This window comes from Argentina anserina, chromosome 6 (genome assembly GCF_933775445.1).
Source record: "Argentina anserina chromosome 6, drPotAnse1.1, whole genome shotgun sequence".
In the NCBI taxonomy this organism is placed as follows: Eukaryota; Viridiplantae; Streptophyta; class Magnoliopsida; order Rosales; family Rosaceae; genus Argentina; species Argentina anserina.
In genome coordinates this window covers 7,962,283-8,028,688 of record NC_065877.1, presented here as the reverse complement: position 1 = coordinate 8,028,688, position 66,406 = coordinate 7,962,283, and the positions used below count along the sequence as shown (strand labels likewise).

Below are 66,406 nucleotides of genomic sequence, written 5' to 3'. Positions count from 1 at the left end.
TGGTCCGAGAAGGAACCGTACGCATCTTCTACGCTACCAGTGTCGACTGCTACACCAAGGCGTACGTTGATGTTGCTGGAGCTGCTTGCGACATTGGTGTGGATAGGATTTGTATTGGTTCACTAAGTGTAGAACTAGACCCATGTCAAATGCAAGTCTAATGACGATGCATATGTGCATAGTTAATCACATCATAATGAAAGCAATAGTATCCCAACAACACTAACATGTATGAATGTATAGCTCATTGAATCTCTTCATCATCTTAACTTAGACGAAATTGAGAATCAAGAATTGTCTTTCATATGAACACTTATGGGTATGAATTCTTGCAACCGATTGTACTACGTTCTTTAAAACGTCGCAATCTAGCTGCATAAGCTCTTCGTGGTCTGGAGGCATTTAAAGTCCCTCAAGCACTTTCATATATGCGTCACGATCCCTTTTACAGATATGATATGACCACTATCATATGCTGCAAATCAGTTTTCATAGACGCTACTATTGATCAAGTAGGGGAAAGCAATTATGTCCATAACGATATAATATAACTCATCGTAGTCAATACTAGGATAATGAGACAATCTTTGCGCCATAAGTCCTGCAAATATCGCATGACTTCATCTTTCTCATTACACTTACGAACAAAGACTAACATAACAAGTCCAGTTCAGTCTGTATTGATTCTTTCCACTTCGGTCAAGTTGCTCATCGTTGATATTTTACAACGAAATAAGAGCATAAGCGAATAAATCATCAATCATAGGAGATCAATCCATTAACATACGCGCGCGGTTATACGATCAATTGAGAGATTTATTTTGTTTTCTAACACCAACAAAAGGAGTCTGTAGTGTCCCACAGAAACTTAGTTGATAGACATGTTCAGAGAATATCTCTTGATGATGGGCAAATACTTGTGCCTACGCACCTCGCTTCTTTCTGGTTTTGATTCCAGAGAATAATAGTCTCCCCCTCATCTAGGTAGGAGCTAAGACCGAAGCTATGACCCTTACCAGTCCATCTTTGCGTTTCCCGCCCTTGTTTTGTGGTGCAATACCACGGGGGCCGACAACACCACAGCGTACGATGGTGTCATCGCCGGCTTCCTCCCACTGTCAGGGATGGTGCCAACGGTTCTAGGACCAGGTCATATAAAATTCTCCCTTATGTGCGATCTCATCACTTTTGCAATATCAGTAAAGTCATTGAGCATCAAATCTTTGATTTTCTGGAGGTCGATAATGCGTTGCACTTATTGCTTACTCAAAATAGTGCGGGATCTTAATGAGACATAGTGCCACACCACGTCAATTCCTGGCGTTAAAACCGGAATGGGAGCATTCCATATCTCCCCCTAACGACGAGAAGTATGTCTAATCAAAGTGACTGTCTGCTAAAAATCGCAGGATAGAGATCCACAATTGTAGATTGGAAATAGCGAACAAGTGTTGGTGATTCATAAATCGTAATCAACCAAAATACTTAAGCGTTTCAAGTAGACCCATTGAGATTACTACAATAGAGGCACATAAACAACTTAACCAAATAAGCGTTACTGAAAAGAATGTTGAGACCGTATCCAGTGATCATCTAGTACGCACTAAACGCTTGGTGAGTTATGGGTCTGAAACGAATAAATCTCGTTGCATGCAACATTACATATCTCCATGCAAAAATTGGCAGGTTAGTACCCATAACCAAGTCCGAGCTCTACTAGATCATGCAGTAAATGAACAAGAGGAATAATATGTTCAACGATGATCCTAGTAAACATGAAAAATGAAATCATCAAAAGTCTTAGAGGTGAACTCTCCAATGGTATCCAATCAAATAGATTTGAGAGAATGGGAAGGGGGGTGAGCCCTTAGTATGATGATCATACTAAAAACTTTAGCAAATGCAGCGTTTCTTGTGGAAAGTAAAGCGACGTGTGACCAACACGTCGATGCTCTTAACCTATACCATAAAAATACCGAAAAATATCTGCATTTGGTTGGATAAGGTCCACTAATGTCACTTTAAAAACTTTGTAAGAATGGAATGTTCTCGATCGAATCCTTAGCAAATGAATGACTTCTTTGAAATTTAGCAAGAGAACAAGCTTTGCAAAACGAGCGATGGCATCAGAGACTGCCATGGAGGCATTAGAAAACACGGGAGACATCACAAGCTCCTGTGAAGGAGGGGATGCCACCACCGACGGCCTGAATGCCGTGGGGCTGCCGAGAGGGGCAGGCTCGGCCACACCGTGCAGTGCATAGGTAGGCACGGCCTCACCGTGTGGAGCACGGGTGAGGTGATCCTCCAATCGCTTCCGGGAATTAAAAAATGGATGACCATGTGAATTCTTAAAAATTCTAATCATCATATCACATCTATGGTGCCCGAAACGGATATGTCAAAGCATATAGAGTCTGAATCACAAAAGTTGCGTTCAACCGCATATGATTCAAAGATTCGAATGGAAGTAAGATACAAACCATTCCCGAGAGTCTTTATCTTCCCTAAGATGTGGCGTCAGGCTGCTGTCTTAGAGGTAACACAAAAATATTCCTCTCCATTCTCAACACAAGTATCAAGATGAAACTGTATCATTCGCATGTATGGCCTTTAAAACTTAGAAAGACACGAAGATATAAAACACAATCTCCGCACGAGATCCGTAAAACAACTACATGCACCGTAAAACAATGTGGGTGGTTACGAAATTAGCAAGACACTAAATTTCATAGCGAGACATTCTCTTAATAAAATTAAGAGAGTCAATGACACGGTGAACTTCTTTGAACAATACGTCGTAGAATATTGTAAGAGGGGGGATTGAAACAAAGTGTAATCCTATCAAGTGTATCACATGGCAATAGAACTACATTCTTCAACTTAAGAGTTGGAAAAACATGGTATTGGAGCAGTTGAATACCAAACAATTAGGGTGGTAAAGACCATCCAATTGGTGTGGTGGTCACCAATAATAATAAAATCGTTTGAGCTATGAATTGACTTGGAGAAAAACTGGAAAATTAACCAGAAAACCATGTCAAAATAACTCAAAACCTGGTGAAATTTGGACTGGGAAAACATGTCAGAAAAAAATGGGGAAAGTATGCCGGAAAAATGATGAGAAACGACGAAAAACTCGCCGGAAACCAAAGGCGCCGATTGCCGGAAAACCGGCCGGTGGCGACCGGTATAGAGGCCGGAACTGCAAGTCCAACATGGGACACCGGCAGAGACCGGGTGATGGCGCCGAAAACGCCGGCAAGTGGTCGGAAGGCGGCCAAAACGACGTAGTGGAGGAGAAACGAAACGAGAATAATAACGATGTAATGGAACAGAACGTAACTGTTGATTGATTGATAATTGAGCCTATATATAAGTATTACATCACCTGAATCCCGTAGGATTTGGAGTCCTAATCTATTACAGATATGCGAATCTATCTCTAACAGGAAACCTAATAAGGCTAAGACACACAAGGGTAGAATATTAATTCTCCCGGAATACAAAAAAAAATTTATAATAATTTAGAACCGTTAGATTAATAAGGATATGATTGTCTTTTTATTTAAAATGATATTTTTATATAATTTTTATTATTGATGTGGCAATGTGATGTGACATGTCACTTAGGATTGCGGCGCCGGATTTGGCGGCATATTATGGCGCCGTAGCACAACTCTTTTTTTTTATCATATTATATAATTATAGATCTACATAATATAGGTTGCATTAATGATCGAAATCCTTATTCATCTCTAAAGTTAGGGTAAAAACTTCATACTTTTGTCTGAGATACTTTTTTGTACTTGAGAATTTTTGTTACCCAAAATGGCAATGAAGTATTACTATGTTACTAAATATGATAAATCTGTTAGTTTTTCGTTAAATTAATTATATGACATGTATTTTGTCCTTTTGTTTTCCTAATAAATAATGGGCAAAACAGTAATTTAAAAATAATTTTGTTATTATTGTTAAAGAAACTATATATACTAAAACTTGTGTTATGATTTTATCAAAAAAAAAAAACTTGTGTTATGATTTGTATTATAAGAGTTAGTTTTCATCTCATTAAATTTGTAAATAATATATATGTATGATTTATGCTTAATCAATGACCATATATAATTTGATAGAAATTTGTGAGAATTTTAGAGAAAAATTAAAAAAATTAGGGAGGGAGGAAAAATTTATTATCTTTGTGTATAAATCATTTTTTCTTTTAAATACATGTCATATCATCTATTTAATGAAAAAACTAACGGGTATATTATATTTGGTAACGGTATAATAGTTCATGTACCATTTTGAGTAATCAAAATTATTAGTTACGAGAAAGTATCTTTTACAAAAAGTCAAGTACCATTTTGTGGTTTTACTCCTAAAGATATTTTCTCGCCAAATTTAATACAATCAGTGTGACAAAACTAAAAACTCAAAGAGAGAAAAGCAAAGCAAACCTTACTGATTCAATCACAACTTACGACTTCTTTTCAATGATTTGCACAGTTACGCTACTGGACTATTTGATATTCTCCGCACGAGTGCTCCTTCTCGAATGTTATTGTACAACCTGTCCAATCCCGAGACTTTAATCGTGCAAATGCAACGCCGTGCGCTTTTTAAGATTAAAATTGTGAAAGATTAGTATAACAATAACATTCTACTGTACTTAAGAATTGCCAAATCAGTAACAGACAATGGTCTAAATAACGGTTATCGGCATCGTATCGGTTTTGTAAAATAAGGATATAATGGGGATATATCGAGATATATCGGATTATATCGGATTTATCGTTTTTGCTAATTTTTAATTAAATTTAATATATTTTATAAACATATGCATAAAAATATATCAAATAAACTTGAGAAATCAAAACTTATAGAAGTAAATATATTAAATAAACTTCATAAAAAATATATTTGATTGTTTTGACAATTAAAATACATAAATAGTATTAATTAATAAAAAAATAGAGGTGATCATTTATCATAAACTCTCTCGTCATCGAATGCTATTGACGAAACTTTCATTTTTTTTAAATTATTTTTTCAAAACGACGTGGTTTAATTTTTTTTAAAAAAAGAACTGATATATCGGGTCAAACTCGGTTTGACCCGATATATCGTCATTTGACTTGATTTTTCGGGTTGACCGATATAATAGACCGATAAGCAACTTATCGTATCGTTTTCTTAATATTAGGGATATATCGGGGATATATCGAGGATATATCGGAATATTTAGAACATTAACAGAGTCGCGGCGTGAAAGTATTAAAAGTATTACTTTGACATTGGCCTTGTTCATTGCATCATTATCTAGACCGTTTCCCCCCGGCGTTGATCGATGATATTTTTAGGTATTATTAACTAAGCATTCCACAAAACAATGATGATTCAGGTTGAGTGTGGTGTAACTAAAATCAAACGCTAATTGAATATGATGATATCAAAAATAATTTGATACAGATAGTCAAGTATCGTTGTAACATGTTGCAGGGTTGCAACTCCCCCAACAGTACGTAACTTGACAAGAAATATATTGCACAAGAAAGAACTAAAGAATAAACAGAAAGAAGCTTCTTATACAAACAATTTCTTATAACACGTGATGTAATGCATCATTTAGCGAAGCTCACAGTTGTTTTTTTTTTTGGTTTCTTAGGAAATACATCGCCGTTTGGGAGATGACTATACTTTCGAGCCACGTTGGACTTCTGGGTTATGGCGGTAAAGCTCTTTCAACACTGATTGCTCCATTCACAAGGCTTGAACTCGAGACCTTGCATAAGGGAACAAGCTCATTTCCACTTGAACCACCAAGTGTTGGTCGAAGCTCACAGTTCTTTGAGTACGTTGATTCGATTATTAAAATTCTTGAAAGAATAATGTTGATGATTACTTATCACATAAGGCTCTTGTCCTCTTGGTATTGGCATATTTGACGATTTCCGAATCAACTATGTGTGTGTAGCTACTTGGCTAGGGTTTATTATATACAGTGTTTTGTCTTCAGTAGTGTCGTTTTATGGTTTAGTGATCACTAAAGTTGGGTATCGATCAGATTGATCACCAAACGCAGTCATCCTTCATTAGTTTTTGAAATGATTCTATTCTTCCCATGTGATACGGATCCAAGAGCGAATATATATATTACCATGGGCTTCATGGCCTCGATTATGTATGATTATTTAGACTCTAGACGCTGGCGCAGCAAATTGAATTTATGTATAAAGATCGATTAAAACACATGTTTTACAAAAGACTCGTTTGTGTGATTGGATTGAGTTGCAGCCTTGCAGGATTTGAACATGTGATTAATTTATACACATGGGAATGAACAAACCACTTTCTATTGTGCCCGGGAGGGAGAGGGGGTGGTTTAAGACCACGCGTATAAATACGCCATTTTTTTTTTCTCTCTTTCTTTGAAGCCATGCACGACGCGTTTGATAGTCCAAGACTCACCGGCCTCATAAACATGATCGAGTATAACTCTTGTTTACCCCTCACGGTAGCGGAGTCCCGCAAATGGAAGACTTCTGATATTTATTTTTCTTAAGCTAGCTAGCTAGCTCCATCGTCGAACGAAGAATGTCGTCGTTGATTCCTTTGAATAAAAGGTACAATTGAACAGAGGTCTCTCTTGCTAGCGGATTCCCTTCTCCAATGATACAACAAACGTCGATCTTTATTAGCCAATTGAAATCCAACGGTCTTACATCAATCGAGACAGTAATGTCATTATAATTGTTGAAAATGAGTGAGGAACTAGCATGCAGCTCTTTTTACTGCGTACTTGTCCCTTGGATCTTACACTAAACCTTCGAGCTTTTTCTGCGGGCGCAATGAATGTGTTATCTTCTCTCTTTATATCATCGAATCATAGAGAACCCATTTGAAAGACGGAAGCGGATTGTATGCACCATGGAGTGCAAACACCGTCCCATATTTTACTAATATCGAGATAATTTGAGCCTTTTATTTATGGATATAAGTATCATAAATCCTTAATCATTAGATTAAGATTAAGATTTTAGAGAAGATATCAGCTTATTTTACGGTCAATTAGTCAACAGACTAAAAACCCATGAGGTAAAAAGAGTTGAACTTTCTATGTTTTTACCCTCAACTAAATAACTTTTCTGAACCGGAGCTCTCTCTCTCTCTCTCTCTCTCTTTTGACAGTGGCAGTGATGAACCCTAAAAAATTAGGGATTTTGAAATTTGGCGAAATCAGAAAAGGGGTAATCTTTCTGGGTTCGGATTGAGAATGAAACATGGTATTTAGGAATTGATTAAAAGAAGAGAACCCAACCGACTTGCTCAATCGCCTTTATTAAAGTCAGACCTAAAGATTTGGATAGTTTCCGATTTGTTGCCAAGATTGGGTTCCCATTCTAGAGCACACTTGCTTTGGGTGAGAGAAGAGTTCAAAGCTTTACCGTCATTTGTGAAATCGACTCTGATCAGTCCCAAAGCCAACATGCAAAGCTAAAACAAGGTTCCTAATAAGAATTCATGACATAGAGACCTCCGAGGTGTGAAGGTCCAAAATTATGGAAAACCCAGAAATTACAGAGGGAAGTGGCTCGATCTCCGAGTCAAGCATGAGGTGGACTTGAGTACTCGAGCAGATTTTGCTGCTGAATCAATCTACAAAGGCTGCGGTGCTCGTCTAGATTTCGTTTTGGGTCCCTGGGTGGTCACATTTTCTCTTGGGCTAGAGAAGAAGTCGCCGGAGGAAAACGGTTGCAGTGTAGAGATCAATATATGCAAAACAGGAGAGGTGAAGGAATGTGGGTTCAATTTGTATTTTACAGTTTTTTTTTCCTTGTTTTTGGACTAACTATGGGCAAACGGAGATTAACATTGGTTTCTTTAAAAACTCATGTGCTCAACACATGTTGCAGGTGCATGTACACCGCTGCAGTACTGAATACACTCCCTTGAAAGACAAGCAAATAATGCGTACATCAAAAAATATATACGAAGATATGTATGTCATTCGATGTTCAACAATGAAATACATGCATGTGGTATCTTCTTCTCATATAATTGATATAAAGACACATTATAGTCCACCAGGTTGATTTAAATATCTAGCCGATTTATCATTCTTTGGGTTCATATGTATAACAAGTTTGCAAACTTATAATGTGGGAGAAAACTGACTAACTGAGGCAATTGATAAATACATCTCCAAGTCAGTCAATAAATTCGAAACCAAGTCATATATTAAGTACTACGCAAGTCATGTTTGAGTAGCGGTTTAATTTATTCGATCTGCATGCCACAGTATTACATTGGAGTGTATATCATTTTTCAGCAACAAAGCCAGGAAGTTTCAAGTTTGAGTATCGAAGTATAGATATACAGGCGGGCTGGGTGTAAACTCAGTTTAATCATGTCTATAACGTCACCCATTTATATCCACCGCGTGTATAAACAATGGTTATATACGCTGATTATAAATATATAAAAAAGGTCATATACGCTGCATGATCGACTATATAGACGAATCCATGCTATCTTCAAGGCATATTTTTTTTCCAGGTCAATTTCAAGGGATATCTTCAAGGAATGAAAGAATGCGGGTTCCAACTTCCAAGTGTTTTCGACATTTTTTTCTTCTTCTTTAGGAAAGTACTTCATTTCCTTGTGTTGGAGCAACAATTTCACTCTCTGATGTTTACTTTTCGCGATTAGATATGAATGAGTACTAAATATGCTTTTGGCATTTGCAATACACGCGTAATTCTTAGGTGGAGTTAAAGCATTAGATTTTCAACGGTATCTTTTTCTAAAGAAATTGGATTTCCAATATTTATATCTTAAGAACCTATAACTATTTTGAAAACGCTAGTGTTTTCCCTTTCAGCATTTATTATCTGACAACCGACACTGATATCTTGATGTATGTGTTAACCATGTATTAATTAGTCTTAATTCTGTCTTAGTTCTATTAAGTGTGTTAGTCATAGATAGGGTCAGCAGCTCCACGTGTTTGGTTGTTGTGAGATCAACAGCTAGCTATAAAAGCTGATGTATTACTGTTCCTCTGTAACAATTACAACAGAATCAATATATCAAAATCTCTTTTTCTCTTAAGCTGTTAAGCTTTCATGGTATCAAAAGCCCAGGTTGTGATCCGGTGAGATTTTCCGGCGACGGCTCCGATCAAGCTTCACAAGCTCAGCGAAGCTTTGGTTTCCATATCTCATCACTCGACTTAGTTCAATTTGTCATAATACTCAGATATGTTCACCTTCTCAAACCCTAGCTTCTTCTTTTTCTGCTAAATCTCACTGTAGATTTCTCTAAATTTGAAGATCTTGTTGCATAATTGATCTGTTCTTGAAATACTTGATTCAATTTCATGAGTTGATTGAGATTTGCCTGTTGCTTCTTGCTTAAGGATCAGTAGTTTGCATCTATCTTAGTGTTGTAGTGTGTGATAATCATAATCCCTAGCCTCGATTTCGTTACTTTTCTGTCGAATCCTTTCTTTCGTTGCTCTTCCCTAGCGTAGTCTCAAATTTAGTCATGAATACATCTCACACTCCCGTCTTCCTTTCTAATATTTGTCTTGATGAAACGAACTATCCTTCATGGCTCTTTAGACTTGAATCATTCCTAAAGAGCTTACATCTATATGGATTTGTGGATGGATCCATTCCATGTCCTGAACAGTTCATTCGTGGTCCTGATGACACTCTAATCATCAATCCAGAGTATGATGCTTGGAAGGCACAAGATCAGAATCTTGTTAATATGATAGGTCAAACCTTAGGACCTAAGGCAGTGAGATGTGTTGTTGGATCACGTTCAGTTGCAGAAATGTGGTCTAATCTGAAGAACAAATTTGCAGCCTCTAATAGGCAGAATGTCATTCAACTTAAGGCTAATATGATGAGTATTAAGAAAGGAAATGATTCAATTGAAACCTTTCTTGATAGAATTAAGGATGCCAGAGATGCCTTGGAGACAGTAGGAGTTATTGTTGATGATGATGATATTGTGGTGGTGGTTCTAGCTGGTTTACCAAATGAGTATGCTGCTATAAAGACTGTGATTAGGTCTACAGAAACCTGTGACATGGCTCAACTTAAGTCTTTGCTTAAGGCTGCTGAAATGGATGTTCTAGGAGAAATGTCCCCCCTTCTGTCATCTCCTTTGACTGCAATGATTGCTCAATCCCCAATACCATCTACTCCAACCTTCTCTCCTCAACAAAGCAATCCAACTACTCCAGCCATCCCACCTGGTTTCTCTCCATTACAACTTCAACAATCTCCTCATACCCCACACCCACAAAGTGCTTCCTCTAGCTCGAATACCCCGACTTACATGTCTCACCCTGCAATGAGCTATGGATATGACTTTAATCCATTTATTGTTCTTGATCAAATGATGAGTTTCTATGCTGGAAGAGGCAGAGGTCAGATGAACAATGGTGGGAGAGGTAACTTTGGAGAAGGAAGAGGTAATTTTGGTAGAGGCAGAGGTAATGGTAATGGTGGATATGGTAATGGAGGAAATGGTAATTTTCAGGGAAATGGTAATTTTGGAGGCGGCAGAGGTAATGGTAATCGTGGATATGGTAATGGAGGAAATGGTAATTTTGGTAATTTTGGAGCAGGCAGAGGTAATGGTAATGGAGGAAGTGGACATGTTGTATGTCAGTTTTGTGGCACTGTTGGTCACACTGCTAAGACTTGCAAGAACATTACCAACAATGCAGGTGCTTCTTCAAGCACACAAGTGGAGTGTCAGTACTGTGGAAGAACTAATCATACTGCAGATAGATGTTACTGGATTATTGGTTTTCCAAATCAACAGCAACAACAATCTCCAAGTGACAACATTTCTGCTATGCTTGCAGCAGCTGTTCCTGCATCTCAACAATTCTGGTTAGCCGATTCTGGTGCAACCAACCATATGACTTCTGAAATTCAATTGCTCAACAATGTGGCTCCATACACTGATGGTGATTCTGTGCAAGTTGGTAATGGTAATTTTTTAAATATAACTCATACTGGTAATGCTTCTCTTGGGAATATGAAACTGGAAAATGTTCTTCTTATACCTGAAATTGCTGCACATCTATTGTCTATATATCAGCTATGCAAACAAAATAACTGTTGTGTTTGGTTTGATGAGTTCATGTGTGTGATTCAGGACAAGGTGTTGGGCAGAATTCTGTACAAAGGACTGAGTAACAATGGTGTCTATCCCATTCCATTCAATCTTCCAGTTGCCAGACTTCATTCACAAGTTTCATCATCCAATTCTTCATCATCATTGATTCAGCAGAGGAATAAGGTTCAGAAAATTCAAGAAAAGCAGTTCAAGTCTCCACTTGCTTCAGCTTTTGTTGGAAAGTCTGTTCAGCAATCTCTTTGGCACAAGAGATTAGGTCATCCTGCAAATGAAGTAGTTAATTACATGTTGAAAATGAACAATATTAGTAATGTTTCTGATAATACTTCAGCCATATGTGAGGCTTGTGTGTTAGGAAAATTTCACAAACTTCCTTTTCCAAAGTCTGAAACAAGGTCTATTAATCCATTTGAACTTGTTCACAGTGATGTTTGGGGTCCCTCTCCATATTTGTCTCTTGATGGATTCAGATACTTTGTTCTTTTTATTGATGATTGTTCTAGATACACTTGGATTTTTCCCATGAAAAATAAAAATGAGGTACTTCCATTTTTCCAAGCATTTCATGCTTTTGTTAAAACTCAGTTCTCCTATTCTATAAAGACTCTACGGTCTGATGGAGGTGGGGAATACACAAGTAATGCATTCAAGGAGTTTCTAAGTAGAAATGGAATTCTACAGCAGATTTCATGTCCTTATACCCCACAACAGAATGGTATCTCAGAAAGGAAGAATAGACATATTCGAGAGACAACAGTTACTATGCTTCAGACAGCTTCATTACCTCCATCCTTCTGGTATCATGCTTGTGCATTAGCAACATTCCTTATAAACAGAATGCCAACTCCAGTACTCAAGATGCAGTCACCATTTATTGCTCTCTACAACAAGCCTCCTGCCTTGGATATACTCAGAGTGTTTGGTTGTGCATGTTACCCTTTGATTTCTTCTGTTAAACACAACAAACTTCAACCTAAGGCAGTGAAATGCATTTTTCTGGGATTTGCTTCAGGATATAAGGGTTATATATGCTATCACATGGACAGTAAGAAGTACATCATTTCAAGACATGTATTCTTTAATGAAGATTCTTTTCCATATTCAGTGATTCAAAAATTGGTTGCAACAAATATGAAAAGGCATAAAGAGCAACAAGAGGTCCAACCATTTGTTACTCAACACCAGTCTTTTGTACATTGCCCAACATCAGTCCTCTCCACCGCAGTGCGCAATCAAACACCACAGTCAGGTACTCCTCATCCTTATCATTTACAGTTATCTACATCTCTACCTACAAATGTTGAATCCCGTAGCATTGGTGATATTGCTTCTTCTGATAATGCTCATAATTCTGAAAATCTTGCTTTTAGTCCTCAAGTCCATACCTCTATACAGTTTGAGCAAACTAATGGAGATATTGCGGTTAATATAGAGCCTGGAATTGGGGTTGACTTAACTGTTCATAATTCAGCAGCAGCTAATTCTGGTACTATTAGTAATGTTTCAGACTCCAATATTCTACATCCAGTTGATGGTTTAACAAATGCAACAGTCAATGATCACAGCATGCTAACCAGGGGCAAAAGGGGAATTTTTCCTAAAAAAAGTTTCTTGTCTATTTTGACAGAACCAAGCTTAGACCCTGCAGATTTTGAACCATCCAATTGGAAATCAGCTATTAAAATTCCTCAGTGGAAAGCAGCTATGCAAGAAGAGTATGATGCTTTGATGAATCAAAATACTTGGACTCTCACTCCTTTGCCTCCAGATAAAAACTTAGTTTCATGCAAGTGGATTTTCAAGATTAAAAGAAATGCTGATGGTTCTGTTGCTAGGCATAAAGCACGATTAGTGGCTAGAGGTTTTAGTCAAGAATATGGGGTTGATTATGAAGAAACTTTCTCTCCAGTTGTGAGACATACCACAGTGAGACTCATTCTTGGCTTGGCTGCAAATTCTGGTTGGAAACTTCATCAAATTGATGTTAAAAATGCATTTTTACATGGTATTCTTCATGAAGAAGTTTATATGGCTCAGCCTCAGGGTTTTGAAGATCCAAATATCAATTCAACTTATGTGTGCAAGCTTAATAAATCTTTGTATGGCTTGAAACAAGCTCCTAGAGCCTGGAATGACAGGTTTACTCAGTTTCTGCCTTCTATTGGTTTTAAATTTTCCTATGCTGATCCCTCATTATTTGTTAAGCAGTCAGGTTCTGCACGAGTGTATCTGCTTTTATATGTTGATGACATTATAATTACTGGAGATAGTGAAGACATGATAGCTGAGGTCAAAGAAGCTTTGCAGACTGAGTTTGACATGAAAGATTTGGGTGATTTAAATTTCTTTCTTGGTCTTGAAGTTAAATATCTTCCAGATGGAATTTTTGTTTCTCAACACAGATATGCTAGAGAGCTAGTCCACAAAGCTGGAATGGATCAATGTCATTCTCATTTAACTCCTTGTCAGTCTGGAGTAAAATTGTTTAGAGATTCTGGTGATTTACTAGATTCTCTTGATACAGCTCATTTCAGGAGTTTGGTCGGTTGCTTGCAGTATCTTACTTTCACCAGACCAGATATAGCTTATAGTGTGAATTCTATATGTCAGTTTCTTCATTCTCCAACTTCTGATCATCTTCTTGCTGCTAAAAGGGTTATCAGATATATTAAAGGAACTATATCTCATGGTATTCTATTTAGAAAGAATTCAGTACAATCTAATGCAGGAAAATGTTCTATTTCTGCCTCTCTACAAGCATATTGTGATGCAGATTGGGCAGGTGATCCAAATGAAAGAAAATCTACTACAGGATTTGTGATTTTCCTCAATGGCTCTCCTATTTCTTGGTGCAGCAAAAAGCAGAATGCTGTCTCTCGTTCTTCTACTGAGGCAGAGTATAGGAGTATGGCAGATACGTCTGCTGAACTTATGTGGATTACTAATCTTTTCAAGGATCTGCACATAAAGCTTGAACATATTCCAGTGTTGCATTGTGACAATATTTCTGCTCTTGCTCTTGCTACAAATCCTGTGCAGCATTCTAAGCTCAAGCATGTAGAAGTTGATGTGCATTTCACAAGATAACAGGTTAAGGCAGGTTCAATCAAGCTTCAATTTATATCTTCTCATGAACAAATTGCAGATGTCTTCACCAAAGGCTTATGTTCTCCCCAGCACACATATCTTTGCAGCAACTTGATGATTGGTTCCCACATCAAGTTGAGGGAGGGTGTTAACCATGTATTAATTAGTCTTAATTCTGTCTTAGTTCTATTAAGTGTGTTAGTCATAGATAGGGTCAGCAGCTCCACGTGTTTGGTTGTTGTGAGATCAACAGCTAGCTATAAAAGCTGATGTATTACTGTTCCTCTGTAACAATTACAACAGAATCAATATATCAAAATCTCTTTTTCTCTTAAGCTGTTAAGCTTTCAGTATGTATGAAATTAATCATAAGTGGTACAACAAAATTGAAATGTAATGGTGAATGCATGACTCAATCAAATAAAGTAGCAATGGCGATGTATGTGATTGAAATTCATGTTGCAATATTGCTAAGTATACTGCTAATTAATGCAAAATCAATATTACGACTTTCAGCGGTGTTGACCACACTGCCCACCAAAACTTTATTTCTTTCAAATAGTTTGCATTTGAAAAATGATAAATCTTTAAATTAACACCGATTTATTGAAATCGAAATTAATAATTATAGTTTAGCGATCAATTAAGTATTAACGTGCATGTTCCTAGTTTCATAAAGTAAATGTAACAGTTATTGTAAAACCAGTGTTATCTTTATTTTAAATGAATCACGTTGTTTTTTTTAACTCCAACAATTTTTGCAGAACTTTCTATATTCGAAGAAAGTAGGAAGGAGATCGAGAATCTGAAGTTCTATATATGTCGGAGATGCGCTAGCGTATGACCGATGCAGAAATACAAATTTTGATGACATAGAATAATTGCATTATTGTATTCACGAAATACTAAATAGAAGAATTGAAAAATGGTGTTAGCTCTTCTATCACAAACGATTGATACGAACAAATGATCAGTTAGTCCGAAAATTAGTAACCAAACGTTGCTTCTGCTTCCCCGCCATTAATTTCTCTTTAAGCTGAATGAGTAGTACTCTGTAGTAGTTTTGAAGACTTGAAGTGATCAAACCTTTCCACGCATCAGTGTCTTGAATGAGATCAATTGATGATTTCGTGTGTGGACACGTGGCCAAGTCTACCCAAAGTTGAATTTTAGGGCTTTCCAATTATGACGGACTAATATTCCATGGAGGTCTTTTCGTGGACAGTATTTGATGCAAGAATAAATCACACTGAAAGAGTCCGTCACTTGCCCTTGATAGCAATCTCCGGCCTACTGCGCGCAATTTCCTGGAAATAGAACCAATACTGAGTTTTTCTTCATTGAAACAAAAAAAATTGATATGAGAAGGCAAAAAATGTAGCTTAGGAATTTCGTGATGACAAGTGGGATCGAGTTCTTTTAATGAAGTAAAGTACAGTTTTGTTGCCAATGAGGACAAAAAAAGGCAAGGCACTTACTTGAGTGGAATATCCATCTAAGTTAGTTTAGTTATAAGATTTACGGACCTGTATGACGTTGGTCAAAGTAACAACAACCAAAGAGTATAGGCTATCATGAGGCCCCATTGTCAGATGTTATAGAGGTTTTTTTTTTTTGAGGGAGAGCAGCCTCCCCCCTCAAAATTTTTTTTAATACCATTGCTCGAAGAAAAAAGTATAGTTTTATCGATTATGTAAATCATGTTTGAAATTTTCTTAAGTACATGCATGCAATGTTCTAAAAAACGGGTTAGGTATTGAGCGCCAGTTCCCCTGTTTTGATTTTGGCTAATCGAATCTGTTTGGGCGTTTTTGTCAAAATATCCGCCTAGAAGAGTTCTACGCGGGTCTTGAGTGGGTTCTAGGTCTGTTCTGGGCGTTTTCTGTGCGGGTATTGGGTGGTTTTATAGCTGTGTTATAAGTAAGTTCTGGACAGTTTTATATATTTTGATTATTTTCAGTTTAGGGTTATTTTAATGTTATTTTAATTTTTATATGTTATATAAAAATTAAAATACAAACCGCCTAGGCCCCCGACTAGTCCTTTAGGCGCTAGTTCCCAACAATCCGCCCGGCTAACGCCTATCATTTTTAGAACATTGCATGCATGTATATGATCTTTATATTTACTAATATCACAACAAATTTGTTGTTATTGAGGTAATATGGTAATTATTTAGGCAATTTTACTTCTATTTGTTGTAGTTACTTCATGTATGACATATTTATGAACAATTGGTTATCATTAAAATGATTTATTTATTTATACATATATAAAAACACATGTTGTAATTTTGTTATCAATATTTATGTTGTAGATTTAGTTCAAATTAAATTATAATTTTGATTCAAAAAAATTATATACGAACCCATATATATTTCTTTGGTTCTTCGAATAATATACAAGACATCAAGATATTACAGGTGACCTTATTTTGAGGGTATGTTTTACATCAAAGTATTATAGACGACTCCATCTTGTTTTGGCTCTTCGAATAATACACAAGAGTAACAAGACATAGTCTTACATAATTTTTTCTCCATTTGATCGATCGAAATAGGTAAATATTATTTGTAGACTCGATCTCAAGATATAGCATATCAGTTGTTCCCATTACTCTCTTTTCTTGGATACGTAAGTTATCCCCACTTGCGAAGTAAATGTACTTGGCTATGTTCTTCAAGTAATTGCGCAACCTATTATTGCATGAGAGCTAATTTCTATATCAAGTTGGCCTATATATGCAGTGTTGAGATCGAATTTCAACTAGGTGCCCATACAAGAAAGATTGTCAGTCATTAAAAACACAGTACGTACTTAAGTCCGATCTTCAATACTCTATTGTTGACAACAATCATTTAATTTTCCCCTATGCATCGATCTGTATATACCGGCATGCAATTAGATACAAAACTTCTCCGGAAAAAAGAAAAAGAAAAAAAAGAGGATCCGTCGATTACTCCCTTAATACAAGTTTGATAAGTAATTTGCAACATCTTCCGGAGTAAATCTGGCATAGATTGCAGCATTTCCCACACTACTAACCGAAACCTTATGCTTATCGTAGAACTCCTTGTAAACCGACACAATCTTCTTCGTTACAGACGCCTTGATTTCGTCTCGGAGCTTTGCATCAGCTACCACATTCAACTTCTGTTTCTGATAAGTTTCCTCGAGACTGAAATTGAAGTTGCGGAATATCAACCTTGCTTCCTGTGATGACATCTCCACTGATATAATTTCAGGCAACGATGAGAGCACGGCCCCCCAAGCTAACCGCTCGTAGTTCGCCGCAAACTGTTGAACCTTCGATTCGTGCTTCGAAATCCACTCCTCGCCGAGAAGGTACTGAAGGTTTGAAGTACGAACTATAGAGATTACGTGTTGCAGATTGTTTGCGAGGAAGAGGTACGATAGAGACACTTCCTTATATTGTTTGGCTTTCTCATCGAGCTTGCAAACAAGCACAAGTATGAACCACACCATACGGAGAGATTCAGCCGACACCGACGAGTCTGTCCACTCTGGCGACGGAAGCTTCTCCGGTGGTGTCCAATCTATGAAAATGTCGGCCAGGACGTTGCTGTAATCGGTGAGGAGAGAAAGGTAACTCATCACACGGAGAGTCAGAGGATGGACTCCGCCGCCGGCAACCGGGGATTTTGAAGAGTCTTTCTGAACAGAGGTCTCAAATTCGGAAAGCATTGAGCGAACCAGCTCTCCGAGTCGGACGAGCGAGTTGAGCGCTTCAGACCGAACTGTGGCGGTTGACTCAAAACCGAAGATGGATTCTATCTCCGGCCAGAGTTCTGAGATTGCGGTGTACATATCGAGAAGGCGGAAGATGTTTTCTTCTGAATATTTCTTCTTTGGCTTGGCAACGAGTACTTGAGGGAAGCTGAAGAGAAGAGTGGCAGCTCCTCGGGCTATATGAGCGAAGCAAGACTCTCTGATGGATTTTGAGACTGCGAAAACGTGATCGCAGAGGATTCGCTCTCCGTTAAAGAGCGTTGTCATAGACAACTTCACCGCATTCAGCCAGCTCTTGAGTTTGAGCTCGAGAATTTCCCTATCCATCTTATTGATCTGAGATGAGGAAAATTTCTCCACTCCCAGCTTATACAAAGCCTCGTCTATAATTGATTTTCTGATCATGTTATAAATGTAAACACACTCCTTTGCGTAACCGGAGGAGATCATGCATTCTGCTATGGACTTGAGGTCAGTCATGGCCATGAAAGACACTTGTTCCACTTCGGAGATGGAATCTCCGGCTAAATCAGTGTCTTCTCCGTCGTCGATGTCGTCATCCGACGTGCTGGAAGCTGCGTTGGAAGACCTGGACCGGGTCGAAACTGATTCTGGGTCCAAGTGAGCTCGGTTCATGGAGTGAATCTGATAAAACTCCTTCTGTAACCTTTTCATGGCGACCTGCATGAGACTCTGGGCGTGAACGAGCTTCTCGGAGGTGGGATCATTTGACACCAAGAAATGCATGACTCTCTGGAGGTCATTTACGCACTTGATAAATTGTTGAGCTTCCTTTTTGCACTCATGGAATAAGGAAGTGAGTTTCCCGAATGCAGAAGAGTCAGGGTTCCACTTCATGATAACAACCGCTCCGTTTCCCAAGACCTCGTCCACCATCGTCTCCGAGACATTAGAAGCGGCGCTACTGCTGCGCTGTGGGGTTGGAGATGAAATTGAGCTTCTTGATGGGGAAGAGTGAGATGAAAATGAAAAGGATGGTGCTTTTGGGTGAAAGAAGAGGCTTCTCATTGCTTTTGCAGGCATCTTCAAGATCTATAGGTGATTCTTTATATGATTCAGTTTCTGAGCTCTGAGCTGTGTTTGTTGTGTTTATGATATCCTCGTTAGGGATTTAGGGAGTAGTGGGATTTGGGATGTAGTTGGAACTCAATATGGGTCGAGGGGTATATATAGAGAGGGAATGAAGGAATGACGACGTAGTTTGTAATGGACCAACGTGGCTGAGTTTGACTTTAAAACTGGTAAGGACTTGGTGAGTCATAAGGCATATATTTGACTCAGACTCAGACGCGGCTCATTCATATTTGATACCCCGATTTCATAAAATAAGGTGATATGCATGCATACGTTTTGGTTAGGTTTAATTACTTCATTACTAGTAGTGAAAACTGGAAGTACAATAACTAATTCGTTTTCTGTGGTGAGGTTTTTGGACGTTTTCTACTATTTAACCCGACTTGCAACGGTCTTATTCTTGGCTTAAGAAAATACCAAATATTTATACAAGGGTTTTCAATTGGCTGACCTGATTTATGTTGGACATCAGTGGTCGTCTCATGACTAATATTCCAACATTCCTGGCCTCATTTTTTTCTTTCTATTGCAGATATATTGGTATGGTAGGTACGTAAGCGTATATATCATTTTTTGAGATGCTTACACGAAAGATGAGTTCAAATGAATAAAATAACAAATTAGCCTTGACCTGAACTGAACGAAAGGAACCCGGGAAGAAAAATACAAGATAGGAATGGGTAAAATATTCAATGATTCAGTTTACGTTTCATTTAGTTTCGTATATATATACATAAGCTAGTAACTTTCGTTGTATTTTCCTTTTTTCATCCCCCCCCCAAAAAAAATTTTAATTATGTTCTTCTAAAAAAATCATGATGTATTTTACATACGAACCTATAAAATTTATTGTGTTAGTTACTCTTATAAATATTGTCCATGGTATAAAGAGACGAGGTAGCTAGCTAGCTAGCTAGCAGTCTGTACCCTGATCATCACGAGGGTTTGTGTTGCCTAGAACTGTGGTTATTAGGTGTTTGCAGAATGCTCCGTGTTTGCATTGTTGAATCATGTTTCAGGACGAAATACATCACATGCAGTCAAATCCAGATTTAATGTAATCACAGAGTTCTGAACTTCTGATGCTAGGCGTTGTTAGCGTACACTTTTGGGCGTTGATAAACTATTTTCATATATGAACAATCTCACATAGAAAACGAGACTTAGCATGTAGATTTACAAGGCTCACTCAATCTATATAAATATTGCTAATTAGCATTGGATGCGAACTTCAATATACCTTTATCACCACTAGATCAAGGCGGAGCTCGATCTTGTTTTGTATTGTGGTACCTATGTTCGGTACGTATACATATGATTTTACCATCGAATCAATGAATATGAGATTCCGGAGTTTGGACATCTCGATAACTTCTAGCCTTTTGTTTTGCATATTTCCTATGATCTAACAGTCTGAGTTTTAATATTTTAATCTTTGTTCCCACCTCCCCCCATTATATGATGGAGCTATTCCAAGATGTGGTAGCGAGAGTTACTACAAGTTTTGATGTTCCCCTAATCGACTACTTTATTTGACCTTAGCTGGAGCCATTTTGTGTGATATGTTTAACCCTATTTAGTCATATGTGATCACAATTCAACTGCCTGTGTCTATGCAACTTGTTATGCTAAAACTAAATTTAGCAGTCTATATGCATTTGCTCCTTCTCGAATCCCTGGAATGATTTGGATTTCATTTATCTCTCCATAAGAATCCCGAATCCGGTCTTAATTTGCAACATATGTGAAATGGTATCAGGGAAAAATGTTCTGACTCCTACAGTCCTACTGATACGCTTTTTATTTGAAAATGAGATTAAGCTTGGAAATCATGAACATGGGTGTTCTAGTGGCATCGCTATATAGACCCTGTCCAGTCTCGACTAATATATATTCTTCTTGTTTATTCCTTCCAAACTCACCCCAAGTGGAAAATTGTATCATCATAAATTTCTACAAAGCGACGATGGCTCGAAATTGAATGTTGTTTTAAACTATCCCATTCGATTCCCACATATGGAAATGCAGTTTTTTTTTTCCAGGTATAGTACGTCCAGTCCTGCTGCATAGTTTCTAACCATAAAAGAACCTTCTTCTACGAAGATTTTAAACACGTTGCGGATATATGCATCGAAACATCAAGCGGTTATATATGTTGCTTTTATTTTCAATATTATACTGGTGTGGAATAATTAACAAAAAATACATAATGGAGCCAAGTGCATTGGAATTCTGTGCAAATTATTCACGATTGATATTTGATTCTCTGGATCAATAATGTGCGTGTATATGTATTTATATACTCGAGTTTTTGTCTCCAATAGTGTGTCATTTTAGGGTTCAGAGGGCCAGGCTACTGCCAGCCTAATTAGGTTGGAACCGTTGGATTATTATATCACACTAACTCTGTTGGTCTGTTAATTGACTTGAATAATCATTTATCAAATTATTTTCCATGTGATTTTAAAGCAGAAATTAACTTCTATATTGTCTCATAATTTCCAGAATGTACAGATTCTAGACCATACGGAGAGCATCACATTAGATTTGGATTTAAGCATATGGTGTTTTCCTCAGAACGCGTTTTTATGCAATTAGTTTATGTGGAAATGAGCAGATCGATAGTATAAGTTATTGAGCTTGCATGGGATAATCAGTTGTGGAAGCACAATTGGGGTACTATTACTAATTACTTAAGGATAATTGCGACGCGTACGTATAGCCTGTTTTTCTTGAACAGAAATAATGAAAATCTTAAAAACAGTACGTAGATCGAGCAGTACACGGAGTTACGACCTTTGTATGAATAATTGCATTGTTATTACCAGATCAGTTCATGTTATCTGTTATCGCGATCGTGCCATGAATTAGTTTGTATACCAATCGTTATTGGTATCAATCAACTTACGTACTGTACATTATTTCAGGAGACGCCGATGACACTGCTCTTATCAGTCTTATGTTTCGAATTACATTAGTGTCTCCGATGCAAGCTACTCATATGCATGGTAGCTAATTAAGCATGTAGCTAGCCGCGCCAGGTCTTTCTTGGTTAGGGGCCGGTTGGGTCCTCACGGACCTCACGGACCTCACGGCTCATGCATGTCGTTCATGATGACAAATCCTAACCAATTCTGATGGTAGTGAAGAGAGTAGAAAAGGTTCTGTCCACCAACGATTGTTCTTGTTTGTTAATTAGTTGAATAAAGTTGATGAAGCTGAGAGAAATTAAGAAATTTCATTCGGAAAGGCACATGTTAATTGAAATACCATTTGTACGTATCCATATACTTCTTTCAATCAATAACTGAAACTTGGAAGCTAGCTAATTTCTTTCCTCTCAAGCAATACATGCGTCACCACAAACGGTAGGGTTTCCACACGTGAAGTAAGAACAAAATTTGAAATTTCAGTAGAGCTAACTGAATTTGATGCTAGGGTTTCACATGTAATCCATAGCAAACGGCAATGACATGCGTATTTTTGAAAGTCGAAAGTCCATGCATGCATGTTTATGATGGTTGGATTGGACGTGTGTGGATACAAGGGCATATACAGATATAGAGGTGGCCATCCTTAAGAGTAATTACTTATTATTGTGTATGGATGAAATACCACGAGTTACTATCATGTGATGTACACAGTTAATCATATTACTCAATGTCGTGATAAACATATATGAATGAGAAAAAATATATTTAAATATATGTAACCAATCAGAAATAAACACAGTAAAAATGACCAATAACATTAAAAAAACACGCCACATAGACTATGTACTGGGTACATATAATAATTTTTCAGTCATTCTTATCATCTCCACCTGCATCACTCCTTGGATCACTGCATGTTGTAGTAGATAAAATACACCGTTATTAACCACAGCATATATCGTGACTTATTTGGTGAGTGATATTCATGATTTCGCACTGTTCGCGCCAGGTTTTTGACCTATCGAGTTGTTGTGGTATATCAATTTTGGAATAGTGTGACTCACCTTGATTGCGATGTCCAAATTTTCCTGACATATATATGAACTGAAACCATAAGAAATCGGCTACCTTGATTTTAAATCAACTGAGGACCAATTTGAGTCTTCATATAAGTAAGGAAAGGTTAGCATCACATGCATGTATTTGGCTGTTGAATTTGATGACCTACGTATCTGCTGAAGTATATAAGTATATAACCACAGTGGGTCTTGTTTAGACGGCATCTTAATTAAGTTGTGATGACTTGATGACATTAAAAAAAATTAACAATCCAATATCTAATTCAACGTCTACCAATCTCACGCAAACAAGTCTACAAAGGGTTTATTAACTTCTCATTTTGTAGGCTAATATATATTGAACATAGTCATCCAAATCATTCACTTCCATTTCAGAAAATCACACACTGTAACATATGAAATTATGAATCAAACGAATTCGACATGTTGCGTATAATATGTAATATCATAACCAAATGGCTAATTAGGATAGATCATTTGTTTTTATTTTCTTTATTTAATTAGAATCGTAGGATGATCTTGAGGATAGTAACATAGTAGATAGTTTAGATGACCGTATAGGCGTAGACGACCCCATTTACGTACTTAGAATCATATAATATCTTGATATGACCCAAGGGCTAGCTAGTATACTTTGTTTTTCGAATTCGTGGTTAATTACAAGCTAACTAGCAAGTGCGTACTGATACTGCATTAGTATTTCGTTGATAATCTTGTAATCAATAAAAAATGTAACTGTGCGACAACGCTGTTTATACGTCTACGTAGTTTATAAACTTTGATATTGGCTGTATTGGTTCTGTTAATGTGTTATCAATAAAAAGTCTGTATTGGTTCTGTCAATCTGTTATCATTAATTCATTATTAATTTTGTCAGCGTAAATCCGGCGTAAATCACGAAGTAAATCATGTTAGATTAGGCTATATATTTGTTGAATCTGTGTATGAATTCAATCAAGCAATAATCAATTTCATTCTAGTTGGTATCAGAGCATTCTTGCTCTGTTTTCCTTTTTTTTTCTTCTGTTTTTTCCGGCCGGTCGCCCTCTCGTGCTCACCGCTGCCCTCCGGCGCCTCTCGATGTTGCCGTCGACCTTCCGCTGCTCCTCACTCATCGACCAGCAGTCGCCGCCCGCTCCACACTCGGACCCGAAGTTGCTGCCCTCCGCGCTCCGTTCTTCCGGCTCCGTCATCGTTGCTCACCCCCCGACACCGCTGCTCCTCACCGGCGCTCATCGACCCACAGTCGCCACCCACTCCATAGTCGACCTCACGTCGATGTCCCTCCGCCGCTGTTTCTGCCCCCGACGTCGCCGTCCTCTCCCTCGGTTCTTTTTCTCGAGTCGGCCTCCACCGCCCGACCCGTTTTTTATTTCGCTCCCGACCCAGCTTAGATTCGGTGTGACCCGACCCGGTCAACTCGATCCAACCCGGTTCGGCTAGATTCAGTCAATGCATACTCACTGTCAGTGCAAGTGCACCAGAGACAGATTTTTCTCCATTTTTGTGCTTTTTGCTGTCTAATCCCTGATGTTTTACATTGTTTCTTTTTCAATGGGTTCTGGACACGAAACGGAGGGTTCTCAGCTCCCTGAGGTTCCGACCTTTGAAGTATATGTCAAAGGTTTTGACAGTGGTTCATTTGGGGGCGCTAAACTCAACGGAACCAATTTCTGTAAATGAAAACGACTTATGGTTGCTCATCTTCGATGCATGCACAAGATGAGACGCGTCACCAGCGTCACTAAGGCTCCTAACGATGAGGATATTGTTGCCTACAATAAATGGGACGAGGACAATGGTCTTGTCATGTGGAAAGCTATGAATGATGAGATAGTTGATATGGTGGAGGCATGTGCCACTGCGCAGGCAATATGGGAGACACTGGCCGGCTTATATACTAATGACTCTGATTTCATACAGGTTCATGAGTTAATGTGCACAGCTTTGGCAATACACCAGGATGAGCAACCGGTGGCGCACTATTTCACTAAACTAAAGAATATTTGGGCTGAGATTGATGTGAAACGTCCTTGCATGATCAAAAATCAAGAGGATATTGTTTGGTACCAAAAGGAGAAAAAGCTTGAACGAGTTCACCATTTCCTGAAAGGTCTTGATGCAAAGCATACCAGTGCGAAAGGCGAATTGCTCCGAATGATCGAACCACCTAGCCTACTCACCGCTTTCACCTATATCCGAAAGGATGAGTCTCAGCAGGAGAGTATTCTTCAGGCACCGGCTGTCGTTTCCAGTCTCACTGTTCATGTTCGATATCCGGTACCACCCCTTCCGCAAGCAACTTTCCCCTCCCCTTCATCGACAAGGACCACAACCAGGCTTCGGGAATCAGCCCCGCCCTCCTTGCTCGTATTGTCATGATACTAACCATGCTCGTGCGACTTGTTGGAAATTGTATCCACACCTTAGGCCTAAAGAGGCCTAATTATCGTCCCCAGGCAAAAGCAACTCTTCAATTAGTTCTGGAACCAAATATCTATGGTGTGGTTGGGCATGCTCATCATACTACTAGAGGAGCACCTACAGTGTCCATCGTTGGCCGTGGTCAAAATGGTATGGCTTTCAATATTTCTCACTCTGTTAGTTTTGATACATGGATTATTGATTCTGGTGCATCTGATCATATGACTTATGACAAATCTTATTTTACCGTATTGTCCCCTCCACCCGTACCCTATGTTACTAATGCTATTGGTGAGGCATTCCCCGTGTTAGGGATAGGGTCCGTTCGTATTACTCCCACCATAGATCTTCACAATGTACTCTATGTACCTGCTTTATCTCATCATTTGATATATGTTCCCTAATTGAACGCTGACGCTCAGTGCTTGGTGACATTTTTTCCTATGTATGTGATATTTCAAGATCTTCTCACTGGACGAGTAATTGGTCGGGGGTATCTGAGGGGCTGGTTGTTTCATCTGGATTTGACATACGCAAGGGAAAACCCAGGGGGACAGTCTCTGACCGCTTTACTCTCCACTTCTGACAAACTAAGTGAAGTTTGGTTATGACATCGTCGCTTAGGGCATCCATCTTTTAGTGTTATGAAAAAATCAATGCATACTTTGTTTATTAGTGTGGACGAGTCTTGTTTATGTTGTGAGACATGTGTTTTGGGCAAGAGTCATCGATCTACTTATTCCCTTAGTACTTATACTAAAAGTTTTTTTCCTTTTGAATTAATTCATTCTGATGTTTGGGGACCCTCTAAAGAGTCTAATGTGTCAGGAATGCGATATTTTGTGTCATTTATTGATGATTGCACACGTATTTCATGGATTGTTATTCTTAAAAATAAAGGTGAGGTTTTTTCAGCTTTTCGTGTCTTCCATACCTCTGTCCAAACACAATATAATGCCACCATTCAAGTTCTTCGTTCTGATAATGGGGGGAATATGTGAATCATGTCTTTCAGGAGTTCTTTAACACACACGAAATTATTCATCAAACAACGTGTCCTTACACACCTGAGCAAAATGAGGTTTTTGAAAGAAAAAATCATCATTTACTTGATATGGCTAGGTGTATTCTTTTTAGTGCCCACATGCCTAAATACCTTTGGGGTGATGCTGTCATTACTTCTGCCCACCTCATTAATCGTCTTCCATCTCCTGTCCTTCAGGGGAAAATTCCCTATGAGGTGCTTGCATCTCATGTCTCATTACACTCTTTTCATAATCTTCATGCCCGTACTTTCGGTTGTGTTACTTTTGTTCATCTTCCACAACATCAGCGTTTTAAGTTGGATGCCCGTGCAGTTAAATGTGTGTTTGTTGGGTACGGAGGACATCAAAAAGGGTACCGGTGCTATCATCCCCCTACCCGGAAGTACTATGTCACTATGGATGTTACCTTTTTTGAGGACATGAGTTATTTTCCCTCTTCTAATACTGCTCTTCAGGGGGAGAATTCATATTTTGAAGAGCTGTATCATGGAGAGGGGGAGACAAGTGAGCCAGTCGATATGGTAATAGGTTTCGTTGAGATTACCAATGTGTCAGCTACACAGGTACCACCGGATGTCGTCACTCTAGAGATTCAAGTACCAGAAGCTGACAACACAACTGTCCCTCATGTCTCATGTACGGTTGTTTATACACCTGACCAATGCTCTTCTGGTATAGAAGATCACTCATCTGAGGTTAGTCATTCTATTACGGCTAATAGTAGACAATATGTCTTGCCAAATAGGTCTACTCGGGATCAACCAACAAAAAAATATAAACCTACCCTTCAGGCTAAAACTAAGTATCATGTGATAAATTTTATATCTACCAAAAGATTATCTAAGTCATATGAGTCATTTGTGAATTAAATATCTACTGTATCAGTACCTAACAAAGTGCAAGATGCATTAGGAGATCCAAAATGGAAGAAAGCAATGGAGGAAGAGATTGAAGCATTACAAAAGAACAATACTTGGGATCTTGTATCTCCACCACATGGCAAGAAGGTTGTGGGATGTCGTTGGGTGTTTACAGTGAAGCATAATCTAGATGGGTCAGTGAGCCGGTATAAAGTACGCCTAGTAGCGAAAATGTTCACCCAAACATATGGCATAGACTATGATGAGACATTTGCACCTGTTGCAAAGATAAACACTATCCGGGTATTGCTCTTTTTTGTTGCTAGCTTAAACTGGCCACTTAGGCAGTTTGATGTTAAGAATGTATTCCTTCATGGAGAACTAACAGAGGAAGTATACATGGATCTTCCGCCTGGATATGTGGCCGCTTCTCCAACTACCTCTGTATGCAGATTGAGAAAGTCTTTGTATGGTCTTGAACAGTCACCTCGTGCTTGATTTGGAAGATTCTCACAATTCATGAGGAAAATTGGCTACATACAGAGTAATTCAAACCACACGTTATTTCTCAAACATCAACAAAAGAAGGTAACAGCCCTAATTATATATGCTGATGATATGGTAGTTACTGAGAATGATACTGTTGAGGTGGATAGATTATAGAAACAGTTTGCCACAGAGTTTGAGATGAAGGACCTAGGTACACTCAAGTATTTCTTAGGCATTGAAGTAGCCCAGAGAAGTGAATGTATCTATCTGTGTCAGAGAAAGTACATTCTTGATCTACTAACAGAGACATGTATGTTGGACTGCACTCCCATTGATACTCCTATTGAGTAGAACCATTGGTTAGTAGAGTATCCAGATCAAGTCCCTACTGAAAAACCTCGTTATCAGAGGCTAGTTGGACGCCTAATTTATCTATCACATACCAGACTAGATGTTGCGTATGCAGTAAGTGTAGTGAGTCAGTTCATGCATAATCCCAGTGAGTACCACATGGATGCTGTTGTAATCACAATAATATCCTTGAAATTTGTGGCTTCACAGATGCAGACTGGGCTGGAAATATTACAGATCGGAGATCCATATCAGGGTACTTTATCTTTGTTGGGGGTAATCTTGTTACATGGAAGAGTAAGAAACAAAATGTGGTAGCACGATCTAGTGCTGAAGCAGAATACAGAGGTATGGCTCAGGGAGTGTGCGAATTGTTATGGCTTAGAAATTTGCTACAAGATTTGGATATTAAGCCTAAATGTGCTATGCAGCTATACTGTGATAACAAGGCAGTCATTGATATTTTACATAATCATGTGCAACATGATCATACAAAACATGTGGAGGTTGATCGTCACTTTATAAAATAGAAGCTAGACACAAAGATCATTAGTTTTCCTTTTATTTCTATAGAAGAGCAACTTGCCGATATACTCACAAAAGGAGTGTCTAAAATGGTCTTTTATGATTCACTTAGCAAGTTGGGCATGGTTGATATGTATGCACCAACTTGAAGGGGAGTGTCGGCGTGAATCCGACGTAAATCACGGAATAAATCATGTTAGATTAGACTATATATTTGTTGAATCTGTGTATGAATTCAATCAAGCAATAATCAATTTCATTCTAGTAATTTCTTTGTGGATTATAACTCGATCCGTAGTCTAATAATGTACACTACCATAATATCTTTATAATCTCAAGTATTCTCAACAGACCAGATATGCATGCCAGCGTCGTTATCAGAAGTCATGAGATATGGCATGGCTGTGAGGTTGAAAACGCTTAGCTAGCTAGCTCTAGCTTCTCCCCGGAGAAGTCTTTGGGCATGCCCACATTTATACATGGCAATCCTTCATTCACTCAACGTGGAGGCTGGAAAATAAAAGATGGCTAAGCTAGCTAGCTTTGAGTGATCAGAAACTCGATCGGTTTCGTTTTCTTACGATCCTGTGGAAGTGTTTCCCCTTTCAGCCTTCATGACTACACTTTGTCGTAATATTGATGGGATGTGATTGAAAAACTTGAGGTGCTGCGTATATATGTTGTTATACCAATTCAAAATAATTAGACTTTCTGTCTCCCGTTGCTATCGATCTGTGCCCACCAATTATTTCGTTCTCTCTTTAAATCCATTTTACAATATAGGGTCATCATCATCGACGCCAAATGATATCTCGCTCCTAATCACTGGCAAATTACAATGTACTGCTGATAGATCTATCAACTAGTTAATTGATTAATTAGCAGCTAGCTAGCTAACATATATACCTGGAACCATGCATGCATGTGTATCCTTTTCCTAATTTAGTTACAATGGAAGAGATCGAACTTCTTACATACTATCAACCCAACACATGAATAATCCCAATCCTTGATATACCATGTTACTGATGTAACCAGATTTGAATGAGTCGAATCACCTTAATAGTGTTCCCAAGCTTGGTGACTAAGTCGCTATATATAATAATCCTCGACCAAGGAAGTCTCGTGATATCGGAAGTGAACCCCAAGGGCGGTGCCTACCTGTTCCCTTCCATTAATGGCTTGCACGAGCATGCATATTGAAGTGTTCAAGACTTGCGGCCTTGATCGACGGGGGAGGATAGCTTCTTAGGTCGGGAGATTCATGTCGTGGACACGTGGCCTAGTATACCCGATGTTGAATGTAAGAGCTCCCCGCTCGATAATGACAATATTGACAAGACTAATTCAGATAAACTAATGATATGTATATATGCATCACACCAGTTTCGCATACGTAACAAGTATTCTTCTAAAAAAAAAAATTATACATAACACGTATGAAACTATCAAAATGAATAAAATTTATGTAAAGTTAGATATGTAGAAATATGAGAAGAGCGCTTAGAGCTTACTAGTGAATCAATTAAGATCGGTCTTTAGTATAGACTAAGTTTTCGGTCAATCATGAACAGTTTTGCCTTTCACCTTTTACATGTAGTTTCGTATCATTGGATAATCTCTGAAAAACGATAAATATTTTGATGATCGCAAGACAGGGTTGTTCTGAAATTAGATGATTACAGGACATGATAGCCTTGAAATAAACAATACTGTGATCATAATGCGCTTCTATCTTTGCTTCACCAAACATTTCTAAATCAAGTTTGATATAGGATTAAAAAAATTGATAATCAATACATCAGAAATCAAAGTCAAAATAGATCAAAAATATCGTAACTTCTAATTAGATGAAATTCCAACCACTCGATTTGTGCTGCGATCAGATATTCAAAAACTGATACATCCTTTTAGATATTTATTTTAGAGAGGATTTCAAGCCTTTAATATAATCAAATCTAGGTGATTGCACGGCCAGGAAAGTCTAAAACTGACATGAAATATCAAGTCATGGTAGGGTACCATACAAAAACCTAGATGCAATTGTTACATTATCAAGACAATGTTAGGGGCACATAAGAAACATGTCTTTTACATATTTAGAATTTACGCAAGTGTTCTACGTAATCCCGAAAACGAATGCAAAAGTGTGCATTAGGAGGCTTACTTGAAAGCCCAGGCCCAAAATAACATTGACCCAGACGGCCAGACCCAATAAAAGAATGCTCTGGGCAGCCAAGCAGGATGCTTGCCATTAACCAATACATCTGCACTTCTGCAGACCGTGCCATCGGAAAATGGCCGAGACCGTCGACTACGAAGCCGCTCACGTATAGTCATTTTTGTAGACAAGCAAAAGTAGAGAAGTATTTATATATACATCGCTACTTACTGAATAAAAGGAGAAAATACTCAGTAGAACCAAACGAACTGGGCAACAAATTCCAACTCTACAAAAGCTAGCTGAAAGTGAAAATACATGTACAAATTCATTATACAAGTCAGGTGAATATGTGCCTGCAAAGTGAGAACGTGAGATACTGTGATTGCGATGATTCGAAGAGAACACTCGTGTTTTTCGGCCCACGTCAAATCCCGAAATATACAGTATATGTATGTTTATACTCATGTAGCATTGCAGATCCAGATTATTTTATACATGGTCGTGAGCATGCATGGCAATATATGCATTTTTGTTGATTAAGATCCACCCTGAGATTTACGTGAAGACATGAGGAAGATAATCCAACTTATTTTAGCAAAGGAAAATTAGAGTGCCGGGAAGCATTGTACCAAGTAGACCGCATAGCGCAGTGGATTAGCGCGTTTGACTTCGGATCAAAAGGTCGTGGGTTCGACTCCCACTGTGGTCGATATTTGATTTCAATTTTTTTGTCTCATCTACATAGACATTGTCGTCATCGTTTGTTTGTTTTTTTCAGCCTACAAGGTTTGAGCCTTCTAAGGCCCACTTATATGTATTTCTCATTGTCATGGCTGTTAGGATTTACTTTTTCATTGTCTTCACTCCTCAACACAAATTTTCACTTTTAATAAGACGGAATGTTCAGAGAGTTGGGTTTCATGTTATCACGGTTGGGTGCTTTCCGAGCTCGTTTTGGAGAGTTGAAGGCTCAACAAATAATTGTGCTCATGGGGATTTAGGATTATCTAGAATCATGTTTTTTTTTTAAAAGAAGCTAAATAGCTCGATATGAGTCTTTGATTTCTCGTGTTACCTTATTATAAGTTTAGTATTCCAAATTAGTGACGCATTTTTTTAGCCAAAGAACAAAAAAAAAAGTGACACATATTCAGACACGCAAACTTATTGAAACAAAATGTCGGAATAGAAGAAAGAATATGGAGCAGAGAGTTGGGCTACACTCGCGGTTGTGAGCAAAAAAGCAAATGCCTTCCAAATTACTCCTCCAAAAGCCCCGATCTCATTATCCTCCCATAACTAACTACCTCTCTCTCTCTCTCTCTCTCTCTCTCTCTCTGTCTCTGAAACAGACCCTCCTCCTCCCCCCTTACACCATGATCTGATTCCTCCTTCCTTTTCATTAAATTCGCAGCTGCTTCACTCCATCACCATCAGCACCAGCCATCTCTAATTCTTCTCAGAACAAGAAGCGAAGAAGGAGGAAGAATCGTGGTCGAAGCATGAAACAGCTACACAAGCAATCGAGCGTGAACCACAGGAGGGACGAAGAGATCCCAACCTCCCTGGCCTCCTCCTACTCCCCCAAATCCTTGAAGCACCCTCGCTCCCTCCCCAGATCCATCAACTACATCTTCAAAGAGCAACGCCTCCTCTTCATCCTCGTCGGCATTCTCATCGGCTCCACCTTCTTCATCCTCCAGCCCACTCTCTCCCGCCTCTCCCCCTCCGACCCCAACCCCTCCCTCCACCGCTCCGTCTCCTCCTTCTCCTCCCCCCTCCGCAACAACGCCGCCCGCGTCCCCGCCGGCCTCGGCAAGCGCAGGCTCCGCGTCGTCGTCACCGGCGGCGCCGGCTTCGTCGGCTCCCACCTCGTCGACAAATTACTCTCCCGAGGCAACGATGTGATCGTCATCGACAATTTCTTCACCGGCAGGAAGGAGAATGTGGTCCATCATTTCGGCGATCCGAGATTCGAGCTCATAAGGCACGACGTCGTTGAGCCCATTCTGTTGGAGGTTGATCAGATCTACCACCTGGCCTGCCCGGCCTCGCCTGTGCACTACAAGTACAATCCGGTCAAGACAATCATATCCTCTTCTATAATTCTGTTAATTCAGTTATTTTAATTTGGGATTAATTTTTTCGGCATTTTGGAGAAATGTTTGTTTTGTTTACCTTGACTGTGATTCACAAGACCAATGTGATGGGGACGCTTAACATGCTTGGCCTTGCGAAGCGAATTGGGGCGCGGTTTTTGCTCACTAGTACCAGTGAGGTCTATGGTGATCCGCTGGAGCATCCTCAGAAGGAGACTTACTGGGGAAATGTCAATCCTATAGGTGTGTTACCAGCTGTCGGATTTTTATATCTGTAGAGTACATTGTTGTGCTGCTTAATGTGTACGCGCTTCGCTTCGTTATGCGTAGGTGAGAGGAGTTGTTATGATGAAGGAAAGAGGACGGCAGAGACACTGGCAATGGATTATCATCGAGGTGCAGGTGTTGAGGTAACTCAAGATTTCATTCTCATATTGGTTTTATCATATTGTGATTTATAACTTGGTGTAAAATGGCGTATGTGTCTTTTTATAGTCTCAATGGTTCTATCATATTTGGAATGTCTAATTGAAATTTAAATCTCCAATCTTTGCTTCATACCAGTTTAACCTTCAGATTCTGTCGTGTTATTAATCTAGTGTTATTAGTTTGTTCTATCGGTATGTTACTGTCCTTTTTCAGCTTGCTTTGTGAGCTCTAACAGCTCCATAAGACCTTTTTTTTTTTTGAGAAGAAGCTTCATAAGAGTTGGTGTTATGTATTGATCTAAAGAAAATGATTTATAAGTTAAAAAGTTTGGACATAACTTATCTTTTTTTCTTCTTCTTTTTTGTTCAATGTATCTTTTAATTATGGCATAGTCTTGAGTTACTGTACGGCTGTATTGAGTGTGAATGAAAAAGGGTTATCCTTTTGCATGCTCACGAAGGTTCTTATAGAGGTTTGCAAACAAGAGACGAGCCTAGATTTTATAAAAAAATTAGGTATGAAAGGTAGCTCAGTTGTTTGTGCTTCCCTGGTTTGATTGCTTGAAGTTTATGGTAATGCCAAATTTCACCTTGGATTAGATTCACTTTCAAGTTGTAGACCAGGGTGTACAAGTCATAATATTGCTCGCTCTTACACACATTGTTTTATTTAAATGGTTTTGAAAGACTTCCAAGTGTTCGTTCCCAAATCCCAATAGCTTGACTGTCAGACTCACATATGGCTTTCTCTTTTCAGGTTCGTATTGCTCGAATTTTTAATACATATGGGCCACGTATGTGTTTGGATGATGGGCGTGTTGTCAGCAATTTTGTTGCTCAGGTCAGTTACTCACTGATTTTGTTGTGCATGATTCACGACAATTGTATTGGGTGTTTGTCAATTGTGATTATCACATATGTTTACTGATTACTGTGGGTGCTATGCATAGGCTATCCGCAAACAGCCATTGACTGTGTATGGTGATGGTAAACAAACCCGAAGCTTCCAATATGTCTCTGATTTGGTATGGAAGTCATTTCTCTTTTTCTTTCTCCCTTTGTGTAGTTGCTTTTTCCTCTGGAGCGTTAGCAGAAGCCCAGATTTACAGTTTTGCTTGGGACTTGCATGCTATGACAAATTCTTTGAAGCATCTATGTTATTTGCCTGGTAACATTGATTCTATGATCATCAGTTTTCAGTTAAAATTAAGACCCTGAGCTGAAAAACCGCAGACATTTCTATTTATTTCCTGTAAAATTGTATGTCAAAGGGTTATCACCTGAAACAGATTGACCCGTCAAATGATTAAATGATGTGAAACACTTATTTTCCACAATAGGTAAACGGTCTGGTGGCATTGATGGATGGTGAACATGTGGGGCCTTTCAACCTGGGAAATCCTGGGGAATTTACCATGCTAGAGCTTGCTGAGGTATGATTTACTTGACTCATCTGCAATCTTCATTATTTTTTTTCTTATCCTCCATTTACACTACCGAAAAGCTCTAAAGTACTTGGATGGTAATTGTGCTTGAGCATTATTAATGTTGTTCTCCCTTATATCCTTGATTGTTCTCTTGGTTTCAAATGGAGAGAGATCTACAAAAGAATGCTCAAGTATTCTCTTTGCTCTGATTGAACCAGGTTGTGAAAGAAACAATTGATTCAAGTGCGACAATAGAATTTAAGCCAAATACTGCTGATGATCCACATATGAGGAAACCTGATATTGGCAAAGCAAAGGAGTTGCTGAACTGGGAGCCAAAAATATCACTGAGGGAGGGCCTGCCTCTAATGGTGAGTGATTTCCAGAATCGCATTTTAAATGAGGATGAAGGAAAAGGGAATTAATTATTAACGAAACAACAACCAGTATGTATAGTGTGAAGCATGGCTGTATCTTGATTCATTCGTTTATTTTTGTCATCCTCAACTTACATTACCCGGCAATTCTAGCAAAATGCAATGTTAGGAAGATGTATCTAATGTTTCCCACAGTGCTTGATGTGCACAAAATCTACAATCACTAGAGTTTGATAACAATTTTGACCACTGTTTCTGTCACAAAATTGTGGTGGTGGAATGTAATCCTCAATTATTTGTCCACAGTTTTGGTGTCTTGAAAGGAAAGTGCTTCTATGTCCACAAAGTTTTATTCTAAATTTTTTTTCACACCGAAATTGCCGGACTTGTTTTGGAATAGGGACTGATAAATTTCCACATGATATTGTAACACAAACAAGGTGTGATTGATTATTCATGGACACTTTTTAAGTTGAGCGGATTCAGCCATTTCTAAAATAGAGAATTGACTTGGTTCTTCAGAACCTGCTTCAATTTGGGCATCACCAAGATTTTTCCTTGAGCAAGTTTAGGGTTCTATCAGGATGAAGGAATTATGTGTTGGACATGGAATCTATGAACACAAGTTCAAAACGTACATTCTCACTATCAATATTTAGAATTGATTTAAATCAAATTTCGTGTCAGCTGGGAGTCTGGTTGCAACAGTTTTGCCGAACTAGAAGCTAAGCCAAAAAAAGTTTATTTGTTTCGACCTTTCCTTTTGATGGGTATACTATGAGTTCTATCTCTTTATACCAAATCTTAAGGAAGGAGCAAACTCGGACCTTATAGAGTTAAACTATTACAGAAACATTCAAGTTAATGAAATACATGTCAGTTGACACTTGACAGTGTACAATATCGATCATTTTGGTTAGAATTATACAGAAGAATTCATTTCTCTTTTCGTTCACGGGTATATGAAGAGGTGAATTCTATTCATTTCGTTGAATATTACAGTAACACAAAACGTAGAAGCTGGAGGATTGCAGGATCGCAGAACCAATAGCATAAGTTGATAAGAAGTATATAACTAAATAAAAATCTTAGACCAGAAGCAAACAGGTAAAGACTCCCCTTGTTATTCTTCCACCACATAAAGTCCCGGAAATAACAAAAAATGAAACGTTCACATATGGAACTCATAGTGGTGAAAGTGCAAGGTAGGCCGGGGATAAAGGGAGCAAGAATATGAATGGTAAAAAGCCATTAACAAGCATCTGATTCTATGAGCTTGCCAAGTAGAATTTGATATCGATCAGTGGTTCCTAGAGAAAGAGAGTGACTAGCTTTGTGTCTCCTCCATCGACAGAGAAAAGAAAGAAAGAATTCCAAATGGCTTTGTGATCTGCTGGCAGAATGTATTCCCCACGAGGAATTTAAATAATTGGTTGATAAATATCTCTGGAAAGCTTTCCTAACAAATCTCTGTTCCATTTGCTGGTATACATGGTTGATGGAATGATGGATCGAGCTTCTTAGAAACGTCTGTGATGAACCTTCTGCCTTTAGTTCCTTGTAGCATAGCCAAAAGTTGTGTTGCAACTTGCAAGGTAATTGCATTTGATATTTCCTTGTGCTTAAGAACAAGCATGTCCGGTGAAATCACTGAAATGTATCAAATTAGTTGAACATATAACACTAGCAAAAGAAATTTCCGTCTCCCACAAACAATATATTACTGAATTAATGACGGTGTATTGATACATGTTCAGTACTGGCACTCGGACGTTTCAGTAATATATTGACCGTTGGCTGTACATGAGCAACCAAACCACTGAAATCAGTGTAGTTTTCTTTTCACCTCCGAAAGAAAGATCTTGGAACCTTATCTCCCAAGACAATGCCGTTGGTGATGTACTGACCTATGTTCCCTCTAAAAAACTGAAACTGTACTCGAGGACAAAGTTGGTTTTTGCTCTTAAGCGTGAATATGAATTTGTAGGGCATGCATGCCCAACAAGCCAACAATGAACACAGAACCCACCATTGATTTATTGGGCATCCTGTGCAGGATGTGTTTTATATTAAATCCACCAACCTGTATATATAATCGTAAGGGAAACGCATTCTACGCAAATGGCACGGGCACTGGCTCCACTCTTCTCCAAGCTCTTTCAATAAATTTCCATAGGAAGACCTTGTTCCTCTCTACGCTTGCTCCAAAAAAAAATATGTGCACAATTCATGCTATTTTATTTGCATTTCATCTGAAATGCTCTGTTTAAATACACACACATATATATTAGTGCTAGTGTGCAACATGGTATCTGACTGAATCCCGCAATTACTTGTAGTAAAATATACTACCTAGAGTTTCAAATCTACCTTGTATTGTATTACACACCGACATCTGCAATGTCATAGCTGTAAAATCGGACTTCTTGTGCTTGAACTCTCCAACACAACTCACAAAGCTTGTTTAATTTGATATAAGTTTCAGGTAATTGGATGTATGACATTTAGTTCAACTCTCTGTAGTTGATAATTAGATTAGAGTATGACAGTGTTCTTCATTGTCGGAAAAGAAACGTGATTTGGGCAAGAGTGATTGGAGAATACGACTCCATACCTTCCATATTTCTTGAAAGATGCACTTTTAGATGGAACTTAAATTGCAAATGGCTTCATCAAAGAATGAAAGCTAGGTGAAGATGTTGAAATTGTATTTCTAATGCCGTTGGTGATCACATTGACATAGAAAATAGGGAGAAGGCACTTACTACACATCATTTTCATCCTTTAAATCCACGTACAGAAAAGTTAGATGCAAATCATAAAGATCACTTTCTGCAATGGTAGGCTGCTGTATTGAGAAAGAAAATGTTGCCCCACTTCGCTTCTTCAACTGCATTTGTTTTCTTCCTCCATTTTTACTGTCTTATTGATCTGGCTAGACATCTGCCATGAAAAAGTAAATCCCAGGTTTCCTCTACTGTGCTAAGACACTCAGCTTTCACATCAGTCTCAATAACATGTGCATGGACCCTTCAACTGGAGGATCCCAATATTTTATCATTATTGTTTGAGAATTATCAATGCAGAGATAAATTTCTGCTGGTAAACAGTTTTAAAGAGTTGAATATAATGGATGCAAACTCCATAATCTTATAACAATATTGGCTTGGTGGCTTGGTGCTCTATATCATGTATACTTAAATCATATCTTAATTATTATACTATATTATGAATAATTATATTATTCTCTAATTTGCTTGGAATCTACAAACTATGTAATCATTTTTGAATTCCCCTAGCTTTATCTACTAGAGTAAGCTTCAAGCTCTCTCTCTCTCTCTCTCTCTCTCTCACCCTTTTATGCAGATTCTGTATACCACTATTACTCCTATAGTGTCATCATTATCAACATGAAGCTGAAAGGCATCGATATCTTCTGTGCATCACAAGCTTCAACAGCCATATGTTTCAGTATGGATCAAGCCTCTTCTTCCTCATCAGTCATCCAACTTGGTGGTCGAGCCATCGATCGCCACAATCCCATTATCCAAGATTCAAGAAGATCAAGTACTAGTACTAGATTTATCAATCCTCCTTGCTATTCTCACCCCCCTATCAATCCCAAAACCTACCATCAACTCCAGAAGTGCAAGAAAAACTCCTCATCTTCAAAGACAAGCAGTGATCAGTGCAAGAAAAAGATTGTGAGCTTCTCAAAAGAAAAATATGAGCAAAAGAGGAAGAGTACTTCTTCCAATGGTAAGATGCCGTCTGATGATAATGTTAAGAAGTACTCTTCTGTTCCAAGTGGAAGTGTTGTTAGGAAGAGCTCTGCTGAGCCAGTTGATCTTATCAGTAGTATTACTCCTCCTGGATCATCTAGATACCTTTTAAGTGACAAGGTGTTCTTCGAAGGGTTACCGGATTATGAACCAGTTTCGGCATTGGTTCCGGTTGGAGACAAGGAGAACCGAAACAAAGGGATGAATAAGCAGCAAGAATATGAATCCGCTTCTTCAGCAAGCTCTTCCTCATCTTTGTCAAAACTTCCTTCACCTCCCTCCAACCAGGTTTGCACAATTTTTTTTTACTATTTTTATTTATCTTGAATCTCAGAAAACTGATCTTCATGTATGATATACATGTTAGTTTGGAACTTTGTATTAAGGGTAATGTTCTTTTGCCTTACAGTGTAGTTAATTAGTTAGGTGGAGAGATTAATCTTAAGTCTTAATCACACATTCAGACAAGAACCAATCTCATGAATTGTCTGAATCCACCTTGTGACATTTCTTTTCATAATTTGATGATGATGGTTTGCAGGTTGTAGTGTTAAGGGTGTCACTGCACTGCAAAGGCTGTGAAGGAAAACTGAGAAAGCATCTATCAAGAATGGAAGGTACGTACCTACTATTTTTTCTTATGATTTATCATTAATCATTCAAAGTCTTACAAGATTAAAGCTAGCTACTTCATTAACCTGGAATAAATAAAATTTGTTGATAACTTTGTGAGCAGGAGTGACATCTTTCAACATAGACTTTGCAGCAAAGAAGGTGACTGTAATGGGAGATGTAACCCCTGTAAGTGTTCTTGCAAGCGTCTCAAAGGTGAAGAATGCTCAATTTTGGCCTACTGTGTCTACAACCCCATCTGCCTCACCAGCACCTTGTCCTACCCAACTAAAGGCCAACAATTAACACAGTGCAAGAGGTGATGCAAGAAAGAGAGAGAAGAGAAGAGAAGGACAAAAACTTGGGGAAGAGTATTGTAATGTTAAGGTTTGCATGTGAATTAAAAACTGATTAATCTAGTGTAAATGCACTGTTAGCATGGGTGGAAGAACCAGATTCTGTAGCTGTTTTTTTTTTTAAATGGTGATTCTGTAGCTGCTTAGTTAGTATGAATTAACTAGGAACTTGAGTGGCAGAAGCTAGCTAGCTAAAGTTCACTTTGTTTTTGAACTTTGCTATGGTTTGGGACCTTTTGTTAAGAAAAAATTGAGTCTTTGAGGAACCATCCAACAAATTAGAAGTCTGCTTAGCTATGAGCTATTCTGTTCTATTGTAATCAATTCCCCATGTTTGTTGTTTAATACTACTGCATGCCATGCCTTTGTGCTTCCTAAAAGCTATTCAGTTTTTTGTCTGTATGTATTTACCAGTTTGTTATCCTCAAAAAAGGTTCTTAGATAATCAAAATAAAATCGTAACCTTCTGGGTCGCTGGCTCAAGGACCATGCCCTTAGTTCAAGGGGTTTCAGATTTGAATGGGATAAGCGAGCCAGTTTTTGGTTAGTAATAAGAACAAAATGCTCCTTGTTGTTCTATTTAGTTGATATTGACACATAAAGAGGTCGCACATGGTATGAAGTAAATGGGGTGAGAGGACAACATGCCATGCCAATAGTGAAGTAATGCACCATGCAAGGGCAATTCTACAAGTACATATTGCCAAAAGGAAAAGAAATCATACGACGGTTAAATCAGTCTCTAGCTTGGTAAATCAAAAGAGGCTCGGTAGTTTCTCAGTAAAATTTTGTCCTCAGTATTCTCTGAATAGGTACATTTTTTAACGTTACTCCAGCTATTGACTCGGACTGATGTAAGCAGATATAATTTTATGTTATCACTTCCAAAATCTTAGCCTTGAGGTTTCATGGAAGAGATTTATTTCGACTACATTAGATCTTCAACCTTGTTGACCAAAAAAAGGTATCAACTAACAAGGGTAGTTCTAGTTATAGTTTCGGAGAAATTATTATATATACCCGTCACATATCCTACATAGCGTACCCTTTAATGTTATTTGTCTATTTTTTACTGTGATTGTTTTTTATTGGTTCTTATATGTAAATAAACTTTTGTCATTTTCACTGCGTGCATGTTAATTATACCATGTCGTAATATGATTGACTGGGTACACCACATGACAATGTCACGTGATGTGACGAGTACACAGAATAATTACTCATAGTTTCATGACTTTTTTATGATTTTATCTCTATGATTTTAAAATCCTCTTTTACAGTTTTACCCCTTTGTAATATATGAGACAATATACTGAAACTGAAATAGAAACATTTTATAGAGATATTAATATTATTCATTGGTGATGGTCAAATTGCTCATAAAGGAAACTGTTATGCTGACAGCTGATCTTTCCCATATGTTTTCCAAATTCCATGGCAATGTGAATATACAAGCTTCGATGATTAATTTTCCTGTATTGATTATTCAGATTATTTTAGGCAGAGTATCTTCAGTATACGGCGTGTATTTTCACATACATTTTGAACGACCTAGATTAGAGTAAATCATATAAATGCACGATGAGCCCTGAATATAAATTATTTTCAATGGCTAAGATGGCGTCGTGTACCATACACGCCGTACATACAAGAATCTCTATATTTTATGTCATATCCTATTTTGTTTAGTTCTTACCCTATTTTTTGTATATTGTGCTTGGTTTTATTTCATATCCTATAATGATTAGTTTAGATTACGTAGATTCTATTATTATTTTTAATTATGAAGTACCAGTCTCATGACACACACTTCGTTTATGTTATCATTTGTTTTTTTCTTTTCTAAAAAACAAAAAAAATATTTGATGAAAAAAATAAACTGAGAGTGGGAAGTTTAGGTAATTATCTTCACAATAGTTGATAGTTATTATTTATTTGGACTGAATTGCATGATGACTTTCTCCTTATTTTTCTCTATGTATAAATCCTCTTTCTTTCTTTTCACATTTATAATTTATAAATTATAATCCTACCCTTAACACCATATTCAGATAAAATTTAGAAATTAATAAGCCGTGGGTATTTTAGGAAGTTCAAAAATTTAACTATAAAACTTCCCGTCTGAATTTATTAATAGAAGATAGAAGATAGAAGATTAGGGTTTTCAAACCCTGTTCCGACTTTTAATTAGTTTTGTTCTTTACGATTTATTTATATTTTCTTGTTAAATCCCAACAACTAATTCGGATAAACACTAATAAGTGTGCAAGTCTTAAATTTATCCTTTTCCCGAGATTTGAAATGAAGAGTCCTCTCATCACTTGACGTTTGAAACTACACTCCAGCCTTCAAAATCGCTCTGTCTACCCTTCATTCTGTTGTCTTGGCTCAGTTTATCTTCCTCAAATTATGCTATTAATCCTTACCTCTTGGACTCTTCAAATTCTGAAACTGTAGAAATAAAAACCGTACTGCTCAACATGGATATCTCCATGCCTTTTAACGACATCAGAGATGAGCACCTTACCCTTCAACTCTCCACCGCATGTAGTTCAACTAGACCAACTCAACAGTCTCCACCTTTAGTGTCTTCCTCGTCTCAATTTGAGCCGATAATTAATTTACTTGGAGTAGGTCCTCTGAATTCTCACACTGCTTCAGTGGCATTGCCTTGCAACATGACCCGAACCCGTCGAACTCCAACACAAATCCTAAGAGAAGGGCAGACTGAAGACATACCTGCCCCATACCCTTGGGCTACCACGAGGCGTGCCCATGTGTACTCTCTTCATCATCTGTTTTCTAATGGCATCAACAAAATCAGAGGTATGGTTCAATGCAAAAAGTGTGATCAAAAGTATGAGATTGAGTACGATCTTGAACAAAAGTTCGGACAATTGGCGACTTATGTGTACCAAAACAAGAGCGCAATGCGTGATAGGGCACCTGATGTTTGGATGAATCCCATACTCCCGGATTGCAAGTTATGTGGTCAAACAACTTGTGTGAAGCCTGTGATTGGCAAGAAGAGGTCGATCAATTGGCTTTTCTTGTGCTTGGGTCAATTGATCGGATGTTGCAAACTCAATGATTTGAAGTACTTCTGCAAGCACACCAAGAATCACAGGACCGGTGCTAAAGATCGGGTTTTGTATCTTACTTATATGGAACTGTTGAAACAACTCGATCCGAATGGACCCTTTGATATTTGAAGCATGGAAGGACGGATTTGAAGTTTGGCGGGTGGTGCGGAGGTATTTATGCTTATTACTAAGTGCCCTTAAAAACTATCTCTATCATATTAGCTCTTATTTTGCTTGGTGAGTTTTCAGGTGGTTTTCGATTCAAAATAATGTACACTCTTATCTATCAACTCTAGTTTGTTTTGGCAAATGGTTGTTATGTCTTTTAAGTTAGTTTGGTTAGTGATTTCTGGATTAATCTATATTTCTTAAAACTCGTGTTCCGAGTGATTTCTGAATTAAGTTATTTCCTTAATTAGCTCTTCTATGTGATTGTTGGATGTCTTCTGATAAAATCCTCTCTTATTTGCCTACATGCATGTTATTGCCATGTGGTGTAGATACGCCCTATATGCGTCGAAGCAGAATTGCATTTAGATTGAGAGTTTCATTCACTAGCTCGCTGGCATAAGTTAATTGATATATAGTGTAGTGGTGGTGTACTTAGAATTAACAAAAGTGAACATGATTACAACACAGATCGAATTGTCGAAATGCCATTGTCAATAGAGGTCGAGTCTCTATATACCCGTTCTGGCAGACATTACTGTTTGTGAATGAGGCGGGGTGATGCCTTCAATATCTCATATGCGCACCATGCATTCATCAACGTACTTGTGTCTATAGAGAGGGAGTTAGAAAAAAAATTAAAAACAAAACCAAGCCATAGATTTTTTCTGTTGGTATGTAGATAGTTTTTAGGTCCCAGTTTTATCGTTCATGCCTGTGTATTGTGCTACTTTGGCCCATGCATGCGTGACGTCGAGGTAATTAGGATTCTTAGTGAGGAGGGTCTAACAGATTTGACAATACCGACAAGCTTGATACCTGGCGTGATGGCTACCAGCACTTTGTATTACGAACATCTTAATTTACTGGTGAAGTATGAAACAGGTATAGAATGAGATTCTACACGTACCACTATGTATATAATCATCAGCCCAAAATCTAAAGTTCATAAGGCAGATATCATATTTTCACCCCCTTCTAGTTTCTTCAACTTACTCCGCAATTAATTCTGTTCTTTCATCACTTCTTTGTCTCGACACTTCAATCTGTTGAAGAGTGATCGATGGCTGAAATCCTAACATTTGCTGCCCAAGAAATGCTGACCAAAGTGGCTTCACTTGCCGGTCAAGAGTTCAATCTTGTGTGGGGATTCAATGCAGAAGTAACAAAGATACGCGAGTCCCTGCTCGTGCTTGAAGCTATGCTGCGAGATGCGGGACATTCGCGACAAGAACAGGGAGAAGCTGTGGCTGAAGAATCTTGAAGGCATATTTCATCGTGCTGATGATCTATTGGATGACTACGGATATGAGCTTCTCCGGCATAAGGTGTAACTGCGAGACCAGATGAAGAAAAAGGTTTTAGACTTCTTTTCCCTCTCCAATCCTTTTGTATTTCGTGTTAGAATGGCACATAAAATTAAGAAGGTCAACGCATCCTTTGATGATTTGAACAAGATGGCAAGTATTATTGGGTTGGTTGCTAGGCAAAGCTCATAAGCAACAACATCCGACGATAAAAGCAGTATTGTATCGAAAAAAATATATGATAAAAGCAGTAGGGAAACCTACCCCAGCTTTAATATAGATGAAGATAAAATCATCGGAAGGAAAGATGTTGTGTCTGATATAGTGAAAGCCTTGACCACCTCAAGCAACAAACATGAAAATACTTTAAATGTTATGGCCATTGTGGGAATGGGTGGATTAGGGAAACAACTTTGGCTAAATCTGTGTACCATGATGATCAGATAAACAAACACTTTCAAGAAAAAATATGGGTTTGTGTATCCACCCCTTTTGAAGTCAATTCGATTTTAAGGGGGATTTTGGAGTTGCTTAAACCAGAGAGCGCTGGAGTGCAATCCATAGGTGCAATGTGTAGAATCATCAAAGAAAACTTAAAAGAGAAAAGATATCTTCTTGTTCTTGATGATGTCTGGAATGACACCTCTCAAAAATGGGACGATCTGGTCAGTTGTTTGCTAGGAGTCACTGATAATCAAGAAAGCAGCATCATAGTCACAACCCGCAATGACAAAGTTGCAAAAATGGTAGAGACTCTTCCGAGGCATGATTTGCAAAAACTATCAGACGATGAATGTTGGTTCATACTGAGGGACAGAGCAATTCCAGTTCAAAGTGATCCTATGCCCAAAGATCAAGAGAGAATTGGAAGGGATATTGCCAAAAAAGTGTGGAGGTGTACCATTAGTGGCAAAGGTGTGTTTTATTATCTATATGAATTATGATGAAGCTTTCTATTATTACATTTATTTTGACATGATAAAATATTTCGTTCTGAAAATTTGCCCGCTCCCAAAGATTGATGTTAAAGTATGGGTCATCTCGCCGGCGTTAACCCTAATTTTATTTAGGGCCAGCCAGGCTTGACTTTAGTTAACAAATTTTAGGGCCGGGTATGGTTGGGCTGAGGTTTCAATATGTAAATCCTTACCCATCCTAAATGCCTATTCCTATATGGTTAAAAGAGCGGGTCGGGCCGGCCCTCCCGATATAAGACTAAATTGGGACAAAAAAAGGCCGAGCATGACCTTATTTTGTTTAACAAAAATAAATATTTTAATTTGATTTATACCTCTAATTTAGTTTATTGGTTTAAACATGTACGTACTACTAGATTTTTCTTTATTTATATAATTATATTTTGCATATATATATATATACATTAAATTCAACTTTCAACTTTTATAAATGTAAGTTTAATTGGTTTTATATATGTATTAACTCTCTAAATCACTTAAAATATTGATTTTGTTTCTCACACGAAAAGGACCTAGAACAAATAATACTTATAAAATCATTTACAAAAGATGATAAGGTGTATTGTATATAAAATATAATAAACATATTTAAAATTTTAATTATTAAAAGGCCCTATAAAGGCTAAATAGGCCGGGCTTTTAGGGCCGGGCCAAATGGTAGGGGCAGGTTTAATTTTCTCAACCCTAATTCTATTCTATTTGTGAAAGGGTCGGACCGGTCCGCCCTAAAAGAGGACCAGACATGGCTTCGGCCCTATCGAGTGGAGTGGATTAGGGCCAAAGGGCTAGATGATGACCTCTAGTTAAAGTATGATAAAATCAAGGGGTATTTTAATATACACCAAAATTTGTACACCTCTTTTAGAGTAAACCCACATTTAAAGTTTATCCATATCTATAATTTAGGTTTAACTCTAAAGAAAATATAAATAATTTGGGTTGAACAAAAAAACATATTATTATTTAAAATTACTAAACTTGCCACTAACCTAAACAAAATTCGTTTTCCCATTAATATGTTCTTAATCGAAGCATCTAGTATTGATTTCAATCTCATCCTTAATTGAAGCAATTGAAATTAATACCCGGGTAAGAGGAAGTTTTGCAATATAATTATATATAAATATATTGGAAAACATGATATCCATATCGATTAATAGTTTATCAATATCAATAGCTCCAACTTTAATCATACAATTTAGTAGTTTTAGTTTGTGGTATACGTGGATCAAAATTCACAAATAAGGAGTTGGTAGGTGGCGACATATCTATTTGTTCATTAGGGGTACGGTTAGTGATATGTTATTCTGAGTTCTATTCAATATGGTTTGGTGTTTCTATACTCAGTATGACAGTAGGTATGTGTGTTTGATTCAAATCAATTGGAACCTCTGCCCTAGGTATGTATGCAATTTTCCTTCTATTCGATAAATACTTGTGATTCGAAATATGTAAAGTTTTCATTCGGTTCTTCTCATTAGGTATAATAAGTTCTTTGATTCTATTAAATAGATATAAGTGGGTTGAAAGTTTTTATTCTATTGAGTAGGTACTAAATTGTGCTTTTATTATGTTAGTAAACATATTTTGAGTCTATTTAGTAGGATATTTTGTGTAGATTTTTGTTGATTCTAATTAGTAGTACTTAACTTTGCTTCTATTTTATTAATGTATACCTTCTAGTTTTATTAAGAAAAAGTTATTTTGTGGAGTTGTTTCGATTTAGATTGTATAGGTAGTTTAGTTCTTTATCCTAATTTTTCTTTACAATCAAAACTAAGCACCAATTTGGTAACTTCAAAGCATTTGATTATTTTAATTAAGTGAATAATGACACTGATTTTTATATTTCCTGAATATAATTGTTTGACTCTCTTTGCCCTAGAATTTTTCTAAATTTAATCATTGGTCTCAAATTTTTAGCTGTTACATGTTAATTAAATCAAAAATTAGTCAAAATTATCTTTAAGGAAAATTGTTTTACTTTTATATCGAAAAGGGAAAAAAAGTGAATAAAAAAAATACTAATTATAGACATAAAACCTAAAAAGGAAGGTTGAAATATTTATTTTGGGTGTAGATTAAAGAACAATATATGTGTGGATTCAATTTAAAAGGAAGGTTCTAATAATGGGTTTTAGCTAATTTTCCCTAAAATCAATGATTATAATGATATTTGATTTCTAAATAGTTCAGTTGAATATGATAATACTATTGGTGTAGAGAAGTCTTAACTCTATTCACTACTAGCAAAATGGTTCGCACACTGATTTTAATTTGTGTGAAATGAGAGTATCCCAGATATTTGTGTGAAAAAGCTAATAGTCACAGTGCGCATACAAATTAATTTTCTGTGCGGTTTGGAAAGGGGCTAATGCTCTTAACACAAATTTTATCGATCGTGAGAGTTTTAGTTGTGGGTCCGCTGTTTTTAGAAAACTACAATCCAATGCGTGTGGGTTGAAAATACATTTTAATATTTTTCAATGTGTGCAATAAGATCACAGCTCACCCAGAAATCGGTGTGAAACAAGTTATGGAATTCAAAAAAATAATTGACACAATATTAATAAATTTACAATTACCTAAACCAGATTACAAAATGCACATAATATGAAATCACTAGAACTCCTTCTCACTATTTGGCTAATCCAATAAGAAAACAAATCTCAAATCTTATATTGATGAATTTACTCCATTACAGGTCTCTCAAACACGTTTTCTCTACAAAATTTTGATTCTTGGGAGAAGAAAAGAAAACCTATATACGAAAATAATGCCTTGCCTCTTGATGAATCTCCTCCATTACAGATTTTGATCTTGATCTGAGTCATAACGAGCGAATGAGAGAACAAAAATGAGTCAAAGATCCAATTTTTTATGCAACTTCAAGAGTAAGCTCCTGAACACTACAAATTAATATCATCTTCTAAGAAACCAAAAAATATCGATTCTTACTCTGATGCGTGGGTGGAAATTCGGTGGCTGTGGCTTTAATGGGCTGGACACTCCTGCCGCTCCTTGCCATGATTCACAAAATAAAAACAGTAAATTACTTGAAGCTAAAGAAAAATCCCATGATCATTGCAATAAAACTCAAAGCTGACAATACCCATAGATCAACACCAAAAAGATTTAAGATTTAATAACAAATTGATCAAAGATTTGATAACAACAATATTCTCTTGTTAGCCAACAATATTCTCGGGGGCTGCATTCCTGGTAGCATCGGCAACATAAGGATGACCCTTTACGAGATTATTCTGTTGAATGACCAATTATCATGCTTGATTCACTGAAAAATTTAACGAATCACTGAAGATCCACTACACACGCTGATTCCTTGATTGGCTCTTTCTTAACCCTCTTTATTTTCGTTCGCAAGGACCATTCTGTGTTCTAGATCGATTGCCGAGATCTAGAAATCAAATAAAGCAAAGAAACTAATAGAAATTTTGACCATAAATAAACAAAGAGAAAGATAGTGATACAATATTACTACATCTTATCCATAGAGGGAGATATGGTGTTAGGGAAGGCTATGTGAGTTTGAAAATAGATGAAGAACTTTCCTCATTAGATAAGATAGTAGAGTAGATAAGGAGATATGAGAAAGTGTGTGAAGTTTAGGGTTAGTTGTTGGAATGAATAAATATTTAAAAGAGTATAACACACTGATTTTTGTGTGCATTCTTATCATAACACCCACTGATTTTTGTGTGTATTATTATCCAACACTGATTTTTGTGTGTATTCTCATCACACTGATTTTTGTGTGCATTGTTAGTCTAGAGATTGTGTGTGGGCTCACGTATACTCATTGAACACGGTTAATTGTGTGAGATACCTAAGAAGTACGGAAGCTTGCCTGCAGTCGCGCTTTCGCGCTTCAGAAGCGGAAGCGTGCCGGAAGCGGTCGGAAGCACGATTCCGAGAAAAATGTGGTTTGGAAGCGCGAGCTTCCAAATTGGAAGCGTCAAATAGGCCGGAAGGAAGCGTGGGCAATTTTGTAATATTGATTAAAACCTAATTTCTCTCTTACCTCCCTCCAGCCTCTCCGTCTCTTACCTGTTATGACCATCGATTATAGGGGTGATGCAGAGGCTCAACTAAGCCCCCTGCTAAGGAAGATTGACAGTAGATGGCTTTGCTTAAGGTCTTTCGTTGTAGATGCAGGTGAGCCTATGTTTTGGAATTCCATATTGATTGCCTACATGCTTGAAACTAAATTACTGAAATGTGCGAGGTTTTATGAATTTTGGCAGAATTAGCTGAGATTTTGTTCGTGGACACCACTCCTTTTGTCAATATGTACTTCACAAGCACAGAAGACCATTCTTACGATTGGCGAGGAATTCCTTCTCGCAAGGCTTATATTCAAACCTTGTTGAAGGGGCTGCATATGAGAGAAATCTAGGTTCAGTTTAGAGGTTAAATGAACTAGGCTGTTGAATGTATGATTATACTGATGCTATTTTTGCAACAGGATGTTGAGTTGGTATTGAAAAAGTCATCTGCAATGTGGAAGGTAGTTGTTGGACACCATGCCATTAGAAGTATTGGGCATCATGGTGATACACAGGAGCTTATAAAGCACCTTCTCCCAATTCTTCAGGTATAAGTTAGATGACTTGGATCACATCTCTTACTACAACAAAAGATGATTGAGTTTTTCATTGAAGATTTGCAGCCAACTAAGTAAACCTTTTATACTTGAATCTCAGGCTAATGATGTGGACTTTTACATGAATGGGCACGATCATTGCATAGAACACATCAGTGACATCAAAAGGTGCTAAATCCTAATCAAGTACAATCGTTATACATTTTTTCTTAGATAAAGAATGGAAGACAATATTGTTTGAGCTGAGACTAATTGTGATGAATGTTCATTCATATAATGCAGTGGAATACCGTTTCTGACTAGCGGAGTAGGATCAAAAGCATGGAGAGGTGACATGAAGAATGAGGAGGGTTTGAACAAACAAGGCCAGATGGTCAACTTCTTCTATGACGGCCAATGATTCATGCCTGTGCAGCTGAATCCCACTCAAGCAGAGATAGCTTTCTTTGATGTCTTTGGCAATGTCATGCATTCATGGACTACTTCCAAGCTGCGTCACCCATATATATGATTATGCAAAAATGAATCGATCACTTATTTCATTTTTTATTGAGTTTATTTGGTTGTGTAAAAATAACATTGAATTTGCTATGAATCGGATAATGATTTTGAATTTGCTATTTTTTTGTTTTTGTAATATTATATATACAGGTTAATATCTTTAATTATATATTATTTTATTCCGCGCTTCCGAAACGTCCCCGCTTCCAAGAAATTTTGAAAAAAAAAACGCTTCTGCGCTTCGAAACGCTTCGCTTCCACGTCCCCGCTTCCGATTCCGTGCAGCCTAGTGAGATACTAACTCACACATATTTATGATCGTCAATGTGAGAGTTCTTTTTGCTAATAGTGATTACCAATTCCTTTGTAGGTCTTAGGAAACATTATGCGCACTAAAACAATTGTTTGATGGGAATCAATTGCGGAAAATGACATATGAGATTTACCAGAAGGAGAACAACTAATCTTGAAAATTTTGGGGTTGAGTTTTGATGAATTGGAATATCCGTCCTTGCAGCAATGTGCATACTGCTCAATATTCATCAAAGATGTTGAATAGGAAAAAGAAGATTTAATTCAACTCTGGATGGCTCAAGGATGGCTTCACCCTTCTCCCAATGATAGGTAACAAATATTTCAATATCTTATTGGAAAAGTCCCTTTTTCAAGATATTATAAGAGATTCCAACGGTAATATTATCAAATGCAAGATGCACGATCTTGCGGAACGTGTATCAAATGCAATCAACACACGCTCACTCTTCTTAAAAGAGCAAGTTTTTGATAGCAGCTTGCATAGCTATAGATCTTTACGCGTCTTGAATTTATACAAGGCAGACATTGGCAACTTGCCAGTTTCAATTGGAAAGTTGAGACACTTGAGGTATTTGAATGTTATGAAAACAAATGTCAAAGCATTCCCCAAATCAATTGGTCGACTTTACTACTACAGGCGTTAAAAATGTTTTATCACTTTGTAGACACATGAAATTTAATGAAGTAAATCATCTTTATTAAATGATTAAATCAACCAAGAACCCGAAAAAATTGCACACGTGACCCAAAAGCCAACAAAGTTAGTGCGAATCTGAATAAAACTCGCGTCAGGACATAAATGGATGATCGTAATCGAAGCTACGTGATGCCGACTTAAATCGGAAATTGAATGTCACTGACGATTCGAAATGGTAATCGGACATTTGATTAAATTAATAAATTCCTTAACGGTTATAATTAAATCAATTATTTGAATCTATTTAATTTAGTTATGAGAATAACTAATTATAAATTAATCAGAAAATACATATTGATTTAATTATACAATTAAAGAAATATTATTATTTTAGTGTCATTAAAATATTTTATAAAATAAAAGTTTTGACACTATAAATACCTATTCCAACATGAAGAAAATGAGACTATAGAAAAAGAGAGAAAATCACTTGAGCAAGAGAATAGGTACTAGAGCTCAAGAGAATGACCCATACTTCGTCTTCAACACAAGAGAGAGCAAGATCACTCTCGAGAAATCCCGAAATCTCCAAAGTCCACGAAGAATAATCAAGTTACCAAATCGCTTGTTCTTCATCAAATTCAAATCAAAACTCAAATTCTCATGATTAAGTGCACATTATCCTTGAGTCAAGGTACATACAGAGATAGAATCAGAAGAGTTCACAAACATTATAATCTCACGCTTGATTATCAATAAATTACATTTTATTTGTACACGTGTCTGCATTCTTATTTATTTTCGTATTCTCGTTCTACACACTTTGAAGAGTTCCCAAGGGAAATTGCAAGTTTGATCAACTTAAGGCATATTTATTTTGGTAAATTTGTGAAAGTTACGGCTGGAATATTGGGAAGGTTGACTAATCTCCGATCAGTACCTTTCGTAAGGGTGGGTGAGCCCGGTGAGGGGGAGACTGGTTCTGAGATTAAGGAGTTAGGTGGTCTAAAGCAATTGCGGGGAACCTTGACCATTCGTAGTCTGGAACATGTGAGAGATGGAGAAGAAGCAAAGACAGCAAACCTGGCTGAGAAGAATAATATACTCAAGTCAACTCTTGAGTGGAAGCTCAGTAGGCGAAGTAGCGATAGCTTTGAGAATGAAGAAGGGGTTCTTGAAGGGTTGCGACCGCATTCTAATCTAGAAGTTTTGGAGATTAAGGGATTCATGGGTGCTAAGTTTCCATCATGGTTATCGCTTTCAGACAACTTGAAAGAGATTGAACTACTGGGGTGCAACAAATGTGAAAGAGTCCCTGCACTTGGCCATCTGCCCAATCTCAAACATGTTAAGAATCTTAAGATCAAGACCATGCAGAACCTAAGGTGTTTGGGGTCTGAATTTTATGGTTACGATTACGTATCCAATGTGGCTACAACAAGTGAGAAGACAGTGGTTCTGTTCCCAGCATTGAAGACATTGCATATTGAGGAGGCTGAAAGTCTAGTAGAATGGGTGGAAGCAGAAGTATTGCCTGGACAAAAATTAAGGGTGTTCCCTTGCCTTGAGGAGTTGACTTTGGAGGAGTGTAAACAGTTGAGAAGTGCTCCCAGCCATTTTCCATCTCTCAAAAAGCTGGCAATAAGATTCATGGAAAGCGGCATGCCAGTAGCGAGTATAGTAAGCGATGAACTCACCACTCTCACTCATCTTGATATATGGTCCGTCGAGAGACTTGCTTGTCTGCAGGATGACATGTTGGAAAACAACAAGAATCTTGACAATCTGAAGATAAGTTGGTGTCCGGAGCTAACTTGTATTGCTCTCCATGGGGTTCAGTACTGCTGCGAGTCTCTTCGGTCGCTGAATATTCGGTGTCGTTTCAATCTGAGGCATCTCCCTGATGGACTACGACCTCTCTCTCTTGAGGACTTGAACATTTCATTTTGCTTCAGTCTAGAGTCCATCCCTGTTCTACACAGTGGCCTTCCATGTCTCGGTGAATTGCGTATCCAGAACTGTGATCGGTTATCCATTCTGCCTATGGGGATAAAGTTCTGTACACGTCTTGAGAATTTGACTATAGCAGGGTGTCACAAGATAACATCTATTCCCGTTGACAGCTTCACATCTCTCCGCAGTTTGTGGGTAAGTAACGTGGAGTGTCTTCCAACTTTGCACGGCGGCTTCACATCCCTCCGCCAATTGATTATCCAATGTTCTCAGAGCAGGCATATTGAGGTAGAATTCGGTGCTTCTCTTCAAATCCTCGTCTCCCTTCAAGACTTGATTATCTAGAGTCTGTTCCAAGTTTAGAAAAGCTCACATCCCTTCGCAGCTTGACGATTGCATTCTGTGACCAATTAAGGTGCCAGTGGGTTAGCAATGGCATCCCCACACGTATTCACCCGTCTCAAGTCCTTGGATATTGGTGGGTTCTGCCGTGAGCTGGATTCATTCCCTGCTTTTCAGGTTCTACCGCAACTTGAACAGTTATGGATCCGCGGGTGGCCTCAGCTCAAGTCTCTGCCTGAACAAATTCTGCACTAGACGTCTTTGACGGAGTTGTGGATAGCGTCCTTTGAGGGAGTGGAGACCATTCCAAAATGGTTGGGAAACCTTGCATCTCTTATATCCTTGCGTATTCGGAATTGCGAGAACTCAAGTATCTACCTTCCTTCCAAGCTATGCACGGCCTTACCAAATTAGGGGAGCTATGGATCCACAGATGTCCCCTTCTAAGCGAAAGATGCAGAGAGGAGAGCGGCCCAGAGTGGCCTAAGATCTGTCAAATTCCAAATATCAAAGTAAGCCATTCTTTTTCTCATTTTCCTTTCTTTCTTTCTTTCTTTGTTGAATCAATTATACATGTTCTTTTCTATTTTCTTCTTACACTTTCCATATTGTCCAAGTTCGAATTACTTATTCTATTGTTAGGCCTTTCCTTGTGTTCTAGACTATGGTTTGGAATTTCAGTCTGGACTAGGAAAACATTGTACTTTTTGGAGTTTTGTGCTCTGCAATCATGGGGTTGTGTAAATTATATACTGTTATACACCGTTTCCAATCATATGAATCAGTACCAATAACAATAAACATGTCATTTTACGTGATCTGCATTTTGTTGAGAAGAAAATTAAAGACTGAATAAAACGATTTCATGGTTCATATCAGAAATTTCCTAATAGTGATATTAACCAGTTTGGAGGAACCTCCACCAGTAATATTTCCTGAGAATTTGCCACACCATTGTCTGATGTCTAGGCACATGATAACAAGGAACCAAAATGAACTGGCTAAAAGTAAGTACTATGCCATGTCTACTTGTCTAGTAGCGAGGCTTGTCCAAGTACACATTACAGTGAGAACTCAAAGTTGTAAAGTATACTGAAGCTACATCATAATAGTGAAGAGCTATTCATACAATATTAATTAAGGTTATAGCTTGTATTTTCCGAAGCATCTGATAACGAATCTAATCTGTGTATCCTATCCATTTTCTGTCTTGCAGCTTTGACAAAACTCCCTTTTTCTCTTCAGGTTGACTAAGATATTTTAAAACCATCTGCAAGAAAATATGCAGGAGCATTCCTCGGATACAAGCTGTGGTCCTGAATGAAAGGTTCGGATACAAGCATTCCTCGTTTGTTGAAATTTTGGCGAGCAATTTAAGCTTTTAAGTTTTAATACAATTACTCTCTAGTCTCTCCTCTATATCTTCGATCTTGTTTCTGCAGGAGCATCTATAATTATTTTGGCATAATATATATTTCATGAGTGACTCGGAGGTTTTCACCAGAGTCAGGTACTGCAGCTTCCTTTTCCCTGCATAATTTGACGACTCGTCACTTATTTCTTAGGTTACAGTTCTTAATGAGACTTACTATTTTGAAATTATCAGTAGTTCTATACCATCTCTCTGATGATAAATTTGGACTACCTAGACACTTACAAATATTTTGAAATTAATGCTTCAATCCTATTGTTAAATCACATCCCTTACAAATATTCAGTTATTAATAATCAACTGCAGACACATTTACTATTTAGTATTTACTCTACCTTTTATGGTTATGTTTATAACCTAATTGGATGATAGTGATTTCTCTATTGTAATTCATGTAAATGCTCCGATATTTAGGATTGAAGCATGGTAAGCTTTGCAAACTACCTCCTTCATGCCTATTCTGATGTTCCTTTCTCTTGTTGCATTTAAAGACCTTACGGATGTTCATGTTGTCTGCAGGAGCATCTATTATTATTTTAAACATAATTGTCTGCAGGAGATTTTCTGGGAAATTCAATTGATTTTTCAAGGCAGACAGTTTATGTTCAGGCGGTGGCCCTTCAACGATTCTTCAAGACTGCCTAAGCCAATTGACAGGCCATGATGTCAATTCCAAAACCTAAGGAGCTAGCTTCAGTTCCATGCTTAAAGGATAAAGTTCCTGCAGTAGATCACTCCCCAAAAAAGGAGCTTATTCATTCATTGGGATTAGAGGACTATTTTCCAGACTGCAGTTTTCTCAGCCAAACTAAAGCATAGTGTAACCGTATTTCTTCATAGTAAAACACAAAAACTAGCGCATCTAAACTCTATACTCTCAAGTGATTTGGTTTTCACAGCTTATATCGGCAATTATGTATCTACTTCATTATCTGATTTGCCGAGTGGTGCATGCATTTAGCCTTTAAGTGCGCGACATGCTCATGAGAAGCAAATGGTACATTCTTGAAATTGATCAGAATATAGCAATTGGACATATTATGCTAATCTGTTTATTCCCCTTCTGGTGATATTACCATTTCATTGCCTCATATACATACTACTGTTCAGCATTCTAGACCGAAAGTATGTTTGATTGACATCTATGGCTCTGCTCTGCACTACATAACCACTACCTCTGCAACTAACTCATCTAACAACGACCTCTCTATTTCCCCACCTATTATGTCAATGTGGTCTCTGAAATGCAACCACAGTGAATCCCTTTCCAGCAGTTTGTCCAAACTCTCCTCATTGGCCTTCTCTTCACCAGTTAGCAACTTACCGAGATCATCTTGGACGGCAGTTCTGCTAATCCACTTTAGGCCGACCGTTATCTTCATAGGTCTAACCCATGGGTGAGGATCAGTGAATTGCTGAAACATCTCCAGAAGTCCTAAATTTATTCGGTCAAACAGTAATTTCCTCTCCGATTTTGGACAAGGAGTCTCGTCAGAGTACTTTTTCTCCAGCTCTTCAAACAGTATAGGACTCACCGGACACTCTGAAGTGTGCCATGTAGCCAAGAAGGTGTCATGGTCAGCATTGTTTAAACGTGATTCAGTTAACATATCAACCATGTATGAAGACTCCCAGCTCTCTTCTTCCCTACATGCATGCCGAAACCAAGAAGATCCTTCTCCAGCATCTTCGTCACTTGATATTAGCACGGATCCCTCTGCATATGAATCCGATTCCAACTTCAGTAGCTGAAGCTGCATACGAAGCCCTAGAAGTAGAAAAGAAGATGAAATATTGAAGCAAGGAAAATAATAGGAAAATCAAGTAAACGAATACCAAATGCAAATTAGTCAACAACAATGTTGAATCCATGGTATAAAATCACAGTTGGTTATCAAACTCCAAACTAGATGTTCCAGATTTTATCTAACTAAGGTGGCAGACATGATATCAATTCCCAATGATGAATACAGATGATGATAACAGCCTTTCATTAAGCAATAATGACATATACTTTCATAGAGGATGGCAATGATTTTGATAAAGTATGACAATGATGCATACTTCGGCAGTATGTCATTGGCAACTTTAGAACAAAACTAATAAATCAAGCAAGTTTTGGTTTTGGTTTACTTTATTTGTTGAGGCTTCAATCATCATATGAAATAACAGCACACCTAGATGCAAAACTAGCATAACATGCTAATGTAATTTGACATGAAACAGTTTTATGCTTCATGGTAATTATCAGTAGCAACAGTAAATCAACACACTCATCTTCCATTTACCTTGCAAGTCAGCGCTGAGAGTCTCAAAGCAGTCGGAAGAAGATGACACATCATCAATAAAAGGAACTTCCAGAACTGAAACCGGACTGGGCTGATCAGCCTCTTTAAGGCTGGCAAGAGATTCTAAACCAGGTACAGACTGCTCAGCCGGGACTGACTTTTCATCAGATAGTCTAGTTGATGATTCCTGGAATTTAATAAATATTAGTGAGAAAAATTCTTTTGATGCAAAACTGGAATTGCAATTTAAACTGAGCAAATAATTGCAGAAATTCTTCACACATAAGTATGATGATATATTTCCAAAAATTTAATGAATGGTACATGATTAAATGCTCAAGAATGAAGGACACATCATCAGATATCTTTCTTTTCGTCCATAATGCCAAAAGGAACTTATGTTGGTTGTTTTTTTTAGTTCACCTTGTTTTCCAACAGCAACAGGTTTCCAACATTTTGGTGATAAGTATAGTATATAAAACTGAATCAGAATATTTAAGCACAAACCTCTGCAATTAGGTTGTCTTGGTGACTGCTATAAGAATCGCCTTCCACCGACATACGAGCTGATAATTCTGGAGGGAATGCATCGAGCATTTCAGAAGAAATGGGCTCATCCACATCCACCAACTTTATAGGAGCTGGACTAGCATCTATACCATTACCAGATGATGACTCAACAACAGACATATTCTGCTGGGATTGCTTGTTCTCTTCAGGATCAGTTCTTATTCTATCAGGAGTATTAGGAGTTTCAGGTGAAATATCCATACTCTCCCTACTTAAGGAGCGGGAACTATAAGATCTTTTACTCCTGGATCTATAGTTTCTACGCCCACATTCTCTGTGATCAAAATTAACTTCCATTGATTTGTTTCTTTTATGCTTGAATGCCTCCGTTGGTATCAGATACCTGTCATCACGTATGGTTTCCCGGCGCATACTTGTTTTGTAACTCCCAAATGCACTAGAAGAAGCAGGGAGAGATCTTGATCTTGATAAACTAGAGATGCATTCATCCTTCCAGCCATCCCTACTGCTGATACCAAGAGGTCCACCCCACCCTACAGGTCCATCTTCCCTGGCAGATATATCTCTAAACCCTGCCTCCCCTTTCATGGCATCCAGTTTTGCGGTTCGCATTTCTTTGTCTGGGATAGCAAGCATTTCAGCAAGAGTGCTGCCCCTGCTAGCCACTCCCATCTCCTGAGACTTATGAGTCATTTTCCACCTCTCTGAAAGTCTCTTCTTGGCCTCTCTACTCACAGAAGATTCTGGAGAGCAGGTTGACGAGCGCCAGGAGTAATTATGTATGCCAGAAGATTGTTTGGACGCCACTGAAATCACCTCTGATTCATTTCCTGATTCAATCTCAGACATGCCACAAGAACTCTCATCACCAGCATACCCTTTAAATCCAGTCGAAAATTGCACAGAACTATTGCTTAAGTTATTTCTCATCTGTCTTGTAATTTCCTTGGCCACTTCTCTAGACTCTCTAGACTTATGCCTTGACCGCCCCTCGTTATCTAAGAAATTATTCATTCCCCATGTATCAACCTCCCTATGACCGATGCCAAGAAATTCTGAGCGGTTCCTACAAACTGACATAGAAGCTTGAGCAGAACAAGGTGATGAAATAGTTTTGGTAGGATTCAGTACCTTCCCAAGGTTTGGCTTCAGAACAACTATCCTTGTTGGAGTAATGGCATTTTCATGTTTTGCTTCTGATCGGTATTGTGACTTGAGAGAATAGCGAGTAGCATGTCTACTATCAGAGTAGCTAGAAAAAGAATCACGATGCCTCTGAGGAGATTTACAGTAATTCCTAAGAGGAGTTTCCCTTGCTGATGTCCAACCAAGGTCAATTTTCTCATACTTTGAAGCTTCGGATGATTTGATTGATGCTACTCGGCCACAATGGGATTGGGGACCAGTATGCAGATCATGCAGATGCTTTGTGAACAAGGAATCTGGTTGCTGAAGAAATTTCAACAGAAGATCCTTGTTAGAATCCAATACCTCCAGGGCATCATGGAATTCCTTTGAATCTTGTAGCTTCTCATTAGTTGAAAGTCGTTTAGCATCCATGAACTTCTGTCGAACAAAAGCCATCTCTGCATCACTGAGCTTGGTGTTAGCAGCTGCTCGTGATGAGTAACTACAACTTTCCACCTTGGAACTTTCCAAAACTTCAAACACATCCTTAAAATCCTGCTGCTCCCTTGAGTTCTTCCTGAATGACCGGTGGTGATCATAACCCACGCCACTCCTGTGCTCGTTCTCTACTGATCTTGTCCTCTGATGACGATTGTCTGGAATGCCGTTCTGTTGTTTATGAGTGATGGGCTGTTGGGGTGGCATCCCATCAAGACCCATCAACTTGGCAATAACACTTGGCGATCTCCTTCTCGATTCAGTTTCTCTCAACATCTCCTCAGCTAATAACTTCTTCATGGGAGCTCCACCAGCTTGCTTTGAAGACCTCCACCCCAACTCAAACGTCAACTGCAAAAGTCCAAATACACTGGATCAGAACTCTCAAATGTGTAATTGCTCTTTCAATACCAATACAAATCAAATTCAGCAAAAGAGAAACTAATAACCCAATTCAACATAGCAACAGTAATTACTCTGTTCAAGCTGAGTACCAACAACAAATCGAAAGGCAAATCTCACAACTCAATAAACACAACACGATATTAATCTCACCGGATCTTCCCCAGTCGAGCCACTACTGCAAGAGCTAGAATCAGACCCCAATTTCTTCTGCTTCTGAACTAGCCTGTTTCCTGGAATTAAAAACCTCACAGCACATCAGGGAATGCTCATTCCAAAAAAGATTCAACTATATAAATCATACAAAAAGTACGAAACCAAAATAGCTCGAATCCCGCACACAATCAGTTGAACAAGAGAACAAAGAAAACATGGCAATGTCTGGAGAATAGCAAGCACAAACCACAGGCCTATGCTTGATTTGTTCCTTTTATCAGTAATAAAAAAGCAATAGAATTATAGCTCATCATCCCCCGAAAAATTCATCATGGAAAACAGAGGAATCATAGCAAGACCACTACAAAAAATAAAGTCAAAAAACTTTCCCAAAAAATTTACATAAAATCCCAAAAATAACCTGCATTGCATAATCAGTAACAACTTAAAAAAGCTACGTATATAAAGAGCAAAAACACACTTTCGCCAAAATCAAAGCAAAAACTGATTCAAACTGTTCACGAAATTCAAAATTTTCAGAATTTTCTTTAATTACAGAATAAAAGGTCACTAAAAATTCTGCACAAGTTGAGCTAGACGACACCGGAATTCAAATATGAGAGATACGGGACCTCTAGAAGAAGCTCGTTCTCTGGAGGCGAATCTCTCGCCGGAGCTCCGCCGTTCAGAACCGCTCGGAAGCTTGGACCTGGCTGGCCGCAGCTTCTCCATCTCCGCTCATTCAACCTGGAAATCAAACAATTGTGAATAGAAGAGAGAGAGAGAGAGAGAGAGAGCGTGGCGCAGATCGGAAACTCCGCCGCGTCTGGAAGCTTCGGCGTTGCCGAAACCGGAACCGCTCAGATCGAAAATGAGAGAGAAGAAGAAGAAGAGAGGAGAGGAATAATGAAGAGGGAGACGGTTACTGAGAGAGTGAGAGAGGAAGAAGCAAATGGCGGAGAGAGTGGGTGTGAAAATAGGCAAAGGACGTGGGTGAGAGAGAGAGAGAGAGAGAGAGAGAGAGAGGTGGTTTGGGTTTTTTGAACTTTCAAATACCGATGGGGACTGAGAGAGAGAGAGAGAGAGAGAGAGAGACTACGGTGGACTACGGTAAAGGGCGGGTGTACCACAACTGGGACTGAGACCCTGACCCCTATTTCCTACGTGGCGGGTAATAGTGCTGACACGTACTTGTCCTGCTTGGGAGGTTACGGGCAAGAGGAGCTCCTGTTTGGACGTAATGCTTGGGTGTTTTGGGCAAGTTTTTAGGAGTTTTGCTCAGGGAATGTCATTTTACCCCCTGCATTGATACTGAGAGATTGACAGATCGAATGGTGTTTGAGTAGGGATCTACATTTGGCTGGGTGTTGGAATAGGTGGTCATTAGTTTCGTATCTTGAAAGTTAATTGGTAGTTCGTTTAGGATCTTTTGCTACGGGTTAAGATACGGTATTTGTAACGGTCGTTCAGTAAGATAATTATGTTTCGGAGCAAGATTCGAAGTGTCAGAAAATAGATTATGTCATAGAGTAAATTACGTCGTTGCATGGGAAGAATTCGAGCTGACAATTAATAGTTGTATTCATATCTTACAACTAATTGTTTCGTTATAGAATCTCAATAACTAATTACATATCATGCGATGATACAATATTTGTAATGGTTGTTTTGTCTAAAACTGTATCTTAAAATTTTAAAGTGGACTGTGTCATTGCATGGGACACAAGTCGACTTATAAGTTAAGGGCACGTTTCCTTAATGGAAATGAAATTTAAAAATGAGGTAATGATTCCGGTTTAGAGAATTCAGCAATCACTTACTTACGATGAAATTGTAATAGATTTGAATCTCACATCCTCATCGGAAAATGAATTCTTATCAACTTGATAATCCAAAAGGAGAGGTGCCCTGATTTTGACATCCTCTACGGCTCTATGTAATAAGGAAGCATTTAACAGAGGGTGACTCATTGTGGTTAACTTGGGCTGGCACTCTCATATTTAATCTTTTATGATACCTACAGTGTCACCGACCAAACAAAGAGAAGAATCTTTAAGGAGCTTCAATTCATACATCCAAAAATAATAATTGGACCTTCTTACTTAATAAACCTTCATTTCACTTTTACAAATGCTCAAAATGCTATTTAGTCCTCCTTAGTTTTCCAAAAATGCCCATAATCCAATCAAATTACTATCCATTTATTTCTTTCCAATTCTAATATTCAATTATTATAGACAACTCAAAAAATTCTTAATAATTACACAATCTATCTCAAATTAATTTTCACTTTCATTCCTAAATTTATAATTAATAATGTTGTATACATTTCTGGGCCTTTTGGCTAAGATCAAGTGTATTAATAATGTTGTTTTTTTTTTCATTCATTGATTTGGAACTCACCAAATATTAAAATCGACATGAAAAATTCAAACATCAATTCAACAATTGTTTCCCTAAGATCCTAAACGAAGTTTATCAAAACTCATATAGCTTTTTAATTGATATATGAAAATTGATAATATTATTTGTTGTAAATTTTTAACAATAAAAAAGTAATTAAATAAGTCATCTTATTCCAATTTCCAAATGGAAGTTTTCTTGTAATAAATAAAGAATTAACGAAAAAGGAAAAATTCATTTATATTTGCTATTGCAAAATAGGTATGTTTAGAATTCTCTTTTTTTTCCCCTTTTTTTCACTCTTATATATTATTTTGGTAATTTCATATATGTTGAAAAAATCAATACTAACTTGAGAAAAGATGAATGTTCAAATGTTGTTTAAGAGGTATGAATAGAAGCTCCCGAATCTTTAATGTTGTAAAGCATATATTCAGCTAATAAAAATAGGTATAGGTAGGCAACATGTTAGAAGAGTGTTGGTAGACTCTTCTAGATTTGGGTTTTATATTTTTGTAGCATACATTCACCCACCATTTTGTTTTCTTCTTTGGTAGGAGCAAACATTTGTCATCTCAATCATGGGACTTGTGTATGTCAATTTATTTATATGCCATGAATTATGAGACGGGTACAAATTAATGTGTTCGGACCAATTTCTAGAACATGACTTAGTCGAGCGGATAGGGCACACACAGTAAATACGAGCAGAGCATGAAACCAAGTGGTTCTGTGTTGTGAATGTGAAGAAGTGGAAGAACTGACGCTCTCGAGTCTCGACCAAATTCATAAATTCACACACCAATTTTTTTATGTTGCTATTTTTTTTATACGTGTTTATGTTGCTTGTGTTGTATTTATCTTACTGCATTTTTTATGTCTTTTCCTATCAAGCGCAGCATGACAGTTTCAAAATGGAGAGATAATTTTATAATCATCTATAGTTTTGGATTTTGGTTCTGCATAATGCATGGGACTCCAACTAGGCTGATTTTGATGCATCATCACATAGATGGAAAGGAAAATTCCATATAGTAACATAATATGGAATTCTCATTTTGAGGTTCTAATATTAAGAATAATGTGTTTTCCGCAGAAAAAAAAGTTATACATCAATTAGTAGAATAGAGCAACATTGATCACTATGGCGAATTCAACACGTATAATTGTATATTTGTATATAGTCAAATCCGATTTGAAGCATATACATACTATGTGTGTGTATTACTCTTGCAAATGATATGATATGATCGATCATATACCCCATACTTTTGGTCCCCCAATATGATCTGCATGATTTGCTTGACTCCTTTATTTCAGTGTCCATATATGGAATCCCAAGCCAAAGAAGATCATTGTTGTCCCCAATCTCTACCAGTAGACAGTTGACAAGGCTATGCATGGCTAGTTTATCGACATCAAAGATTTGCTAGGCGTGTTGATTCATTTCTTCATCTCCTTTCACTTTTCATGTTTTTAGTATATACTTTTCCAGTGAAGCATGCCACACCAATAGAATTCATACCCCACGAACCGTATATGATCGATCATATTTAGGTACCGTACCCCAATTCATCAAGAAGAAAGAAGAAATGGAGACCGGGTTAGTTTTCCTTCTTATTCTTAGTTGTTACTAATTGCTAGTTGGTAGAGTGTTCTATAATTATGAAAGCAAAAGAAAAAGAAAACTAGCTAAGCTACCTTGACTAAGCTAAAGCGTGACTTAATTAGGTGGAAATCCACAATTATGGCTTTTTAAGCCCGCAATTATCTTTGAATCACTTTTTGACGAATAGATGCCTAAGTTTATAAAATACAACTATACAAGTCTATAACTAACTATACATGTTACAATAACATTGGTCCTATAACTAAAAGATTGCATCCTAATTAGGCAGCATGCACAAGGCTCAATCTGGACATTGTTCATATCTTAAATAATCATCTAGATTAATCTCTCCCCAAACTGGTTTTAATAGTCAATAGTCTTGTCTAATTAAAATTAGTCTCCTCTGAAGGTACCTTAAACCTTTTCAGCTTCTATTATTGTGGCTTGCGTATTATGCAGATACACCTAGTGAATCAAGCTAGGAGCAAAAAAGTCGTGTACTCTAGTCGAGTAACAGCTAATGAATTGAAAATGACAAATGCCAAATTGAATCCAGTTCCAAACGATCAAATCCATGACATGATTGTGGTAGGTCTAGTGTAAGTACTGTTAAAATCGCATTATTTGTATTTATATGCAGGACGACCGTATCTTGTATTATCGTATTACAATTTACAATTTAACTAAATTATCGCGGAACAATTTATAATAGGGTTTCTTATAAAAAAATTATGTTTGACACTTGAAATTAGAAAAAAAAAATCAAATAAGATTTCAAAATTAGAAAAAAATCACATTTCAAAATCCTTAACCGTTGCCTAAAAATTTGGCTAAAATTACATGATGCCACTATTACTTTTCTTTTACGACTTTGCAGATCGTCAGTTTCTTTGAATTTGCGTCGCACCTTCTGCTCCGACGTTGTACTCACCGCCGTCGAGGACGTCTTTAAAGGCAACGTCAAGGACATCGAGTCTGACACCGTCACACAAATGCAGCGCCACAAGAATCCCAACATCACAGATGCAGATTATGGGGAAGCAAAATCAATTATATCTTCGTTTTAGTTTCTAATCCAGATTTCGGAGAAGCAAAATCAAAGAGCTCAATCGAGCAACTAGAGTCACAGATCCATGAGATGCAGATCTCAAATTCAAAGGATTGGAGAGAGTTTGCGTGAATCGAGATCTCTTGGCACATATCGAAGCAAAGGGCGTTGAAATCTTCTCTGATCTCATTGTCCTCGATAGATTCTCTATGAACTCGACTCATGCTTGTACTTCGCTAGCAAGATTTAGCATAATTCGAGGAGAGTTTAGTTGGATCAGAGAGTGTGGTTGTCTGGGACGACGAAGAGTGCGACGACGCTTTGCCCATACGAGAAAACGAAGCTGATTGCCTAGAGCAGAGATGGCCATGGGTGCCCATAGCAATTTTTAGGTGCCCAAGTCAATTTTTTTGGGAGAATATTTAAATCGGATAGTGGAGCTTCTGGCCGGAGAGGGTAGAGTCGATGACGACAATGGGTGATGGTTACGGGGACGGCGTTGGGACGGCGTTGGAGGTTGAAGAAGGAAGGGCTGGTTTTCAGTTTGGTTGGAAACGAGGGGCTGAAGAGGAGGAGTGGTGTTGGTTGCGGATTTGAAAAGAATCAAGATCCAAATTGAAGAAGATGGAAGCTGCTGCTGTTGCCGGTGCAGCTCGCTGGAAAAAAAAATCCTAAATCTAGAGAAGATGATTAAAGGGTGCTCATAGTAGTTTTCTAGTTTTTTATCACACTGTTGTCACACTAACTGTCACAGTACGTATCACACTATCAGCCATACTAACTTTCTACTGTGACATGTAGTGTGATAGACAATGTGACAGATAGTGTGATAGGTACTGTGACATGTGGTGTGGCTGGGGGTGTGACATTATATTAAAGTCGATATTTGGATCGCGTGAGTTGATTTGAAAAGTTAAATATCACATAACAGTAAACAAATGTTCATTATTT

General features: G+C 37.8%; 6 protein-coding genes, 1 long non-coding RNA gene, 1 other non-coding gene and 2 pseudogenes across 9 annotated transcripts; 8 read left to right on the top strand and 2 right to left on the bottom strand.

Moving 5' to 3' along the window:
- Positions 1-16,702: 16,702 nt before the first annotated feature.
- On the bottom strand, positions 16,703-19,137 carry LOC126801140 (exocyst complex component EXO70H1-like). Its single transcript, XM_050528606.1, has one exon. The coding sequence runs from the start codon at positions 19,048-19,050 to the stop codon at positions 17,221-17,223; it is 1,830 nt and encodes a 609-aa protein (XP_050384563.1). The 5' UTR covers positions 19,051-19,137; the 3' UTR covers positions 16,703-17,220.
- A 12,470-nt stretch (positions 19,138-31,607) lies between these two features.
- TRNAR-UCG (transfer RNA arginine (anticodon UCG)) lies at positions 31,608-31,681 on the top strand. The gene has a single exon. It is a non-coding gene; the product is annotated as a tRNA-Arg (tRNA).
- A 615-nt stretch (positions 31,682-32,296) lies between these two features.
- On the top strand, positions 32,297-35,630 carry LOC126801148 (UDP-glucuronic acid decarboxylase 1). The gene is made up of 7 exons (XM_050528616.1): positions 32,297-33,063; positions 33,168-33,314; positions 33,402-33,481; positions 34,257-34,340; positions 34,450-34,524; positions 34,840-34,932; positions 35,145-35,630. Exons 1-7 carry the CDS (start codon positions 32,475-32,477, stop codon positions 35,349-35,351), a joined length of 1,275 nt encoding a protein of 424 aa, XP_050384573.1. The 5' UTR covers positions 32,297-32,474; the 3' UTR covers positions 35,352-35,630.
- A 2,962-nt stretch (positions 35,631-38,592) lies between these two features.
- Positions 38,593-40,433, top strand: LOC126801153 (protein SODIUM POTASSIUM ROOT DEFECTIVE 1-like). Its single transcript, XM_050528621.1, has 3 exons — positions 38,593-39,373; positions 39,627-39,702; positions 39,822-40,433. The coding sequence occupies exons 1-3, from the start codon at positions 38,714-38,716 to the stop codon at positions 40,001-40,003; spliced, it is 918 nt and encodes a 305-aa protein (XP_050384578.1). The 5' UTR covers positions 38,593-38,713; the 3' UTR covers positions 40,004-40,433.
- A 2,100-nt stretch (positions 40,434-42,533) lies between these two features.
- Positions 42,534-43,265, top strand: LOC126796795 (uncharacterized). Its single transcript, XM_050523520.1, has one exon. It carries the CDS (start codon positions 42,534-42,536, stop codon positions 43,263-43,265), a length of 732 nt encoding a protein of 243 aa, XP_050379477.1.
- A 1,250-nt stretch (positions 43,266-44,515) lies between these two features.
- Positions 44,516-47,144, top strand: LOC126796794 (putative disease resistance protein RGA3; annotated as a pseudogene).
- A 2,517-nt stretch (positions 47,145-49,661) lies between these two features.
- LOC126796793 (purple acid phosphatase 17-like) lies at positions 49,662-50,723 on the top strand (annotated as a pseudogene).
- Positions 50,724-51,423: 700 nt separating this feature from the next.
- On the top strand, positions 51,424-53,905 carry LOC126796792 (putative disease resistance protein RGA3). Its single transcript, XM_050523519.1, has 3 exons — positions 51,424-51,596; positions 52,583-53,813; positions 53,897-53,905. The coding sequence occupies exons 1-3, from the start codon at positions 51,424-51,426 to the stop codon at positions 53,903-53,905; spliced, it is 1,413 nt and encodes a 470-aa protein (XP_050379476.1).
- Positions 53,906-53,949: 44 nt separating this feature from the next.
- LOC126801160 (uncharacterized) lies at positions 53,950-56,259 on the top strand. 2 transcript variants are annotated; one of them, XR_007672749.1, is made up of 4 exons: positions 53,950-54,472; positions 55,206-55,287; positions 55,403-55,470; positions 55,912-56,259. It is a non-coding gene; the product is annotated as an uncharacterized LOC126801160 (long non-coding RNA). The 2 variants fall into 2 exon arrangements; XR_007672750.1 differs by lacking the exon at positions 55,912-56,259 and having other exon boundaries at positions 55,403-55,597.
- Positions 56,260-56,419: 160 nt separating this feature from the next.
- On the bottom strand, positions 56,420-61,387 carry LOC126801139 (uncharacterized). Its single transcript, XM_050528605.1, has 5 exons — positions 61,028-61,387; positions 60,393-60,472; positions 58,188-60,188; positions 57,681-57,867; positions 56,420-57,160 (listed from the first exon to the last, which is right to left on the bottom strand). The coding sequence occupies exons 1-5, from the start codon at positions 61,125-61,127 to the stop codon at positions 56,553-56,555; spliced, it is 2,976 nt and encodes a 991-aa protein (XP_050384562.1). The 5' UTR covers positions 61,128-61,387; the 3' UTR covers positions 56,420-56,552.
- Positions 61,388-66,406: the final 5,019 nt, after the last annotated feature.

Bases quoted from the DNA above. Each gene is read 5' to 3' on its own strand.
- LOC126801140 (XM_050528606.1), bottom strand. From the start codon at position 19,050: ATGCCTGCAAAAGCAATGAGAAGCCTCTTCTTTCACCCAAAAGCACCA.
- LOC126801148 (XM_050528616.1), top strand. From the start codon at position 32,475: ATGAAACAGCTACACAAGCAATCGAGCGTGAACCACAGGAGGGACGAA. The intron at 33,482-34,256 runs GTAACTCAAGAT...TTCTCTTTTCAG, and splicing joins ATCGAGGTGCAGGTGTTGAG to GTTCGTATTGCTCGAATTTT. The intron at 34,341-34,449 runs GTCAGTTACTCA...TGCTATGCATAG, and splicing joins TCAGCAATTTTGTTGCTCAG to GCTATCCGCAAACAGCCATT.
- LOC126801153 (XM_050528621.1), top strand. From the start codon at position 38,714: ATGAAGCTGAAAGGCATCGATATCTTCTGTGCATCACAAGCTTCAACA. The intron at 39,374-39,626 runs GTTTGCACAATT...GATGGTTTGCAG, and splicing joins CTTCACCTCCCTCCAACCAG to GTTGTAGTGTTAAGGGTGTC. The intron at 39,703-39,821 runs GTACGTACCTAC...CTTTGTGAGCAG, and splicing joins GCATCTATCAAGAATGGAAG to GAGTGACATCTTTCAACATA.
- LOC126796795 (XM_050523520.1), top strand. From the start codon at position 42,534: ATGGATATCTCCATGCCTTTTAACGACATCAGAGATGAGCACCTTACC.
- LOC126796792 (XM_050523519.1), top strand. From the start codon at position 51,424: ATGCACGATCTTGCGGAACGTGTATCAAATGCAATCAACACACGCTCA. The intron at 51,597-52,582 runs GTATTTGAATGT...AATATTGGGAAG, and splicing joins GGAAAGTTGAGACACTTGAG to GTTGACTAATCTCCGATCAG.
- LOC126801139 (XM_050528605.1), bottom strand. From the start codon at position 61,127: ATGGAGAAGCTGCGGCCAGCCAGGTCCAAGCTTCCGAGCGGTTCTGAA. The intron at 60,189-60,392 runs GTGAGATTAATA...GGACTTTTGCAG, and splicing joins GCTCGACTGGGGAAGATCCG to TTGACGTTTGAGTTGGGGTG. The intron at 57,868-58,187 runs GTTTGTGCTTAA...ATTAAATTCCAG, and splicing joins AAGACAACCTAATTGCAGAG to GAATCATCAACTAGACTATC.